Source organism: Cupressus sempervirens, chromosome 7 (genome assembly GCF_028749045.1).
Source record: "Cupressus sempervirens isolate cs-2001-9-10 chromosome 7, ASM2874904v1, whole genome shotgun sequence".
NCBI classification, from domain to species: domain Eukaryota; kingdom Viridiplantae; phylum Streptophyta; class Pinopsida; order Cupressales; family Cupressaceae; genus Cupressus; species Cupressus sempervirens.
This window is the reverse complement of record NC_143124.1, coordinates 71,230,509-71,302,597: the sequence shown is the minus strand read 5'-3', so window position 1 is coordinate 71,302,597 and position 72,089 is coordinate 71,230,509. Positions and strand designations below refer to the sequence as shown.

Below are 72,089 nucleotides of genomic sequence, written 5' to 3'. Positions count from 1 at the left end.
TATGTTAATGGAAGGCAATTTGTTATGTTGAAGTTTCCAAATTGATGTCTAAGTATTAAATGTAATCAAAATTCTACATTGTGATCACAAAGTTATCACTTTCATTGTTAAGTTTCATTATGAACAAAATCAATTTGATCAAGAGATTATGTATTTCCCTGAATTCAAAAAAAAAAAAGGAACATACACCTTGATGTATGATGAATAGATAAAACATAAATTATAAGATGAAAGACAAAAATATAACCCTATGCACAACCTTGGATTATGATACTTGTTAAAGAAATCTATGTTGTCATTAGGCTAGAATGTACTCTTAAGATAAAAATATATATATAGCAAACATATCAACACTTAGAGAAATTGGCCTAAAAAAAAAATACACTTCTAGGAGCAAAATGCTCTCTGGAATTTGTATGGAGGGGAGATTTAATTCCCTAAGCAGCAAAGCATATTCCCTTTGATTCTTGCCAATATATAAATTTAAAAACAAAAGGGAGTTTTGGATTGTGTCTTACACCATATATTAAGGACGACTAAACCCTATAGTACTTATGTTAGGCGCAGTCAAATTTACCCTAGTAGTTGAAAGGGCGATGCAAGTGAAGGTGGCTTTAAAGCCAAAGAAAATTTAATGGTATACATTGAAAACCCCTCCATCCACCTTTTGCCTTCCTAGCACTAGCCAATAAGATGGTTTTCTTTGCACGTGCCCCCTTGTCAAGTCGACCATGCATTTAGTATGGCAGTTGTTGAGTATAGGCTGGTCTATGCGCCATTTAATTGGTTATAGCCTTTTCATCCCCTCCTAATGCAGCGAATTTTTCCCTTGAAAGATTTGGGCAAATTTTAATTTGAACAAGGTTGACTTTAAGTTCCAAACTCCCCATGCTATCACCCTGCATGCCTATTTCAGTGCGCATTCTCTTGGGGCAGGCACATTAATTATGCCCTGACACATATCTTATCACCAATCCATGTCTGCATACTCTTGGCGTTGGTTGCATATGGGTATGAAATAATGTTTAAACAAACATATTCTATCATAAGTTTTGGCCATCCTTGATTTGATAGCATCTCCTTACTCATTGCTCCTTGGTAAACGCCCAATACAAGTGGAGATCAATACATGGGTTGCTTGATCAGCGTACTTCCACCTTGGAAAATGCATGGTGGGGAGTCAAGTCTAAGCGGTAGAGAGTTTGGGGGTAAGTTAGTGAATGGTTAGGATGGTGAGTTAAAATAGTATTGTGATATTATTTTAGTATAGTTAGTTGAGTGAAGTTAAGTTTAGATAGGATTAATAAAGTGGCGGTTAGTGATGTCTTTGTAGATGTTAGTATTATGATAATTAATTTGTATTAGGGAGTTAGTAGTATCATATTAGGTAATGTTAGGTTAGTTTTAATATAGTTAAGTTTATGTGTTAGTAATGTGTAGTTATGTTGTTTGAATATTAGTTATTTAATATTCTAATGTTTAGAAATTTTCAATTGGTTACTTAGATTTTAGTTGTTTCATATTGCTAAAGTTTTAGAGTTAATTAGTTCTATGGTTGTATTTATAATGTTAGTAATTGTAGTTAGATAAGTAGTTAAGTTAAAGTATTTCGTTTGATTACTTTAATAATAAGAATAACTTATTAGTATTAAGTTGTGTATTCAAATAGTGTAATTCGATTTAGTTATCACTTTAGTTAGCTATTGAATAGAGTTAATTTTAGTTAGTATGTTATTAAGTTAGTACATGGTTGTTAGTATCTTTTGCTAATGACTTATAATCGGAGAAAGTTAATTTTCCATTATTAGTTTAATATATTGTCTAAGGTTAGTCAATTTATTTAAATTGTTTATAGAGATAATTATTAGTGTCTGTTAAAATGAAATTGAGTGTAAATTAAAGTTGAATAGTAGATTTGTAAATCAGTTCTTCTTAATAATAGTAATCATATTGTCTTTAATTATAGATAGCATTATTGTATCTTAAATTTGACTTGGATTAATGTAGGATTATATGTTGAGTTTGACCATTAGGTTTAACTTAAAGTACTGGATTCATAACTCGATAGTTGTTTAGCATTTCATGTTACTTTTGTTCTAAGGAGGTAAGATCTCAATTGGGGCAAATCTGTATGAAGTTGGTGAGTGTTATGTCTAAGTTAGAAGGTTACTATTAAGATTGTAACTTAGTAATTGTTTTATCAAATTTTGGTAATCGTATTTTAAATTTTAGTTAATTATATTTTTTTCTTATTGGCAATTATAGTTGGTTTTAATTAAATATAGTTGTTGTATAGTGTTAGCTTCTAATTAGGTGGTCTTTAATATAAGTTAATATTAGAAATTATTTTTAAGTGTTAATTAGGAAAGTAATTGACTTATAATTGCTTTAATGATTGAATAATTTAATGTTAGAATCAGTTTTAATATTGGATAGAAGTTAGAAGAGTTAGTTTCCATTACGAGTATGTATGTTGTTTAGATTAAGTTAGTTGAATTATCTGATTTATTTAAAGAATTAATTTAGAATCACTATGTTAGTAATTAGTGGATGTTAAGTTGAATTTCAGCATTAAGTAAAGTTAATTGTAAAAGTTAGTAAATTTGGCTATTTTATTATAGCAGTTATATTATTCTTAAATTGGAAGATAGTGTTATTATGTCTTCGATTAGTACAGGTTTCAAGTTGAGATAGTCTATTGGAGTAAACTTTAAATGTTGAGTATAAACTAGATTGTGAAAAAAAAAATTTGTGTGTGCGTTTTTGCCCCTTGTATTTTGGGCATGACATTCCATTTTACCAATATCAATTGTCATTTTCTAAAGTGTCGGTCCTTAGGCATGGTTAGTGCCCATGGCATGGATAGTTGTATTTGTCTATGAATACCTAGGGATATAGGTGTTATAAATAAACTTGTTTGGTCATCTTGGTTCCAAGGTGGGCCATTGTAATTAACAAATTAGATACCCACATATAGTAGTTTTAGGGGCTTACAACCAAGTGTGTACAAAATATCTACCACTTATCCAAGTGATCTATTTACAAGACCTCTTTGAATCTAGAGGTTTATTGTTAACATTAGTCGATGGCTTGAATTCTTTTGGAAGTTGTTCAACATCACTATCAATTTTTGTTTTGAGGTACAATGGTGAGCAACCATTAGTTTTTGTGATACCTAGGGTGTTGTATATAGAAATTCCATATAAGTCTTGCAGAGATTAAGGCCACAGGGGAGGTTAGGCTTGTAAGTTAATTGCAAAAGATAGATTGGAGACTACATAGCATGTTAAGAGTGTGAAATTAGAGATTGAGATCATGATTAGCCTCTATGGGCTCTCTAACATTGTAGCACTCAAGGGGGTATTTATTGAAGAGGTATATATGCTTGGTCATGGAAATTTGTGCTAATAGAGAACTCTTTGATTAGTTGCAAAACAAACTATGTATGTGACCCTATTGTTTATCATTTAACTATTTCAATTTAACTATGTATGCAACTCTATTATTTATTATTTAACTATTTCAATTTAACAATGTTTATTTTATTTTCCTCTTTTACATTTCCTTTAAATGTTTGACAAAAAAAAAAAGGTGAAAATTCACCTTATATGAACTTGCACCTTTTGTCACTGGTGATGTACCCCTTGCTCCTACACACCCTCATCATTCTTCTTACATTATATTATTCATTTTACATATTCCACATTCTATCTTTACTTTCTATTATTTCACTTTTTACTCTTACTTCTTTATTCGCACTTCTTACATCCTTTATTCTTCTTAGTACACACTCCACTCTTCTGATTTTACTTTTTATTCCACATACTTCTTTTCAGAGATTTATTCTTTTCAAATAATAGATTCACATAGAGCCCATTAAGGATCAAGTCTTGCTGAGTGCAAGGCTCGAAGACATCATAACGGACGAGGCCAGGATCGTGCCTTGCGCGAATTTGGCAGCGTGGATTCTCCTTAATCCTTGCCTCTTAGCTGAAGAGGTTTCAGACACGCATGGGCTCATATCGGATACCTAAAACTTGTTTGTGGATGATCTCCATCAAAAAAATAGATTCACTATTTATATATGTTTTTAATCCAAATAAGAGATGCGTCTCTTGACGAAAGATACTTCCCAAAGGTTGTGTCTTATATTATTATTAGTATTATCTCGCCCTTAGTTTTACTTGTAGCTTTTCATATTTTTATTAGCAATGTAATGATTATTGTTTTCTTGTAATTGACGGCATCTTCATTAATTATAATTTTTGTTTTACTCTTTACGAGTATTAATCCTTCTCTATCAATACTGCTGCTGCTACGTTGTAAATTCCAGGAATATCTCTGTTCAGCGTTCTTCTCTGCCTCTCGTTCACCATTTTATTTTATTCATACTTTTCCAAACCCGACACTTCTCACTATTTCTTATGTAGGAAGAGTTTCTGTACTCACATGTCATCTGGTCTTTCTAAATGTTTAATAACTTCTATTCTGTATGTCTAGTATCAGCATTTGCCGTTACTTGTTTCCTTTTCAGGATCTATTGTGTTGATAAAGTTTTTGTAATTTATGACTCTGCACTTCCTGTTGATGTTTCAAACTCGGTCTCTTCTTTTTCATATCAAGATTTAGTATCGTTGTTGTAGCATATTGATGTAATGCCTAATCCTTTGACATCAAAATCTCTCCCCTTTGTTTATCATCGTATGCACAATTTTAGGTTGACTGTTGTCTTTAATCTTACTCTATCCATATCTTCAAACCCGACTTCACCCTGTAGCTGCTTAATAATTTCAAATATATTAATTCCATCCGCAGGTTTGCCGTCACATGGTTTGCTTAACAGATGGTGATGATTTTTTTTTATATTGTTTGATTCTAAACCCGTCATTTATATATTTTTCACAGGTCCACTGTTCTAATATATGTTATTAGCAGTCTTCAAACTTGTCTGCTCTGTCTCTGTTGCAGTGAATCCTATGCTGCCTTATACACTTCATACTCTGTATTTCGATGCAAACAGTTTAATGACGGTGAACTCTTTGGTCTATGATTCCTTCTCGATGAGGATGTCTAAGCTCTATCACGTCTCATTCTAACGGTATCAGAAGTCTTTGATTGTATATTCAGTACTGATCGTATTATATTATATTTATTTCTTCATACTTCAACTAAAATCTTGATAACAGTTAGCCTCATGTATAGGAGGGACCTGATCATCTCATAATACTATTAGATACATCCATATTATCTTCGCATGGCTACTTATTTTCTTGATCACATGACCACGATATGGCTTTGAACATTAATACCATCATAAGCATTAATCTTTGATACATGATTATAATCAACCTTGTGTATATTCATGATGATCTTGTGTACCGTATACTTGACATTAATGACAGCTTTCCAATCGTACCTTTGACAATGTTTCATCAAGATTTACTTTTGACAAAATATACTCATCCCATACTATAATCATCAAGGAATGATACATAATAAATTGTTCTAGATAGCAAAGGAAATAATAAGACTAGACATATTATAAGGAATTAAATTCAACATCCTAGAAGATATGTGAGAACTAGAATAAAACTAAGCATGAATTTGCTTTCCATATATAAAATATTCAATCATTGATTTGTTTTCTTAAGTGAACTTTTCATCTGAAAAGCATGACTTCCTTCGAATATTCTTAAAAAAACACAACCATTTAAAGTTGATACAACAATCTTCCTTTTTGTCAATTCCAACATTAAGGATGGTAATTGAACCTCGTATATTTATACCAACAAAAAGAATTATTACAATATATTGTGTAAATACCCATTGAAATAGAGTGCCTATCTAGAACACACTTAGCAATCAACATAGCTCCTCACATCATCTTACATCTTCCATTTACGAAAATTTATGCACCCATATCATTTAATTTACTTGTAGAAAGTAGAATTAGTGGCAAACCAAGACAAAATTATCAAATATATCATCAATGTCATTCACTCTAGAGCTGGTAATTCAATATTAACTCTTACATAACCAAATATCTTCAAGTGAGAGCCATCACCAAAGTACACCTTCCCACTGTCAATTTCTTCATGCAAGTGAGAGCCATTACTGAAGTACACCTTCCTGCTGTCAATTTCTTCATACTTTGAAAACAACCCTGATGTGAAATTATGGGAAAGATGCATTAGAGTTGATCAACCATATTTTCTCATGCATTGGTTTCCCAAGGAAACCAAAAAAAATCACTATCCTTAAAACTCCTTCCAAAGTGTTTTGACGTGCCTCAACTCCAACAATTTACCTTAGACTTTCCAAGATGATTTATCTCCTACAAGATTTGGACCCAAACTTTTCTTGATCTATGTCATTTTCGCCTTTCTCCTTTAATATACTATTACCTCAACCATTCCAAAAGATTTTCGTCATACCTCTTCAAAATTGAAGGATGCAACAATTTTGTCTATTTTAAATGTCATTGTGCTACTTCTAATGTTGTAACAAGGTGGTCCTACAAGTCCAACAGTGAAAACAAAAAGGGCCCGTTTGGCTGGGGGAATAGGAATAGAGGAATAGGAATAGCTATTCTAGAATACTTATTCTGGAATAGGAAATGGGGCTACATATTCCTATTCTCTATTTGGTTCAGCCAGAATTTGATGGGGAATTTGATGGGGAATTCGCGGACCCAAAAATTTATGATTTTTAAAATAAATAAAATTGGAATAGGAATACGTATTCCAATTCCACCTATTTGGGTGGAATTGCAAAACCTTATTTTTGGGCCAAAATTGGAATACATATTCCTATTTTACTTTGTATTCCAATTTTGATTTGGTGCATCCAAACGAAGAATTCAAATTTTTAAGAATTTGCATATGCCTATTCCGCTTGTATTCCCGTTGCCAAACGGGTCCTAAATGCATGCAATGATCTTCACACCAACAAAGTTCAATTGAACAAGCAAGATGTTGAGTGATCTATGACAAATCCCCCTTCCATCGTAAGAGAATAATATTTTCTTTTCAAGAATTTATTTATCAAATATTTAACCTTAAAACTAAAAAATTGAATAAATTTAGCATAAAGATTTTCAACTATCTTCTCTTTGTTAACACTCACAAGCACGAAGTCAACTTAACGAATTCCTATCAAACTAATTGCCTTCCAAACCACTGAATTCCAATCTTCTTGTTTTACGCTTGATGACATCTTCCCAAATACAACAACCAATAAATCTCAATCTAAAAGCATTTCATCCATCTTGAACTTCCACTGCTCAAAATTGTCTTCGTTTAATTTTTCAAATACTTTTCTTCCAAATGTACTAGTCATCTTCTTGCAATGAAGTTATAAAATACTTTGGAACAAACTCACTCACGTACCAATTGAAAGGATTCAAGTATGCAAAAACAACTTCCTTTGCCAATCTACTCAGGAAATATTGCACTTATTTATTTAAACACAAGCAGTCAATGTGAAGCAGATGCACATTATAAAAAAATATAAAACACCACAAGGAAATGCAAAAAAAAATCTAAGGTAGACATGAAGTAAACCATTTTCGAGAGGGGTGGAAAATACTCCCAAAAAATTGTTCTATGTATTACAATAAGCAATTTCCTTACAATGTCAGAAAAAACCACCTGGGTTACATGCACTTACAGAACAAGTTTTATCTAAGAGGACACAAATGTTAAATTCTGAGATAATTTCAGTAACATAAAAATAACAGCAAATAATCTCATGACAACTCCAATCTTAACACTTCATTTATAGGTCTAAATAAAAAAGCTTTTACAGTAGATGCCAGGAAAAGACCACGTGTGCATGCAAAACTCTACGTCGAATGAATAATCCCTCCTTCCATGAAAAGGACATACCTATTATAGCTTTGCCATTTCCAATTTTGTCATTGATTTCAGTTCAGTTTTTTGAATTTGATAGCTGCAATATAGGTTTTCAATCGTTAAAGTGCAAACTCATGTTTGTGTATCATGAGTTCATTGGCTTCAATTCTGTGGAATCATATTAAATGAATCAATATCTTCACGATGAAGTCTTGTATAGACTGGGCAAAATCATAGTAGGGGAGGAGGACCGGTAGTTGTAGTCAATCACCTTCTTGTGTATATGTTATTCAGTCATAATTTACGTATAATTATTATTATTTTTAAATTCTAAATAGTGATGAAAATAAATCAATATTTGAACGTATGAGAACTTATATATTAGTAAAAATACATAAATAAATCTATTAACAAGTGAAATAAATAACTTTTTGTTTCACATAAAATATAATAGCTATCAATTATATATGTCACTTTAAAAACAAGAGCTCTTGGTGAGTTGGAGTCCCTACCTTTTGCCTACCATAAACTTGACTAAGCTCTATTTCACTAGACTTAGCTCACAATTTTTTAATAAATTGTAACTTTATTGTTAAATTTAAATTTAATTTAATTAAAAATTATAATGCTAATTGTATGTACTTCCAAGATTTTAATATATGTATGGGATAGTACAAATTTTAACAAATTTATTAACCAATTATAAATGAACAATTGCATTCAAAACTAATAGAATATTATGCATTCGAAGTTAATAGAATATTATGCTAATATTTAGAGACACTAATTAATTAGTAAAGCCTCAAATTTTATTTTTTTAAATGTCAACTACAACATTTATTAATTTTTGAATTAGATATAAATAAATGAAATATTGAAAAAAAATAGAAATCTAAAAAATGAAAATCAATTAAGAGAAAATAAGATAACTTAGAGAAAACTAATAAAACACCATAGAACTAATATCAAAAAACTTCTCTTCTTCTCTATGTCAACTACCATACTAGATTATATCTTTGTAGTGAATTCATATACTAAGACACCTTTGATATAAATAGATTTTTACTATCTAAATATTATATATATATATATATATATATATATATATATATATATATATATATATATATATATATATATATATATATATATATATATATATTGGTTAATATATATTTTATTTGAAGGCAACAACTTACATAATTTGTGAGCTTTTATTAAGATCTACTTTTAAAAAATTAAATAGAATAAAATATTAATCTATAATTTTTTGAAAAAATTATTCATTTATATTTTAATTAATTTTAAATTTTAATCAAATAAGCAAACATTTTTTGCTAACAATTAATATAAATAATCATTTTATATTAAATTTAAAAATCTTCCCTGTTGCAGGGGGTTGGTCACGGGTTCTAGTCTCCCCCGTCCCCGTGGTACCGGTGGGCGTGTCGCGCCAGCGCTACTGGTCACGTTAAAAAAGTTTACCCGGTGCATTTACTAATAAAATATTTAAAAAAATCTTTTATGATTTACAATAAAATTTCCAAAAGTAAAATCTTTCGTTAACACAAAATAGTTAAAACAAGTTTTAAAATTTTTACTTTATTATTAGTTTTAAGTTTATAATTAAAAGCTTTGCTTATATAATCAAATTAATTTTTGTAATTAATTTTACTTAATAATGATTTTTATTATAAAAAATAAAAAATTAACTTCAAAAATCACAGTTTGTGGTGTGAATAAAGTGTAAATTTTTAAGAAAAAGTCTCGCTTTCCGGAAAAACTCACAGGGTAGAGTTGGGAGGAAAAAATATAATTAATGTTGGAAAGTAGAGAAACGAATCGTTGAAATCCAAGGGCAGTGTCATTTTTTTGGTGGACTCAGTGTAGATTGATATTTGATATTTGTCGTTCTAGGAGTGAATTTTGAGACATCAAGTATGTTCTCATGTAGCAGAATTGTTTATCCTATTGAATGGAGTGAACACGTATTACAAAGAAGTATATGAAAGATGTCTAGCTATATTGGTCGTCCATGCTCTTTGCAACAAGATGCACCGTTAATTCTAGAAGTTAGTCGCTTACAAAGTTTTGACTGTAACTTGACACAAGAAAGGAGTTGTTGTCAGTGTACTGGTATAAGGCAATGCGGAGAACCAGGGACAATTTTAAATAGTAACATGAATTAAAATTTTGATAGTATGACATTGACAAGCATTAAATACATGCTTATATCTTGTTGATTTTTTTTTGGATTTTTTTCATTCAAGAAAAAGACATATATACCCCAGGAAATTGGTCTCTAACCAATTAAAAAATAGAAATTTGATGCTAATAGTTGAATTTAAAAATACATATGTAAAAACCTTAGGTTTAGACATTATAGTTATGTCATCAAATTAATGTAGGGGGGTCTATTGAAAACATTAGTTCCTTGCCTTATAAGGTAGGGACTAATAATATGCTCACTTAATAAGATAAGATGTTCACTTAGATAAATATTGTTATCTTAGTGTACAAATGTTATTCTTATGAGTAGAACTATTGAAGTAGTAATGTATATGCATTAGAGTATTTCATATTAACAATTTGTCTTATCAAAAATACACACGGTAACTACGATAAATGCTTTGTATTTTCCCATAAAATGTGTTAGATTGTAAAAAAAAAAAGTGTTCAACTATTGGTCCCTTTGTGCTAGATATAAGTTTATTTTGAATAATAATATTTTAAATTTTTATAACAACATTTTTTTGGTAGAAGTATTTGTCTTTTGTGTTGAATATAAATGTTACATCCCCATTATTGGCTCAATTATAAATGTTTCTTATAGCCGATGAGATTTCATGTGAAGTCAATGGACTGGTAAAATTAGTTAAACATTATGATCATGTGAAATGGAAATATGGTTATTCGTTAAAATTTCATGTGAAGATGACTTGTTAATTAATCGTTATAAGATTATTTGAAAATGATTATTTGTTATCTCGAAATTATAGAAAATTTGGTTACTCGTTATAAATTCATGAAAAATGAAGTGTTGGTTATTTGTAATGATGGGAGCTTTGAATAATGGTTATTGTTACATAAATTGGAAATGAATAGCTAAAATGATCATATGTTTTGACTCCATTAAATGATAAGAAATGTGTTATATTCATGGTAAATTTCATCCGCAGTAGCACGATGAAGGGGAGGAAAGCATCACTAGAGAAGGAATTGGGCACAAGGTTACCACCTATCATTGGAAAATAGGTAGGAGTCCTAAACCACCATGGCTAAGGGTAAATAGCTAGGCAAGCAAGAGTATACTTTGGACGATCATGAGGTGACCAGTTAAACTATATATCACTTAATAATAAAAGAAATCACTACGCATGCATTGATTTATGAGCAAGTTGTTACCTTTATCATTGTGTTATTTGTTTGGAGTCTCCTGGGGTGTAAGGCACATCCTAACATATCCACACCATGATACCTAAATATTTGTATAAGAACATACATGTATATGTGTATATGTGTAAACCAATTTAGATATATAATAACGTGTATGCATACTTATCATATTTGGTGTATACATAAGAAATATAAGATTGGGATTTACGCATGTACATGTGTATGTGTACATACATATATAGGTATTTATAGATACCATGATGTTATATATTAAGATATTATTATTTATTTTTCATCCTTGAGTAAGGTCTTATTATTTTGCCTTGAGTGGTCACCTTGCTTTCATTTCATCAACACTTATGTCCCTTGAGTGACTAAAAATAATATTATATGTTAGCCACTTAAGCCAATGGCTCCTTATTTTCGTTGTAACTCACATTGCCATCTTTTTCTTGTTCTAGCTCGTAACTGAGCATGCAGAAGAACCAATTTATAATCATCGATTCCATTACCACGCACCCCCAATTTCTTAGTATTTACCTGTGTCATAGCTCTGCATATTTAAATTTCCTTCACAACCATGTTTAGCTCTACTATTATAATCATTTCCACAACTAGTATTGCTTTGAAGTTATTCCAGTTCTTCCTAGTTGCATAATCGCATTAGCAAATACAAGATCCTAGTTTGATCTGCAGTTTTATCCCATCATACCACAGTCATATTTGCGGCAAACCATCCCACTTCTAGTTAATTTCTATGAAAGAATCATTATCTTAGCCAATGGCAGATTTGTTGTGGGTGCAATCTGCTTAAGGTGGCATAAGCAAGGATTGGGGGTTCACAATTGTAAGTTCTCTGTCATATTTATTACAAGTGCAAGGAACCAATTAATGCAACAACCTCTACCCCAAGGAGGCGGTGATCTTTACAAGTCATGCATTTATTTTTAATAATTTTCTATTTAGATATAAGATGTTTTTTATTTCTTGAATGGAAGTGAAGGAAAATCTTTAAACCTAGCTCTAAAGGGAGTACCTTTTATTTTCTCATGATGTTCATACCTAAGCTTGAGAATTGAAGAGCAAATTATAATCAGAAAATTGATTTTTTATCAGAACTTTGTTTAGAAAGAATTCGTTTTAGTGCAAACTTATATAGCGGTGTTTTCCATGTCTTTGAGATAAGAGGCGGCACTCTCCAGAAGAGCTAGTAAACGATTCACAAGTAACATGAATCTTTTGTGAAGCCATAGGTCCAGGTTGGGCATAATGCATTGGTTGTGAATATATAATGTTAGGAAATCACCCTACACATTCATCCAAGAAGACTAGCATGGTTGAGATGAAGGGTGTGAATTGGTATTCATTGAACCACATGAAGCAGATAAATATTATGAATTGAGTCGGCTCATGCTAGTCCATTGCATAGGTCTTGTGTCTAGTTGAGATTTCTCAATGGTTGGTCAATGGTGTCCCAAGCCTAATCCGAGGGTAGGGAGGGTCTTTCTCAGTAGAGCTTGTGTGAGGATACTTAAGAGTCCACAGTTGGGAGGTTAAGTCCTTGGCAATGTTTCTCCTCTCTACCAAGTGTCAAGACTTGCATAAGACAGAGTTATGATTTGCATTCAAGTATCTTCTAGCAATCGGTATTTTACTTTTAGGAATTTGCAATTTCAAGTTAAAGATATGTTAGATGGTTAATATCATTTAATCAATTATTTTCTTCTCAATTATTCAGTTATAGTCATTGGTTCTCTTCCATCTGGACATGTAATGTAGTTGGAAAGTTGTCTTCATATGATTATGAAAGGTAAGTATTTTTTTGTGTAGTAATGGTTGGTTATGGTGGCATGTATATTCATCGTATTTGTTGATTGAATGCTCCTTCAATTGTTAGTTAAGATATTTTAGTTTAACTAATTATAGTCATTAATCTCTTTTATATGAACATGTAAAATAGTTGTTATAACTGCCTTCTTATGCTCATGGATATGGAAAAGTAACTATGTTCAATGATATGGTAGTTGTTAGCTAAGGTTGTGAAAAAGAAGATGTTACAATAAAGTTATATATAATAATATTTATGATTACTAGTAATTATTTGGTCTATTCAAATTGCATATATGTTATATTTCATAGTTATACAATATTATATTAATAGGAAATGATATTTTTAAATTTAATTACTAGATATTTTTATATTAAGTTTTGGTCAAATATTTAAAAAGTCATTTTTTGGACACATTTCACTAAGTGTGTTATTTTAACAAGTTGCCTAATGAATCACTCATCCTTAATTGTAGGTAGTTAATTGTCTATTTTACATTTCTAAAAATAAAAAAGGTCTTATGATATTCCACACAACAACTACATATTGACGAAGTTAGCTCTCATGACTATGGTACCTCTCCCCTATCTATCTTCTTGTGGGATGTCATCTTTCAAAGAACAATAGATGTAAGTGGTTATTGGAATCGTATTCTTGCATATCATTTTGACAAGTGTTAGTGTATGTGACCTTACCTTGTGCTTGCAAAGCTATTGGTTATTCAAGCCGCCATTTTGAATATCCAAAAGTTGCCTTCTACAGATTATTTATCAACACTTTCAGTTACGAAAGACTAAGAGTCATGAGGGTCATTTCTTCTATGGGGTAAAGTTTTATTCTTCTTGCGGCATATATTGGTTTTTTTATAAAGCAACAAAAAGCATTCATCTAGGGTCTACTCCTTGTATTATCATCTATGACTATCGCATTTAGTAGTTTCATACCATGTGTGGCTATTATTTCATGAAATATATGAAATGAAAAGTATACTATGAGGGATTGGTCAGTAGAGCAATGGGCTACAATTTGCAGGTACTATGATCATGTAAAATCAAGTCTATTATATTCGTGTGCCTAGAGCATAGTGAAAGATTTGGCTATAGATCATGTTTGCAACGATTCAGTATCTCTCTATGGTTAACCATCAAGTGACTAGATTTTCCATATGATTTTTGTGTGTCAGATAATTGAAGTTCATAATAAGTGTGTGATCTTCATCTGCCTAGAGCACAATGAAAGTTTTGGCTTTTTTTTTTGCAGCAATTCAATATCTCTCTGAGTAACCATCAAGTGGCTAGCTTTTCCATAGGATTTGTGTGTTTCAAATTAGCACAATATCAAGAGTATGATCTTTGTGTGCCAAGAGCACAATGAAAGTTTTGGCTATTTGTTTGCAGCAATTCAATATCTCTCTATAATTAACGATCAAGTGAATAGCTTTTCCATATGATTTGTGTGTTTTAGATAAGCGCAATTCATATCAAGTGTATTATCTTCGTGTACCTAGAGCACAGTGAAAGTTTTGGCTATTTGTTTGCGGCAATTCAATATCTCTCTAACTAACCATCGAGTGGCTAGCTTTTCCATATGATTTGTGTTTCAAATAAGCATTGTTCATATCAAGTGTATGATCTTTGAGTGCCTAGAGCACAGTGAAAGTTTTGGCTATTTGTTTGCAGTGATTCAATATCTCCCCTTGAGTAACCATTGAGTGGCTGGCTTTTCCATATGATTTGCATGTTTTGGATAAGTGTAGTTCATATTTTGTAGAGATGTATTTTTCTCTAGTGTGGTTGGGTTTTCTAGAGAAATTAATTGCATCATCTATTCTTATGCATGTTATGATATTATGATTCAAAACATTACCACAGTACCAAAGAAAGTGTAAAGAAACAATCCGAACTAGAATAGAACAACTGGATTCTTGAAGATTTTAAGGGATTCATATAAGAATGTGTAGTTGAAGAACCTTGGAAGATAGAATCTCTAATAAAGCTTCTTACCTAGATTAGGAGGATGCAATCAAGCTCACCTATGCTTACATTGTTTGGCATTCATGTCTATGAGGATAACAATGTCTTGGTGTTTCAAGTTTCATTCTCTGCATGCACTATAATTGTGTGATTGTGCAAGATCTATTGGTGGCTTGTGAGGAGATTTAGGTAATAAAGAGATATATATTTGAATATTGGTCATTAATTTAATTTGTATTAAATTCATGCAATAACATTGAGAGTAGTTAATAAGTTATGCTTCTAACATTAGTTTGTTTAATTCTATTACTAATCTTTCTGAAATACTTCTAGGATGGATCGACAAGGATGATGACAGATTGCAACTGAGGTGAGTTGGTGGCTATTCAAGAAGTACCCATTCAGATTATCTGTGATCAAAATAGACTAAGAGGAATTAATATTCAAAGAGTGCTTGAACGACAGATGGAAAGCATCAAACTCTTTGTACAAGCTTGTGTAATAGTGCAACTATTAAAGCTCTTGATTTGGTCTACATTGTGATCAAGTCAATTTTGTTATGGTAATCAAAGCAGTGAGAATGTTTCCCCTTTAAGAGAGAGTGTTGAATGAGATGGAGTTTCAAGATTGATATTTTATGTGACTTAATAAGTTCTTTGCAAGAGAAGTTCGAGGTGACATCTCATGTTAATGAGTTCTCTGCGAGAGAAGTTTGAGAATCCCTTGTTCATTAGTTTTTCTCTAAGAGAAGTTCAGGGTGAAGTCCTTTGTTAATGAGTTCCCTAGGAGAGAAGTTTGAGGTGAAATATCTTGTTAATGAAGAGTTCTTTGTGAGAAGAGTTCAAGGTAAAACCCCTTGTTAATGAGTGTTATTTACCAATCCTCTCAACTAGGAGATGGGTGTTATTTACATCAGGTTCTGATCTCTATTCTCCTCTTTGTTGATGATGTTGTTCTCTTGGCCTCTTCTCCTGATAGCTTACAGAGACTCCTTGATAGTCTTTCTTCTTTCTGTACTCAGCGACAGCTTGTGGTCAATTTATCTAAGACACAAGTTATGGTCTTTAACTGTTTAAAGACCTCTCATCTCCATTTCTTCTTCCAGGGGAAGGAGGTTGAGATTACTCCCTCTTACATGTATCTTGGTGTGAAGTTCTCAGGACCACGTTTCAGTTTGAGACCTACTATTCAGTCCAGAGTCAGTAAGGGTATGGGCTCCCTGGCTTTGCTAGAGAGACAATGCTTCAGGCATCATTTTCAGGATATTTCGTCCAAGTTGTCCCTTTTTGACTCCTTGGTTCGTCCGACAGTCCTCTATGGTTCTATGGTTTGGGGACCTTCTCTTATTGCTTCTGATTGGGCTTCTATTGAGCGGGTCCAGACACTATTGTTGCATCGTATCATTAGGTGTCACAGATTCACCCCTCACAGCATTGTTTTAGCAGAGTTTGGTGCTCATCCTCTCAAACTTGCCGTTATTTTTGACTTGATTTGGTTTCTTCATCGGCTTCGTGGTTTTATGGAGACGGGTGTTGACCATCATAGATACTCTTTTTTGGCATATTGTTCTTCGGTGGATATTATGAGATCTGACACTTCTGCTAGATCAAGATGTTGGTACGCTCAGGCCACCTCTTTGTTGGGTTCGATCGAGATTGAGATTGATCATCTTCCTCCCTATCAGTTTTCGTTGGATGCCCCTACTCATCTTCTTCCCTCTCGTCACGAGTTGAATGAGCATGTCAGACAGGATATCTATAGACAGTATATTACCACTACTTGGTGTCATCCCCTGGGTGCTTTGCGACCTAAGATGGCCTTCTATGTTGAGCATTTTCTTGTTATTCAGGATGGTATTGTTCGCCCTACCTATCTTTACCAATGTTGGAATCATGCATTACGGTTCTCTTTGGGCTCTTTTAGGGTTGGTTCTCATTGTCTCAGGGCTCGAACTGATCACCATATGGATTAGGCTGATCGATTATGTCAGTTATGCACTTTGATGGAGGTTGAGACTGAGACTCACTTCATATTTCGTTGTCCTCATTACTATGAGATCAGAGGGAGATTCTATTGCCTTTTCAGAGGCTATTCTTCTCTCTCAATGTTCTTCAGCTATATTGATCAGCAGTGTTTAGCACTTTATCTTCAAGAGGCCACCCATCTTCGAAAGAATACCCTGCAGTCCTTTCATCAGAGACGGACTTCTGATTAGCTCATTACTACCTTTTTCTCTCCCTTGTCTCCTCCACGAGGTTTGAAAAGGCCTTCCACTACTTCACATTCCAGATTTGTTAGACATTGTACCAGTCTCTACAGGCAGCATCAGTCTTATCGAGGTTCTTCACAGCATTCGAAGACTATGGATTGTCCACGGATGTACCTCTCTATTACGGATTTCTTTGTGACAATGAAGGACCCTTAGTCCTTACCTTGTCTTTCTTTCTTCTTGTTGCTTTGTTCCTTTTCAGTCATCGTTTGGTGCCTTTGCTTGGCTGACTCTTCTATTTGTATGCTCAGTCCCATAAACCGTTTTGGTTTTTCGTGGACATTAATAATTTTATCTTATCTTATGAGAGAAGTTCAAGGCAAAATCTCTTGTTAATGCACTCTTTTTTATGAGAGAAGTTTGAGCTCAAAGCCCTTGTTCATTCCTCTACAAGTAGCAAAGGTGGAGGGGTAGCCATGTTAGAAGTCATGTGTGAGACTCCACGACTTAATTTTTGTTTTTCTAATTCTCTCTAGGAGTAACTATGGCGAATATTGATATATTGAGATAACAATTTATATTGGAAGATCTATAATTATATTATTTTTAATGTTCTTTTTTGTTGCCACTATGTGTACTTGTCATGTAATGGCATATTAAAAATCTCTATCTTGCTAAGAGGGAGTGTTGAAACTAATATTAAAGATATATTTCTTCAAACATTTACATGCAAACTCTTGTACATGTATCACGAGTTAATTGGTTTCAGTTCATGATGGTCTTGAGAAATCATATTAAATGAGTCAATTTCTTCACAATGAAGTCTTGCATAGACTGGGATATGATGTTATTCGGTCATGTAAGTGATGTTGGTTTTTATCTTTTGATTCATGCTATCAAGTTTAATTTCCCTTTTACAATCTATGGAATAGCTCTTCAATATCTTGTTGATATTGTTACTAACTCATAATATAAGCATATGTTGCTAAAGTTTCTAATCCCTAACTATGATATATTAGATAGTTTGCTTGTTTAGTATTATGTGACTTTCAAGTACCTCAAGATTATTAAAAATGGATTCCTTTGTGAATTGGGTAATTATGATGCTTGGATATACATTTATACTTGTAAAATCAAGGCTCAACTAGACTATCACCCAACTCCTTCCTTTTTGTGCCTCATGAGTTGGGATGTACACTTCTATGATGCCCTTAGCCTCTTACTTATCAAATTAAAATCTTGTATAGACTGGGCAAATTCATAATATTTATCTTCTTGTGGGGTATCATTTTTCAAAGAGCAATGGATGTGCACGGTTATTGGAATCTTACACTTGTGTATCTTTTTGACAATTGTTAGTGTACATGACCTTGCATTATGGTGGTGTAGATGTTGGTTATCAAATAGTCATTGTTTCAAAACTCCAAAGGGCACCTTGCAGATTGTCTATCAACTCTTTTGGATATGAAAGACTGAGTCCCACAAGCCATTTCTTCTGCAGAGTGAGGTTTTATTGTTCTTGCAATGTATATTGGTAATTTTATGGTAGCGAGGAATAGCATTCATCTGGGTGCATGCTCCTTGTACTCATTCTCATTCATAGTTTCATAGCATTTTTGAGGCTATCATGTCCAGAAATATTTAAAATGAAAAGTACAGTTCGAATGATTGCATGGTAGAGCATCAAGTTTTGATTAGCAGGTGCTATGATCATGTAAGATAAAGTGTGTATGATCTTTTTGCACCTAGAGCACAATGAAAGTTTGTACAGGTGCTATGATCATGTAAGATCAAGTGTATGATCTTTTTGTGCCTAGAGCACAATTTAAGCTTTCACTATTTTCAGCAACTCAATATGGCTACCTTTTGCATATGATTTCTGAGTTTTAGATAAACGCAATTCATATTTGACATAACCATATTTTTCCATAGTTGTATGTCATGTAGTAACAGAACTTATATCTAGTAAAAAGTCTTGTATTGAAAGTTTTAAGTGTTCAATAAAAATCATATTTTAAGTGTAGTTGATTTTTTCTCTGGAGGGTTTTCCCAGGCCAAATAATCATGTTGTCTATTCTTGTGTTTTTCTATAATTGCATGTTATGCTATTCTAGTTCAAAACATTAACACAGTTCAGCAAATGAAGCCCACAAAATCACATCATGAAGGTTGAGACACATTATTCCCAACAATGTGTCATCAATTAGCATTCTCCACTCTTGGCATTTTGAAAATAGTGATTATATACTATTTTGGCATCGCCCAATTTTTATTCTATTTTATCAAGCCATCTTGATAGTATTTTGACTCACTATACTATTTGAATATTCCTATATCAATCCTCCATCTCCACACAATGGCAAATAACTACTTCACGAATTAAGGTGTTTGATACATCTTCAAGAGATTTAAGATACACTAGTGTCTCACTGCATATCTCTATACATGTCAAAATCAGTACTTGAGTGCTAAGTAAACTATCCATATTAAATGTTCCATGCATGAGCATCTGTAATAATAATAAGAGTCCACCTAGAACTGTTGTCATATCAAACTTTTTCATGTGGAGTTTCTGCAACACATCATCCATTACAGACCATCTGAAGATTGCAAATGACAAGTTAATCAGATTGGATATACCAGGACACTAAGCATGAAATCACAGTTTTTATCATCTACACATAGAAAGGAGACTAGGTAAAACAGACCTGAAATGTGCCAACAAGGCACACAAGCACTTTTCCTCTAATATCATCCACAACAGCACTGCTCATCAACTGACCACTCCTTGAAAGAAGACTACTGGCACTTCTGAGCTGATAAATACAGCCACTTGTAATATAAAAATCACTAGGTTTATAAAGAGTCTGAAATGCTGAAAAGGGGACCAAGGTAAAGCATTCCAAGATCTAAGAAACCATTGTGAGGCATTGACAATTTAATCAAAGCTATAAGGAAACACAATTTCTTTTCAGTTCAAGATTCAGAATAAGGGTAAAAGACTTGCACAGTAGTTGCATACAAGATCATCGGAGATCCAAGCAAAAACCCGAATTCAAAACAACTATTAAATTTAAACATCAAGAACCAATATCCAGGCAGATTTACATGCTTACAATCTTCAAATAATCTAATTACAAGAAGCAGAATTATCTAAATCAATGGATAAAAATTAATGAGATTAAAAAATGAACCATAAACTTCATATTCATTGCAGTGTGTGATTCCTTGAAATAAGCACGTAATGCAAAATCATTTCCCTTGTTATTCCATCATGCCAAACACTTTGTAAGTTTTATCGTGATTCAATCATAAAGCCATGGTAGATCTGTTCAGAAGAAAGAACATGAAAAGGACAAGAAACCCTCGACTCCAACCATGCATATTGATGGCAACGTTTGCATTGATGCCCCAAGCAAGCATGCCTTCCACTTGCTTCTCAGTTGCATCAAATAAGATATCAAGATATCCCAAGGATTTATAAGTACAAAAATAAGAATATTCAACAAAAAATGTGATTGATTATGGAACATGAAAATTACTCTCCACAAGTTCCATGGACAACTCTCCATAATTCCCATGCTTCCTCATTTTAGTTTCTCAAATAATTTGTTTGCACTCTGCATTATACAAGGAGTACTATTTAAAATAAAGAACTCTGCATTGCCATAAGAAAAGAGAACAAAGAAAAGCACCGTAGACTTTTATCCCTAAAGAAAATACTTACACATTTGTCAACACAATGCCAGTAATCAAAATATTGCCCAGTGCAATGCTTATGTCCAGTTTCATCAGCTTCAATTCTCTTAACACATGCCTGCCAAGAGAAACCAAGTATAACTCAGGTTGAAGGATAGCCAAAATATATATGAACATGGATTCACCCACCACTAAGAGATTTAAAATTTTACAAAGATAAGAAATTAATCCCGAACTCATTGCAAACTCTGTTAAGGCTGATAACACCTAATACAAAAACAATACACTACCCTACATCACAATTGTTAATTAGTCTTTCGACACAAACAACTGTAGAATAAAATATTAAAAACCCAAAAAGATTACAGGCAATTCTTAAGACCATCCCACAAGATTAATAAAACCATCAACTTGAAATACCCATCCTAAAGAATTAAGTTTTGAATGTCATACCACATTATGAAGAAACTAATAAATTTAATAATAATATAACCTTGTTACTTCCAAAAGGTTATAATCCTACTGTGTATTTATTTTCATTGCCTTTGCCGAAGTACCCCCTCAGCCAACAAAAATATTTATCTCAGCATACAGCATCAACATAGCAGAGCTCCAAACCCCACTTTAAAAGACTCTTTCTAGCATGGCATTTAAAAAAAGTGTTATTCAAATTAAACCCTTTCTGCTTTTGTTCAAAAATAAGGTATCTGGTTTTGGTTTGTTGAATGGTCTTATTGGCTAAACCCTTTCTGCTTTTGTTCGAAAATAAGGTATCTGGTTTTGGTTTGTTGAATGTTCTTAGTGGCTAACATTAACATGAACTCTAGTCACTTGCTAAATTTGTTCTTTCATTATCGAGCATCTGAGTAGATGGCATAAAAATTTTGCCAATACATCCAAATTATTGCAAAATGAACATTTACAGCTCCACCTTACATGCGCCTACAGTTCCACCCCTTTACTGCAAAACTAAATCTTCCAGAAATGTCAAAATTTCAAGAAGCTCTGTGGTAATTTTGAATTCTATACAAGAACGTCATCAAAATCAAAACTCGCCCGAAAATGCCTTTGTATGAAGATGTGACCATTTGGATTTATTCAAAAATAATAAGGCATCATATTATATTTAATCTCAGTTACTGGGTGCGCTTTGTCTAAAGCCTGGATAGGCAGATGTGGGCCAAAGCCCACAGGTAGTGTAGTATCTCCTGTGGACGCTTGGCAATGTGCAAGCAAACGCAGTGGCAAGGATCCACAAGGAGATGCTATGCTCCTTGTGGGCTTCTGTGCACACTCGAGCATCTGGGCTCTCCACACACAACCCAGTGAAAAATTTTAAAATATAAATAAAGCAAAAATCTTCACTTAAACCATATGCAAAAGTGTTTTTTCATTATTATTTTTTTACATCTAGACTCTAAAACGGCCCTAATAGAGGCCATTCATTGTTTATGCCTCTCATTTTGCTTGTTGCAATGTTACACCAGCAGTGTGTACGGTGGGACGATATTCTCGGACGGAGGAAAATGGACCTCATTTTCAAGACAACTAGGGGACAGCAGCACAGGGAGGGGTATTGTATAGTATACATATAGAACTTGAAATGCTTGTTACGAAATGAATTTTCAATAGAACATACCAAATTAAAATACTTGAACAAGCAAAATTGCAACATGAACTCAAACCATTGAACATTCAACATAGTAGCATATTACATACCCAATAATAACAATCAAAAATCAAAATTCAAATAGAAATCCAAGTACATTCCAGCAGCAGCATGGTTGTGGAATGGCAGAGGTGGGGGCACTTGGGTATGCAAGGACTTGGTGCGGGGACGTCTTGGGGATGGGTACTCCGAGGTTTGGGAGGGGTGTGAGTCCCCGTGTTACACTAGTTTGTTGTTTTGCTCTCTTCTCATTTCGTCATTATTTTGGCACTTTGAAAGGCAAGTGCTTATTTTCAAAGAGGATCGTTAGTGGGGTACCAAATAACATAGTTGGCATAATCACAGAGTAATCTATGATTTGCCAAAAATTGTCGAGTATTTTTGCTAGGCGAGTTTTTCCGCCAAAAAATCACGGTTTCAAAAAGAGAGGACTCTTATAGAAAGATCTCTTCAACCAATTAGAGATTCTTGGAAAACTTTGATAGTTTCCAATGTTTCTAATAGATGGAAAGATAATAGAAACTGTCCATTAATTAAATTTACTATGGTGTCCATCAAAGGGGCAATGTTTTTTAGGGCAGTTAATTGTGAAGGGGAAGTAAAAGATACAAAGTTCATTTCAAGAATTCTCATTGAGGTCATAGGGATAGTGGGTGGTGAGAATGTGGTCCAAAAAATCATAGACAATGTGAAAAATTGCAGGGGTGTGGGTGCTTTGGTTGAGGGACAATACAACCACATTTTTTGGACACCATGCACAATGAACTCCCTCAACTTGGTGATGCAAAAAATTGAAGCTCAAATAGATTGGGTGAAACAAACACACCAAGAGGGAGGAGATCTAGATGTTTGTGACAAACCATTGAATACCACAATTAATATTCAAGTCTTTCTCCAAATTGGAGCTGTTGAAGGTGATTTGTAATCATTGTATTTAATTTTATAAAGTTTATGTTGTGTTCAATTATCAAATTGTTTATTAGTTTGCTTAATATTTATTAACATATTATTATTAAGCTGCTTAAATTATTACCCGATTTGCATCTCATACTATTGTTATGAGACACCTTGTCAAGGTGCAAGAGGCATTAAGCCAAATGGTTACTCTAGTTCTAGCCAATGGGATGTATGGAAGGCTTCACATTCCAAGAGGGCTTGAAAGGTCAAGACACTAATCTTGGATTACAGTTGGTGGGCTCATCTGTAATATGTATTGGATTTCACCGAGCCTATTATTGCTATGCTCTAATTTGCAGACACAAATTCAACTTGTTTGGGGGATGTCTATGATAGCATGGGCACAATGGTAGAGAAGCAAAGTTATCTAGTTCGCACCCTGGATCCTCGAACCTGGTTCGGATGCAAACACAATACGAGTACACGTGGGGGTTTGCAGAGTCTATGTCTAACCCTTTTGATGTAGTGCAATGCAGGTGAATCTCCAAAGGAGACCTAGCCCCCAACAAGTAACCACACAGGGGAATATAAACAATAACACAAAGATTTAGATGCAAGCAACGCCAATTCTTGTAATAGAATCATAAGATTTACATCCAACATGCCTGGCTGTAAGGCCTTCCGGGTTACGGCCAAATACATAAGCAATTACATAACAGTTCTGCAAGACCTTGCAAGATCCAAACCCCAGCTAGCGCAGACCACAACTTAGAAACCCGAAGAAGAATCTAAGCCACCAAGCAAACTTCGTGTTTCCCAAGCTCACACGTAGCTACTAGCTTTGCCAAACTTCACTCCTCTTAGCTACTCCATGCTCCACTACATCATGACTAAATGACTCTAGACATTACAAGACCCTCTACTTATACTAAACCAAGCCATAGGTTGGCCTACCAAGCTACATTAAATAAACACTCAAGCCACAAGTCAGCCTGACAAACTAAATTAAACACTTAAGCACTAAGTTTACAATGCATAACTAACTAATAAGATAACATAACATTATGCAGCCTTAGACATAGGCCCACACGCCATCCAATAATCTAGATCTAAGATCACCTAAGCCAACTTCTATGGATTGAAGCTCGCAGAAACAACCTCCAAAGTCTGCCAAAAAATAAGGAGCACATTACCAACATCCACCAAAAGGGCTCTAACTCCAATACAATCACTCCAATCCTTAGGCGCACATAGGGCAAGGTTCCTAACCGTGAGAAGCATAAGGTCTACAAAATCCAAGCTCGATGCTCCTGCAAGATTGTCCACTACCCCAAGATGCTCCTGCATCAAACACCCCAAGTACCAAAAGATGTTCTCAATTGTTGGAAGAACATCTTCCAGGATTCAGCACATAAACCTCGAACTAGTTCTTTACATGTGTCCTCCAAGTTATCAACTTGTAAACTCGTGCCTTTGTTCCAGTTCCACATTTGTCTTTGGTGTGCCACAGGTCTGTTTCACATGTCGATCTCTAACCCTTCAAGAATCCTTTAACTCGACTCGCTTATCAACACTCAGGTTCCTCCTACCGAGCTATGCATTCTGGAAAGGAATTAATGAAAACTTCATGCCACCCTTCTCAATAGTAAACACATTCTTGACACAATCATGCATTGCCCTGCAATCATATTGCCAAGGTCTACCAAGTAATATGTGACAACTACTCATGTCCACAATATCACACAACACTTGATCCACATATTGTCCAATGTGGAAATTAACAAGACATTGTTCTCTTACTACCAAAGTATGTTTATCTTGCAACCAACTAATCCCATAGGAACAAGGATGTCTCACTCTTCAAACCAAGTTTCTAAACCATCTCTTCAGCAACTAGGTTATCAGTACTACCACCATCCACATGGCAGTCCAGCAAATACCTCCAGACTGTACAAATTCCTCCTTTGACAAGGTTTCATCACCTTTTTACCATACAATACTTGCTGAATCAGCAAGTTATCCTCCGCCTTGGGCTCATTCACTGAGTGGTCAGCCCCATTTACCATAGCAGTTCTTCTATCACCGACCTTCCTATCATTATTTAGGACATTCAAAAGATCTATGTCCTTCCTCACCAAAATTGAAACAAGTACTTTTGAATGCACCTCTACCTATTCTTCTCCTCTGTTCAACAAGTTTTGGTTCATCCTTAGCAATTTGTTTATCCTTCGTCGAGTGTTCCTTATTCTCCTTCCCTCAATAATTACCTTGATGTCTTCTCTTCAACTTATCTTCTGCCCTCAAAGCATACTGATAAGCATTCTCAACCAAATCAATCTTCAGCATACCAATCTTGTCTTGAATATTGAATCTCATACCATTAATATATCTAGCCACCTTTTCGGCATAAAGTTCTCTATGTCCAAACTGAATTATTAACTTATAGAACTCCTCGGTATAATTCTTCACAGTCATATCCTTCTACTTTAAATAATGCAATCTCTTAAACAACTCAAATTCATAATCAGTAGGAATGAACATAGCCTTCAATTTTGTTACCATCTAGTGATCTTCATTTCACCTTACTCTTCTCTTTCTCTTTACAATTCTTTCCACCATAAAGCAACATGTCCTTTCAGCTTAGTTTGTGTCAACCTCTCTCTAAGCAAATCACAATATCCTCTAGCTCAAAAGTAGCCTTCCAACTCACCAATCCAATCAATCATGTTTTCAGGATTCAAAGTACCTAAGAAATTAGAAACATTCATCTTGTGCTTCAGCGACAACCGAGCTTCAAATCTATCCAACCGACCAGCTTTGTCTTCCACAGGTCTCTCCATGCAATTAGTTTTGTCTTCACCACTAGATCCAACAATCTCAAAAAGTCTTTTGTAGCTTCCTCATAACCATCTTCAATGCTCACATTCCTCATTACACCAGCTATAGCTCTCATGATCTTAGCAACCATATCATTCTTCATCAATTCCATCTCAGATCTGAAATGTGATCTAACCTTCCCCAAAATTTTAGTCTTCACAACATCACAAAGATCTGCAATCACCCTAGGGTCCAATCTTCTAGGAGGCATCTTCCAAGATCTTTGTAAACCCTCTGCAACAAATCCCTACCAGTCACCAACCAAATCAAACCTTCTCTGTGATACCACTTGATGTAGTGTAAGGCAAGTGAGTCTCCAAAGGAGATGACCTAGCCCTCAACAAGTAACCTAACAGAATATAAACAATAACACAAAGATTTAGATGCAAACAACACCAATTCTCATAATAGAATCATAAAAGTTACATCCAACATGCCCGATTGTAAAGCCTTTCGAGTTACGGCCAAATACACAAGCAATTACAATAACAATTTTGCAAGACCTTGCAAGATCCAAACCCCAACTAGCCCAAACCCCAATCTAGAAGAATCTAAACTTGTGCTCACAAGCCACCAAGCAACTTTTGTGTTTCCCAAGCCTACTCTCAACTACTCCATGCTCTACTACATCATGAATGAATGACTCTAGACATCACACGACCCTCTACTTATACTAAACCAAGCCATAGGTCGGCCTAGCAAGCTACAATAAATAAACACTCAAGCTACAAGTCGGCCTAACAGACTAAATTATTCACTTAGGACAAGCCCCATGTTTACAATGCATAACTAACTCATATGACAACATAACATTATGTGGCCTTAGACATAGGCCCACACGCCATCAAAAATTGCGTAAGCAAACTTCCACGGATTGAAGCTCATGAAAACAACCTCCAAAGTCTGCCAAAAAATAAGGAACACATTACCAACAGCCACCAAAAGGGCTCTAACTCCAATACAATCACTCCAATCCTCATGCACACATGGGGCAAGGTCCACCAATATTCCTCGAACATAACCTAACTACACGAAACATAAGGTCCACAAAATCCAAGCTCAATGCTCCTACAAGATTGCCCACTACCTTAGGATGCTCCTGCATCACCTTTGGGTCCGCCTGGGTTTGCAGACCCACAAATCCACATGGACCCTACCCAAACCTAACAAAATATATTTGAAATTTTGAAATCTTTAAAATTTATCTATGTTATAAATGGCTCTCAACTTTAGCATAACTTCCTACACTTGTTTGTATGTGGTTCACTTCTCTAATATCAAATAAGTGAAATGAATGTGCTCTTCATCTCTATCTTATGTGAATTGTTTGATCAATTTGATGCACTGATATTCTTAATTTGCAAATGATTTATAGTTTGTAATATTGATTTATCAATAATAACTATGAATTGTAAATTTCTCTAAGTCTTAGCATCAATTAAAAAGCAGGTTGTTGCATGCATAGGACATAGGTGGCTCTTTGTCTGTCTCAATTGAAGAAGCTGAAATTATCATTACTCCAAATTGGATTGCAGTTCTAGAAAAGAATGTAAAGCCCATTTCAAGGAGTGATTATTCCCAATTTATTCACGATTAAATTGTGATCTATTAAAAAATCACAATCACAATATTTATTAATGTTTATCTTTTGCATTTCACATTGATCAATGATCAAGCATCATGCTATGAAATGATTTAATTTTACAATTATGTATATTTCTCCTATTTCTTTGTATATATAATGCACATAAATATACACACACAAGGAGCCCATATGAACCATAATGATTTCTTATCGTTTTTCATGAACCCAACATACCAAGTTTTCGTATTTGAACTTGTCCCTAAGTCCGATCCGATAACTTAGTAGAGAAGGTAAAACATGTAATCCAAACACATGAGAATGACTGTAACAACCATTTTTCTCAGGGCTTTAACTAACAACTAGCATATCAAAAAAATATAATTATTACTTCATATTCATAGGAAGACAATCATATCAGTTATGTTCATGTGAATGAGATTAATTGTTACAATCAGTTAAACAAAAATTTCATAACTAACAACTAAAGACACCATCAATGAAAATCAAAATCTATATACCGTAAAATTCAAAACCGAAATCCATCTAGGGATGGTTCTGCAGAACCCAAGTTAGTCCATATATACCGCTTACGAACAAATAGCTATACCATTTTATCGAAATGGCAAATACCATCAAATATCATTATATCCTTTAGGGCATCAAATACCACTATATCATCCCTTCTCTTTCCATTGCTAACTATGGCAATAACATACAATTAGAAGATATGCTCATATTCATTATTCACATAAATGAAAGACTGAAATAACAATCCATCAAATAAACCTATCTCTTGCATATAGATAGATTCCATGTTCAATTGGAAGATCAACCAATCTAACTGCTTGTCGATTACATTTACGAGAAAAATTGCTTTCATTAAAGGAACTAACTGAATCGATGATATAAATCAATCCATCACATCTTCTACTTGTATAAACATCATAAAAGTAAAATACTTGTTACCAACAAATGTTTGAATACATAATTTATCTTTGTCTGGTGCATGTCCTGAGATCTTGTGGAGAGGGGAAACATTGTCAAGGGCTTAACCTCCCAACCACGGACCCTTAAAATATCCCCACATAATCTCATTCGAGAAAGGCCCTCCCTACCCGAAATAGACATGGAACAACTTGTCTAGCCACTAAGCATCCTATTACTTAATTCCACCACTCGACTTGACAATAGAGTACATATTGGACAAACATGAGCTTACTTGGAAGTTCTTAGAATTTAATTATAAAATGTATCATCTATGATAGTTCTGATTTCTGCTCTTTCTTTTTGCAAGAATCTCCTTTACCTCTTCGCCCCCTTCATTGGCCATCCGGCCAAGGTGAGTCCTTGGTATTTGATCATTAATGGAATTCTTCCATTAGTAGTCCATTGCTAGCACTCAGCTGAAACAAAGATGGTATTTCAATATTGGCATTATGTCGTCCTTGTGAATCAAAGTCTTCACACTTGTTTACTCAAAATTTGTATCATAAGAAGTAAAGAAAGACTGTTCATAATAAAAGACACACGTTGCATATTCGATCTGAATTCAGATGCATAACAGTTTGCTGTAGATATTAAGGAAGATTGATCGGCATGAATTGATCATTTAATGATCGATTTGTAACATGGATACACTTTGATGGAAGAACAATGGCATAATAAATTCACTACATGCATTGTTTTTCTGATATAAAGATAAGAGCAGAGGTATCAACGTAACTTGATCGATGATATTAGAACTTGGAAAGTCTCGACTAGCCGGCTTGCAATGGGCTGAACTGAAAAAGGCCAAAGCTTACATAACTTGATTGATGATATTAGAACTTGGAAAGTCTTGACTGGCTGGCTCGCAATGGGCTGAACTGAAAAAGGCCAAAGCTTACAATCTGATACAGAGAACCCATATGATAGTGATGCTCGGTATCACATACAGTAATGGGAGTTGTATGAGAAGAAAAGAGCCGATGCAAGTAAGATGGAGTCGAAATGCAAGAAAAAGGAGTCAATGTCGTCCTTGGCAAAGAGAGAAGTCTTGAACTTACGCTGCAACTCAAGGTGATAGTTTGAAAACAAGATCATCGGCTTCTTGGTTCACCGATTCAAAAAGATAAAAAGGCTCAACACCTCACATAGAGTTATATAAAAGCTCCTTTCAGAAGTTTATTAAAAACAAATTATCTTTATATATATATATATATAATTTACAAAATGATGCCATCATGTTATTATTTTGTTCAAGGTCATATCTATTAAAATACATATATCTGTATACATGCATAATTCAAAGGATTATGATTTATTCTAACCTTATATCCTCTCAATATATATGCATGTATATATTTATACATATGTTAATAGGTACGAACTATAGATATTATTTTAATATCTTGGTGGTATCATATATTTATATATATATGGGTGATGATAAAAGAAAAATGGAGACAACATCACCAACCAACAAAGGTAATGGTTCTGAACATGAATTATGATAATGATAGCTATATATTTTTCTATATGTTTTGACCAAGTAGCTCATGGTATTGCTCAACGTATGCTCTTGCTTGCCTAGTCATTAACACTCAGCCATGGTGATTCAAGAGCTATACCTATTTCCCCAATGATGGTGGTGCCCCTATGCCCAATTCTTTTCTGACAATGCTTCCACCCCTTTGACGTGCTCCCTACAAGGAAATACTCCACAAATAAATCATATTACCATAACAAGTTATTAATCATAAACAATCATAACGGCTAACCGCCTTTTCAATTCCCAAGAATTTATGATAAATTACCAATTTCCAAAATAGCATTAAAATATCATCATAAAGGTTGACTAGCATGCCAACTTCATATGAGATTATAAAAATTAGCCATCTTACCATTTCACATGATTGTATCTAATTTTACATGTCAACAGACTTCACATGATACCTCAGTGTTTATATGAACATTTCAAATGGAGCCGAAAATTGGGATGTAACAATGATTGACTCTAGAGAATGTGAAGCCTTATGTAATAAGGTGAAAACAATCATTCCTCATCGTTGAGAAAAGATGACCACCCCATTGCACCTCCTTGCATATGAACTATCTTTGAGGTACAATAGCGCTAAGTTATTTCTATGTCAGAGAGTAGCACCATATCCAGATGAAGAATTTGCTAATTGGAGAAAGAAAGCTTTTGAAATACTCTTCCAAGATGAAGTGCAAAGAAAAGTTGAAATAGAATTTGACTTATTTGCCTCGAAAATAAAACATAGACCAATTGCAATAGCAGAACAAAAACAACAAGCCCTCATGTGGTAGTACCTCTATGGTCAACCATTTCAGTATCTACAACCTCTTGCAATCAAGTTCCTCTCAGAAGTTTGTTTTTTTTTTTACCACTTGTATTCTACAATTTACTACTTAGCATTCTTTAATTTGTTTTAAATTTTTATTTTAAATTTTGTAAGCATTGTCTAGGTTGCAAATTCTTCTGTCACTAAACATAATAGGAGTACTTACTCTATCTACTCAATGAAGCATAGTTGGTTGGACTCAAAAAATGAAGAAGACTTAGTTTACATTCATACCAACTCGTGTCTTTTCTCATGTAAGGAGGAATACAACAAGGATGGGGTAGCGAAGCTTTGGGATGTAGCCTCTAAGTGTGTCAACTTGGATGCACTTGCTGAGGATCTTCACAGACTCAATCCAAATTATGACGATGATGATTATTACAATAATAGATAAGACGTCTATTATTAGTTAATGGTTATCTTGTAAATATCTTTAGCTTTAGTTTGCTTTCGTTTTTTGCTTTCTCTGGAATAGAATGTTTCTATTCTTTACGATCGTTTCCTAAGGAAACATCGTCTCATTCTTTTGTATAAATTGACCTTTCGGTCTCTGTTATTTATAAGCAAGTATTTACCAATTACCTTGTAATATGGTATCAGAGCTAAATACTTAAATTTTTTCGGAAAAATTTATAATTTCTTCTTGAAATTATTTGTTTAAATTTTTCCAAAATTATTTCAGCTAATTTCTCCAAAACCCACCTAGGGTTTTTCTGCTTGGAGAAATTCCCGAATTACGAGTCTGCAAATCGCATGGAAATCGTGGCCATTTTTTGAAGACTCGCGTTTTTTGGGTGAAAATCTGCATGTTTCTGTATCAAATCTTCATGCTCTTAGCCGTCTCAGTCTGTCATCGTGCTCGGGGAAGCAGATTCGACCATTTTTCATCAAGAAATCTGAAGTTTTTTCAAGCTTTTTTCAGCTAGGGCCATTTTTTTTCGAAACCCTACTTTTTGGGGTCGAAAAAAATTTTTGTTTGCAAATTCTTGGTGGGTTTTTCGAGAGCTCAACTGGGTTGTCGTCCGTTTTTCTGGGTGCCTCGATTTTTGAGCCAGCGGATTCAAAAAATGACAACAAATTCCTTCTGGGTTTTTCGAGCTCTCTTTTGGGTCATTCTCTAATTCTTCTGGGTCTTCCGTATTTTTGCCTCGAAGAACGTGCCTTCACAGATTTTCACAGTTTATCATTGAAAAACGTGCCATGGCATCTCTGACAAATATTCTGCTCGAGCATAATTCCAAATTCAATGGTCGCAATTATGGAACCTGGAAGCAGCGCATCATCGCAATCTTCGAATATCGAAACACCGATCAACTTGTTCTGGGTGTTAAGCAGCGTCCGACTTCTCCGGGTCCTGATCAAGATACATGGGATCTGAACAATCGAGAGGCAGTAATGCTTCTCAAACTATCCGTAGCTGATGACCAGCTTTCTCAGATTCCATCTGGCAAGACTGTGGCCGAAATCTGGACACATCTAAAAGGTCTTCATGAGACTTCCAACAAGAGCAGAGCCTTCTTTCTGAAAAACACTCTGTTTTCTATTGTCATGGATGAGCGCACCTCGCTCCAGGCACACCTGAATCGGATTCAGGAAATCCGTGATCAGTTACTTGCCATCGATCGCAAGATGGAGGAAGAGGATATTGTGGTAATCACTCTTCGGAGTTTACCAAATTCCTATGAGCATTTTATCGAGACTCTCAACATCATATCTACTGGTGTTGATCTAAAGTTCACTAATCTCTGCACCCTGCTACTTCAGCAAGATCGGTGGAAACAACAGTTCGGTAGCAGCTCCAGTTCCACCTCCACTGAGCAAGCCTTTGCTGCGAAATCCTTTCAGAAGGATAAGGGCAAGTTTCAGCAACCATCTCAGCAGAAGTCTTCTGCTCCAGCATCCGATGGTACCAAAAAGAAGAACATTCAATGCAACTATTGCCACAAGTATGGTCACATGAAGGTTGCATGTCGGAAACGCTTAGCTGCCCAGTCTAAGCAATCAGGTTCGCAACTCAAAGCGAACAGTGCAGAGCACACTGAGCAGGCAGAATCTGCCTTTTACGCCTTCATGGCTAAAAGACCCACAGATCATGTACAGTCATCTGCCTGGTACATTGATTCAGGTGCCTCTCGACATTTCACTCACCGCAGAGATTGGTTTATTGACTACCAGCCTTATTCAGATTCTGTTATCTTTGGTGGTGGAGAAGAGTACACGGTTGTTGGTAAAGGCAACATTCAAATTCAGTCTGTTGGAAGGAAGCTCATATTCCTTGATGTGTACTACGTTCCAAGGATGGAACTAAATCTACTCTCGGTCAGTCAGTTGCTGCGACATTCTCCACACTTGGCAGTCACCTTCAATTCACATCAGTGCACCATCACTGATTGGGCGACTAAGTCTACTATTGCAGTTGGTCTTGAGGATCATGGTCTTTTCAGACTTACTGATTCTGGTGATTCTCAGGACTTAGCTATGGCTGCTCGGCGATCTTCCATCAGCACACTTTGGCATCAGCGATATGGGCACTTAAATGTGTATTATCTCTCACAACTTGCTCGGGATGAGCTTGTTCTTGGTTTGCCAGAGATTCAAACCCAACACCTTGGAGTCTGTGACGCATGTCAGGCTGGGAAGCAACATCGCACACCTTTCCCTAGTGGCGATTCTTGGCGAGCTTCTCAAGTACTTCAGCTTGTTCATGCTGATATCTGCGGCCCTATGGCCACTCCTGTTCTTGGGTATAGGTATTTTCTGTTGTTTGTTGATGATTTCAGTAGAAAAATGTGGGTGTATTTCCTTAAAAAGAAATCCGATGCATTTATTGTATTTCAGAAGTTTAAACCCTTAGTTGAAAAAGAGTCTGGGAAATCTATTATTACTCTTAGATCAGACAATGGGGGGGAATTTTGTTCTAATGTTTTCTCCAGCTTCTTGGATACACATGGCATCCAACGCCAGTTCACCACACCCCACACGCCACAACAGAACAGTGTAGTTGAACGTCGGAACAGGACAATCACCGAGATGGCTCGTTCCATGCTCGAACACAAACATGTTCCGAAGCGTTTTTGGGCAGAAGCAGTTAACACTGCAATTTATCTGTTGAACCGGTCACCCACAGTGGCAGTCAAAGGTAAAACTCCGAAAGAGGCCTGGTCAGGTCGCAAGCCCAGAATCAGTCACCTGAAGGTTTTTGGCTCTCTTGCTTTTGTTTGGATCCCTGATGCTTCACGCACCAAGTTGGATGCCAAGAGTCAGAAACTGATGCTTGCTGGATATAGCAATCTTCACAAAGCCTACCGCCTTATTGATGTTGAGACATCTCGTCTCATATACAGCCGCGATGTAGTCTTTGATGAGCAGCGAGGACCATTCATGCCTGTTTCTCCTGTTCCTGATCCAGCAGACCAGCTTATGCAGGTTCATGATTTGGGAGTTCGGCTTCCATTAGGTCCACCTGATGGGAGGGCTCCAGTAGCTCCTACAACTCCAATCCTGCCAGTGATACCTGTACAGCCACCTCCGGCTTCTCCTGCAGGATCACCTCATTTTGAAGATGCTTCACCTGAGTTTGATCCAGATTCTTCTGATCAGGATCCTGCTGATCAAGCATCTCCTAGTACTACTGTTGGTCATTCTCCTCTCCGGCCTAAGTGGTGGGCTAAGACACTTGCTGATCTTCATGATGATGAGCTCATTGATGGGAGAACTACTCGGAAAAAGAGCAAAACTATAGATTCTGTTAACTTTGCTCTTATGGCCAACATTCACAGTGTGTTTGAACCTCAAACATATTCCGAGGCTAAAGGAATTCCAGAGTGGGAACAGGCCATGCAATCTGAACACCAGAGCCTGTTGAAGAACAACACTTGGGTCCTTTCTGATCTTCCCCCAGGGAAGAAACCCATTAGCTGCAAATGGGTCTACAAAACCAAATACAAATCAGATGGTACTTTGGATAAGTACAAAGCTCGTTTAGTGGCAAAGGGCTTTTCTCAGCGTCAGGGCATTGATTATGAGGAGACCTTTGCTCCTACTGCAAAGATGAGCATCATCAGATTAGTCCTAGCCATGGCAGCACAGTTTGGCTGGAAGGTCCATCAGATGGACGTAAAGAGTGCTTTCCTGAATGGTGATCTCCATGAAGAGGTCTACATGACGCAGCCTCCTGGTTTCAAGGTTGCTGGTAAAGACCATCAGGTTCTCAGATTGGTAAAAGCTCTCTATGGTTTGAAGCAGGCCCCTCGGGCATGGTACATCAAGATTGATACATACCTCAGTGATCAAGGCTTCAAGAGGAGTTCTTCAGACTCAAATCTGTACATCAAGACTACTGACAGTGACATCATCCTTCTGGTTATCTATGTGGATGATCTGATCATCACTGGCAGTTCGGCATCTTTGATTCAGGGAATCAAACAACACTTATGCCAGTCTTTTGATATGACTGACCTTGGGCTCATGCATTATTGCTTAGGTGTTGGAAGTTTGGCAACAGTCTTCTGGTATATTCATCTCTCGATCCAAATATGCTAAGGCCTTGTTAGACAAATTCCGAATGCAGGATTGCAAACCTGCATCTACACCTATGGAAAAAGGTCTCAAGTTATCAGCCAAGTCTGATTCTCCTTCCGTTGATGATACTACATATAGGCAACTAGTAGGCAGCCTCATCTACCTATCTGCTACTAGGCCTGATATCAGCTTCGCAGTCAGCTATATTTCACGCTTTATGACAGCTCCTAAGGCTGATCATTGGATGGCAGCAAAGCGTGTGCTTTGTTATGTGAAGGGCACTTCTGATTATGGACTTCTGTATTCTCGGAGTTCTAATCCTAAACTCAGTGGGTTCACAAATTCAGATTGGGCAGGCTCTGTTGATGATAAAAAGTCAACATCTGGATATGTGTTTAGTTTGGGATCCGGTGCAGTCACATGGACCAACAAGAAGCAGCAGGCAGTTTCTCTCTCTTCTACAGAGGCTAAATACAGAGGGACTGTTAAGACAGGATGTGAAGCTGTCTGGCTTCGTCGGATGCTTGGGGATATGCAGATGTCACCAGCAGGACCGACTACCCTGTTTGTTGATAACGAAGGCGTTATCAAGTTAGCACGGAATCCAATCTTCCATGAACGAACCAAGCATGTGGATGTTCATTGTCATTACATACGACAGTTGGTTGAAGACGGGACTATAGATCTGCAATATGTTCCTACCACAGATCAGACTGCAGACATTCTCACCAAGCCTCTTAGTCCCGATAAGTTTGTCAAATTCAGAGGACAGCTTGGTGTGTTAGATAGATTAACCATTAAGGGAGGGTATTACAATAATAGATAAGACGTCTATTATTAGTTAATGGTTATCTTGTAAATATCTTTAGCTTTAGTTTGCTTTCGTTTTTTGCTTTCTCTGGAATAGAATGTTTCTATTCTTTACGATCGTTTCCTAAGGAAACATCGTCTCATTCTTTTGTATAAATTGACCTTTCGGTCTCTGTTATTTATAAGCAAGTATTTACCAATTACCTTGTAATAATGATTACATCCCGACACATGGTGTATCTAGTACAAGTGGAGATTTAGAAGATTTTTTTAAGAATCCTACATTATTCTCTTTAGTCATCTTGATTGATGAATATTGAATCATGAACTAAATTTTGATTTTGTAATTGTAATGATTTCCTAATTTGCATTGGAAACATGAACATAGACGTATATGAGTATTTGTGACTTATCATTGGCATTTATCTTGATGAATGATGAAGTCTCATACTATCAAATGATTTAATTTTGTAAATTCTTGCATTATTTTGTGTGTGTATAAAGCACATCCAAACACATCAAAAACACCCCAAAAGTTTCTTGCATCCACATCTGCACCAGAATCAGCAACTTATTATTTTATTTGAATAACAGGTCAACAAGTGTTCAGGAAGCGAGAAGAGAAAAGATTTTTAAAAAAGAATAATATTGAACATAGCAGAAACGTAATTTGAGAAATTAAAACCAAAGATACGTATGTGCAAACACTACGAGTCTATATATGTATGAGGCATCTATTTATATAAATATTAATATATTAGTACAATTATCTCATAATATTTAAATCTATATGAAATTTAAAATTTAAAATAAGTTATTAACATTTATTATTAAAATGTTAATATAACAAACATAACATAATGTATCAAATATAAGAACATATTAATACAAGATAAATAAATATAATATGTCAAGTGTTTCTATTTTCAACTTTTTACCTTATCCCTCAAAAAACAATGCTTCATAAACTTTAGTTTCAAGATTTGACGATTTTTTTCCTTAAAATTATGGTATCCTAAAAATTATGGTATCCTACAATCTATAATGGGTCACACCTAGAGTAGCTGCAGTGAACATAATGAAGGGTACTCCCTTTATTAACACAAACACACACAACAAAATAAAGAAATAATAGCAAATTGCAAGAACAAGAAATTGGCTTCTTATTATCTCCAGAATATGGAATTACAATATTTAGAGATATGACATACAAAGCCACATGGGCATTTTCCTTAAAATATTTTACATGCCAGATCCACCATGTACGTATCCAAAACTATCCTTGACAACCCCACGGGCATCCTAATATAGGGAACTTTCCACCGTCCAAGAAGGTTCTAGAAATTTTACCCCTAAACTTTGCAGCTGCCCAACCCTAGATATTATTATTTATATTTTATTACATTTTAGTAGGCCCCAAACAACTTTGGAGCTCAAAATAAATTTTGAAGTAAATTTATTTTTGCCCATTTCAGGTAGCGCAACTTCCAGAGACCATAACTCATCGCTAGTTGAATTGATTGGCTATTATGACCCCATTTCGAAAATGCCACAAACTAATTTACAACACTTGACTCGCACAATCTCTAGTCAGCTAAGGTTTGACCCCTTTCAAAGCGCCTCTAAAGCCTTTGAAACTTAGTTCAAAGTTATTGTACCTTGCTACCAATACCAAGAATTTTCAATATGTTCATAAATAGACTTGATCTTGCACTAAAACATTACTAGCAGGCTTTATGTATCTAAAATGAACCTCCAAGGAAGAAATTAGAACATTCTGAGCTCCAATGACCAACTTACTGAAAATTGTAGATAGCCCTTAATGAAAATACAAACCAAATAATATTTTTGAGTGATGCAAGATTGTCCATACACCCACGATGCTCTTGCATGAAAACATCTGAAAACATTTTTGCGGACAAAATCATTTTTTGGAAAAAAATGGTAAAACTAAAAACCCTAAATCTCACTCAAATTTGCATATTACAAAAAACCCAAATAATGATTTTTTAGGAAAAATTTAACCAACCTAGAAAATGTCTCATGCTAACACTGCAAATTAAAAATGACCAAATATGATTTTTGAGGAAAAAATCAATCAAAATCGAACATGCACGGATTCTAAGAAAATGTTTCAACTGATCAAGAAATATCCGACAAAGATCCGAATGAGATCTCAAAAAACCTAGAAGGAATATGAAATCAGAATAAAATTATGAGTGTTACAAAATTTGAGGCACGAAAACTAAGACAATCAATAAAAATTGATGATGACCTATTGGAGGTTTCGAAAAACCCAACAAGAATTTGTAAGTACATTTTCAAACCATCAAGAGAATAGGAGTTTCAAAGGAAGCCCTAGCTGGCTAGAAAAAAATTTAAAAAAATTGTAGACAAACTTCAAAAATGAAGCTACAGGTGAAAATGGTCGTTGCTTTTCTCAGACACAGTCTTGAAAAAGGTGAAAATGGTGTTCGAGTAGAAGAAAACACCTCAAAGAGACCACGTATTATGGTAAAATAATGAATGTATTATAAAACAGAGATCATAAATGATCTATATATACAAGTATGCACAAGAAAGTTTCTATAATGAACAAAGAGAGAAAAATTTTGAAGAGAAAGAGAAAATTTCCATATTGAACAGAGAGAGAATATGGAAACATTGAAGAGTGACCATTAGAAATAGAAGTAAATCTATGATAGAGAGAGAAACAAAACTAGAGAGATTCAACTCTAATAGCCTCCCTTAATGGTCAATCTAACTTCCAAACAATTTTTTACAAGAGAATCCTCAAAAGGCATAAAAGGCAGACTCGAGCTAATCAGTGAGCTCTACATGTTCTACAATATTGGCATGTGCCTGAGACCCTCCCTGCTTCCGTTGTTCAAAAGCAATGCGAGTCCTGCATTCTTGGATCACATAAACAAATTTGTGGCAATAGTTACACCAAATTTGCTTCTTCTTGGAGCTATTCTAAGACTGAGCGGATCACTAAGATGGCCCTTTATCCTAGTGAAAGGATTGGACTGAAAATGCTTGTTCAGATAAGGATGAAGGAGCATTGCTACCAAACTGTTGTTTCCAATGGTCCTATTGTAGAAATTTGGTGCATAAATCTGAAAATTTGAGGTCAACATTAGTTGCAATACTATTGTCTCAATAAAGTGCTTATAGGATGGTGGTAGACTTTTTAGAGTAATGACGACCATATCTTCTTCCTCCATTGTATGGCCAATGGTCTCAAGCCGATCTCTAATGTCCTTAATTTTTAGAAGATGTTCCTGTAAGGACATGTGCTCATCCATAATAATAGACACTAGTTGATTCTTCAAAAAGAAAGCTTTGCTTTTGTTCGATGTCTTGTGGAGATCCTTTAATTGTTTCCAAATATTTGCAATTGTCTTGCTAGACGACACTTGAGACAGCTAATCATCAGTAACAGAAAGCTTAATAAGCATAACTACTTCACAATTACACTCATTAAACTTCTCTTGCGTAGCATCCACTATGGTAGGACGAGTCTCGATACCTAGAACAATCGCCTCACGGCAACAGTACCCAAAGATCGTCATCATTCTCTGCTTCCAGGTGCTGTAGTTCTTTCTGTTGAATTGTTGACTGCCTTCCAAGAGAAGATTGGTGAGAGATGCCATGACACATTTTTAATGCAAAAAAACATGAAATTCTGAAAGGCACGAACTTTGAGGCGGATTGACAAAAGGTCCAGAAAGAAAGGACACCCAAAAGGGAGCTCGAAAAGCCCAAAAAGAATCTGAAATTAGATTCTAAATCCGCTGGCTTGAAAATTGAGGCAGGGAAAATGATGCACCCGGAGAAAATAGACACTAGCCCTCTTGAGATCTGCAAAAACCCACCTAGAATCTGCAAATAGTTTTTCAGGACAGCAGATAATCTAAGAGTTTCGCAGAAAACCCTAGCCCTTTTTGAGAAACCCCAAAAAAATTTACAGTTTGCTATAAATAAAATGGTGGATTCTTTGACTGGATGCTCAAAACTAAAGAAGAATGGCTACAAATGCAGAAAACAAAATCCTAGCAGCTGTGCAAGCAAACAAAACAAGCTGAAAATGCAATTTGTAGGATTTTGAAAACAAAAAACCATAGGTTGTTTTTCATAAAAGCAGGTTTTAGAGAAAAACACTGGTCATTTTTCACACAATTGCAGTCTTTTCGTGCCAGGATGCAAGACTGTGGCCACGATTCTGTAGAAATTGTGCACAGTAACCATAGTTTCGCAGAAAAAATCATGCATGAAGATGACGCCCAAAAATACCAAATAGAAGATGCCCGAAAAAATCAAAAACAATGACACCTAGAACCCGTACTCAGGTTTGAAGGGAAAAAAAATGAATTCCTGCAAAAAAACTAAAATTATAAAACACCCCAAGGCAAAGATTTTCGAAAATCTTATAAGTCTAAAAATTTCATGAAGAAATTAAAGATTTTCAAAACCTAATTCGAAAAATAACTCAAAAAATGTCAATAACGAAATTATTATTTTTTGAAAAAATAGCTCTAATACCATATTATGGTAAAATAATTAATGTGTTATTAAACAAAGATAATAAATGATCTATGTATACAAGTATACACAAGAATGTTTCTATAATGAACAAAGGGAGAGAAAAAGAAACATTCTTAAGAGAGAATGATAAAGTTTCCATATTGAACAAAGAGAGAATATGAAAACATAGAAGAGTGACCATTAGAAATAGAAGTAAATCTATGGAAGAGAGAAAAACAAAACTAGAGAGATTTAACTTTAATAGGGTTGTAGAAATGAGTGTGTGAGTAGATGGGTTGAATGGAGGTAGAACAAGTAGACACACGAAAAATGCTGCAAACTGATTTTTGAACAGAAACCCTAGACGGATCTATGAATAAATGGATTTGTATCAATTTATTTCAAAGAAAATTATAGCACATAAGATTTCATAATAGAATTCTTATTTTTTGGAAAAATTAATTCCTAAGCTCTGATACCATGTTACACAGGCTAAATGATAGAATAATATGATGTTTATTTAGAATGGAATCATTCTTATAGAATGTACCAACAAGGTGTTCCTAAAAAGAAACATGCATTGACAAAAGACAGAATAGAAAACTTTCCTATCCAGATGACCATTATAAAAAACATTCTTTCTTGGAAGATAATATTCTAATAGAGGGTTTGCTAATTTTTCCACAAAATCATGGTTTCAGATTTTTATCAATTTCCGCAGCTGATCTCAGAGGAATAATTTTGTTACCCAACATCAGGTTGGACAGATCCTAGTACTCTTGGTCATTTAGATTCTGCAGAACCGGAGACGGTCTCAGTAGCAGCAGGATGTTCTGAAGAGGAGCAACCTTCTTTCCATTTGTGACCAGAACACCTGCATATTGTCTTCTCTAGAGTAGTATGATGACCATTAAGAGAGGGTAGTAAAATATTTACCTAATTTTAGTCTGCTAGTTGTTTTAAAGGCCATCTTAAGTTTAAGTCTAGCTATTTTTAGTGTTGCCACTTTAAGCGATTTAGTATTTTAATGTTTATTTAAGGAGCCTTCATCTCCCGTGTTTAATATATCAGAATCTCACATTACATCAAAATATTTGAACGGTGGAATTGTAATGTTTATTTAACGAGCCTTCATTTCCTATGTTTAATATATCAGAATCTAAGATTACATCAAAATATTTGAACAGTGGAAATGTTACAAATGTTGTAGCATTGTTCACATAGTGACCTACATATGATAGTGATGTTGCATAATGTAACTGTGGTGACATTATGATAGCTACTAAAAGGCCATTTGGAAAAACGTAGATGAATACGTAAGACAATGTTTGCTAGAAACATGACTTGTAACACAGGTGCACTTGCAGCAGAGCTATAGTTCAAGCAACACAATCTGGAAGTGATGTCCTGGATACTGACAAGATATGGTAAGTGATCAAACATAGTGTTATCTTTAAACGAGCTAGTGTCAGTCGCTACATTGATGACAGGCATATGTTTTATGCAGTGCAAATGTTGCACTTGTTGATTCACATTGTGTGGCTACAGCATAAAGCACAAGGCTACTATCAATGAGGTGATGTCATACTTAATCACTGAACATATGTATGGCTAGGCTATAATTACATGATTCTTGATGTTCTTCAAATTACTTGGATGGTTCAACAGTTAGTATCCAAATGTAAACATCCCACAGACCTTTTTAGCAAGTTATCTAAATTTTTGTAATGGTCTTATTGAAGCAATTAAAAAACGCACATGCACCCATTTCACCAAATATTAGGCATATGTCGCACAGTAGTACAGACAAACATGAAGTCTCTTCTTCAATGAGCATTTTCAGATGAAAACTAGCATCTGCATAAATTTGTTTCATTGTGCCTAGCTTCGTAAAATAATGTCCATCCCATGTGTATCCATGGAGAGAGTAAAAATACATCAGTCTTCAATTATAAAAACAGAAATAAGTTCAGAAGGGTATAACAAATAAGCCTTCAAGCATAAAAACAGAAACTAGTTCAGAAGGGCATCGGATTGTCTATCTTTTACTCTATCTAACAATCATTGTTCTAACTTCTAAGAGTGTAACAAAAAAAATACAAGAACGTTTTACTTAGTGCAAAATGTATACTTAAAGCCTCAAATACCAATACTTGCCTGGAATGACTGGATAACAAAGCGAATGCACGTGGAATCTCGGAGGCGGACGGGTGCCCTGTGGGTGCTGCCTGGAAGCGGGCAGATGCCTGTTTGAGGCATCTGGACGCATCCAGATGCCTGTGAGTGGCATCCGGGTGGCACCCACAGCCTACAGGGCACCCAGGAGCTTCCATCAGCATCCACGCAAAAAAAGTAACTTTTAAAACTGGCATTAGATTGTGGTCTGCATTAGAAGAAACATGTGTTTCTGTGGTGTCATTTATTTTGTCCTAGCCTTTCTACGAAAATAAATCAGAGGTAACAAATGCTAAATCATTTTCTTTAGTTGTTTGATCAAAATCACAACTAACAGAAATTGCAAACCTGGCTATCCATTAACAGCCATATTTACAATTGTCTAGTCCCTCTACCTTAGCAATACTATGAATAGATTTGGACTTTTTGTTGCTGATGAGCTTCTTTTCAGGGATCTCCAACTACATGCTGAGCTTTATATTTTAATAACATTTTGCTGCATACTAATTTTCCTTAAGGTATTTTTGATTTTGTAGTTTGGAGACTAGAACTTGAGTGAATTTAAATGTAAATATTTGTGCCTGTGAAGTTTTAATTTGAAGTTTGAACTATTTAATTAACATATGAATATTATATATCTTGAATCTTGAATCTTGGCAAAGTATCATATGATGCTATCAAACAATGTATGTTTGTATATTTCTAAGTTTTTAACTATAAGTTCTTGTATTTTTAAGTTTCTTAAACTCTTTGCATGTATATTAATATTATATACACACACACACACGTTTCCAAATGCATCCGTACCCAAAAAAAAACCGCATCCTATATCCACTTCGGGATCCACATCCGAATCGGTAACTTAGCTTAAAAGTTAATGGTCATCACAATCTAGAGATAAGTTGTCACATCTGGTTACTGAAACCACCTGCACCAAGAGTAAGAATAAAGCTATGACTGAAATCCATGTGAATAGATGAAATACCTGATACTGAAGAAGTGGTTTCACACACTTCGGCTTGCAAGATTCTTCAATTTCATGTTTGGGATCAACAGGCTCCTCATCTGACCTGGAAAAAATTGACTAGCACAATCAGCAATATACATGATCAAATTTGAAGTATATTTCGTCCTTAGTTTGTGTTCATTGTATAACACAAGCTCAATGGTATGTATTTCTCATTTAAATCATCTGTGGCAAGATTGCTAAGAGAAAAAGTTAACTCTATCCAAGAGGTGTTTCAGCTTATGACATACATTGCTCTAAAGTATTTTGTCATTTGTCTAACTCTATATTATCTATAGAAAGATTACAGTTGAATGAACATAATCAATTAAAGCATCAGTTAATCCAAATTTTTAATGTGAATAATCAGAAGTTACCAACAACTACAGATGACCCCACTATAGTTTGATAAATCAACTTAGGTACATCCACTTACTGTCTTGAGTATTTTATGTAATTAAGATGTGTAGATAGGCCCCTTGAGATGAACAAAACAAGATGAATAGGATAAAAAGGGAAATCCGAAAAACATATTCTAAAGGAAAACAAAGCAGGCCAATCACAGCGTTTTACATGTGTAGATACATCTCTTGAGAAGAACAAATCAAGCTTGATATGATAAAAGGCAAATCTGAAAAACATATTCGAAAGGGAAACCAAGCGGCCCAAAACATAGTGTTGCTGCAGGCTGAGCAGCACGACAAAAAAGGAAAAGACAAAAACCCAACATATCTCATCCTTTAGCTGAGCTCCATGCAGTAAACAGAGTTGCTAGGAAAACTCCTGTTAAAGTTAAGGCTTCCATCCAGATTGATAAAAATTCTCCAACTTATTCAAATGGCTGTGACAGTTGTGCTCTGTCAGAGGTTTATGATTAGGCTATGGACAAGAGATCTCCTTGGTTTAAGATGCAAGATATAAGCAAGACCTACCCTCTGCAAAGCCTAATCCAAGGCCTTTCTATTAGGTAGTAGGAGGTACACACTGGTGAAGACAGTAATAATCAATTGAATGACAAGATTGTATTGGTGAGAAAATTTAACATGGTTATAAATGAAATTTTTACTTAAGTCAAACTAAAGGTGTGTTGGTACAGTCAGCAAATCATGTTCGTGGTAAAGATAGACCAATTTGACGTAAGTCTCCAAGGTTAATTTCCAAAATCCATATAAAGTGACACAATAATAGAGTCAGAATGCAACACACTTCTGATATATGATTGTTTTATATTGTTCTTTACAAACTTTGTCTTGACCTTTTAGTCTATGTATGCTCCAGTCCAAACTCAGGCAGGTTTATCAGTTTTTCTCTAGTACAGTACAGAGTTGAAATTGGTTCCAACAAATGGTGTAAGTAAGAGATGAATTTTAACAGTTTAAGGACTTTCTGGGCAGCTCTCCGTTATTATCATTAACAGACTATCCCTTTTATGTAAAATCATTCAAAAAAGTGAAATTACTTGTTTGAAGATGAAGGTACACGATGCTTAAACAGCAAATATAACTCACCACTTAACTCTAACAGTAACCTAATTCTACATATAATTTCTATTTATGCTTCTCACAAAATGGAGACAATGGTTGTAAGAACTGATGGTCTGATATTTCAATTTGTCTTGATAAGCTCTATCTTCTACTTATAACACACCTTCACATTCAACCACCTTTCTTGACTTAATTATGTCACACGAAAGAATTGACAGGGTCTGGTGAGCAAAGACTTAATTTCAATGATCATACCAGGTATCAACCACTCATCTTCACTGAAGGGAACTTACAAGACCTACACTCGTACCAAATAACAAAATTATGCCCTGTAACAGTGTAGAATTGTCTTTATCTGCTATCCACATGGTTTGACCAAATATAACCCATACTCCATGGCATTCTGAGGATAGAAGCAGCAGGACAGCAGGGGAACCATTTCAGGGACAGCAAACTGAGGACCATTTTGGTAGGGATGGTTGAGGGTTGCAAATATATGTATGTCAAATAGAGAGAAACAGATAATCAAATTTCTACATGTTAATGGATGGAGTATAAACAGCAGCAACATAACATGAGACTATTATTATGCCAGATGATGTCTGCAGAAGCCTGTGTGCCAACCACATTCCAAGGAAAATTGTTTGTCTGCTCTTCTCAAACAATACCACACTGTAACAGATCATGACATATGCCCATTTAATCTCTGTTGCAACTTAAATAAGGACCATGCTGCGGTTACTTGCTATCATGATACATTTAACAGTCTTTATTGATGTCATGATTGTTTTTATTTTAATTTTCTAACACTATAAATATTTACCTTGCCATAAGAGGCATCCCCAGTCCCAGAGATAGCCAAATGTCTCTGTGGTGTCTACAATTTTTCCAAAATATTTCAGAAGCATTTTTAAGATTTGAAGAATTTTAAAGGTACTGACTGTACCATTGGGGACAGTGACAGGGGTTATAAGATGGACCAAAGGTTTTTAGTGCTCGTGGCATACATGTTAAATGATGTAATATGCTTCAAGTGCAACTATCATCAAACGTGGCACCCATGCACCCCTCAATCATACAAGCTGGAGCACTATAAACCTTACAATATTGCAAATTCAGTAAAGTAGACAGAAGTAATAAAGATATGGCACAAGTTTAGAAAATAGAGTAAATTTAGTGGCATTTGCAGACGGCGGAAAACCTCAAACTATGGCACCCTCAAAGAAAAATATGCATCATTAAATTTATTGTTCTGACTCAGCTACTTTAATACTGAACTTCTCCCAAGAAATGTGGTTATGTTAATTTAGGCTAAGTTGAATATGACTAGCTGAGTTTTAGCATTACAAGACAAAAGGGTCGTGGTCCTGGAAACAATTCACCTTTATGCAAATTATCAAGGAAATTGCATGTGACACTTCTTGCATCCAAATACCATTTCTTTACTTGTTTCTTTCTGTCAAATGTAAGAAACTAAGTTTTTGCAGGTATTTAAAAGAAATACCATAGCTCAAAACATTACACCAATTTAATTGAATTCTTGAGGGATTCTCTCGGGGCCTCGCTCCAACAAGAAAAAAAAGGCCAAATACAAAGAAACAAACAACTACAAAATAAGAAAATAAAATAAACTCCAATACAAAAGGGAAGGAACAAACAAACAGGCCAAAAGGGTCCAACTGGGAACAGAAAGGCAAATACACCCCAAACTCCAGGACACTTGACCAAACCCTTGTTCATAGGCAATTTAATTACTGTCTCGTTAATAGCAAGATTACCAGGAGACAGGGATACTTGGACACACTGGTGACTGGTACCAGTACTGACACAGCTAATTTTCAAAAATAAGAAATGGAGGTACTTGAGAGACACCCAATTTTGTTTCATATAATTTAATAAATTCTAGAAAACATCATGACATAGAACTTTTAAAACAAGGACAGTGGCAAAGTTTAGCATTAACATTAAAGTTTAATTACACAGAGTCATATGTGATTGTGTCAAAGAGTCAAATAGTTCAAAACTCACAATACAAATTTAGATTATCATTAAATATTGAAATTCAAAAATATTGATAGTCTGGTGCTGATAGACAGGCCAAAGTATATGAGATGTGTGATTATGAGACATTTTGTATTGTCCTTCTGAAAGTGGAGAAGGTTTGCATGGATGTGTCCCTATAAGATATTTGAGAAGGTTAGAGATACCCAGTGGCTTCCATTATTTCCAACAGGTGAATTGATGTTACACAAAGATCTCTTATTGCGATTCTAGTACATCTTTAAAAGAACAGTGGTTAGTAAATCATGATACTACAAGAAAAGTGAATAATTGTACATCATTGACAAGCCTGTCCAGAGATGTAATTGAGAAAATTGATCAAAAAAACATAGTAGCTATCATTATATTACTAACAGATAAATAATAATGATTTTATATTTTTGCAAAAGTGATGATATAGGATAAGAATTATGAGTTTTTTAAACACCTTACCTGCTACACATTTTGGTGAGAAACGTCAACTTTCAGTCAGGAGACTTTGATGACAGCGAGAGACAACAACCAAAAGAACCCTGAACATCACGAAGTTTCCAGGGATGTTTCCTAAATCAAAGACGAGTCTCTGGTACTGGAGGTCTCCAAGACACGTCTCAAGGGATAGGATAAGGGTCTCTTAGCAACTATGATTAATAGCTTTTTTCCTATATGAGAACTTCCTATGCATAATTGTAGTTCAACAATCCAAGCATCACATAAATTGGCCAGCTCAAAAAGTCCATCAAAAGCAAAGGTAGTGAGGCCAAGTATAGCTGAATGCCAATAAAAGCTAAAACTAACTGGATAGTAAAATACTAAAAATACTCAAACAAAAACATGGGCATTTCAAAGACAATTGAAGAGAGGCACCCATATGCAATCAATGTTTGAACAATGGAGTCGGGAATTTTCCTGAATTAGGCAAGCCATGTTTTCCTTGAGACTATGGAGAATTCTATTTTATGGATGAAAATTTATAATTACTGTCACTGAGAGGTACTGGGCTTACTAATTCCATGGATCTACCAGGGAGGACATTTTTCTTCTTGTGAATGGCATTAAGACATGTGAGCAGTGGGATAAATTTGTGACAACTATGGATGACGATGGAGATAAGGACACTTTGGAGCACTTATAGGTAGCTGTTATTTAAGCCTATTGTTCCTGTTATGTGTAACAGCCTATTTACCTTGATTCTTGCAGAACATTAGACAATGATTTGGAGTTCTTAGAAAGCAGATTTTGGTTATTTTATCTTTCCCATTTTATGAATAACAGGCTGCCTTGTTCCCCATTCTCTAAATGTTTTGTCCTCTCATTATCAATGCCTTCGTGCCTTAGTGTGATCAAGTATTCACTCAAACAAATCTTCTCTTCATTTGCAAGGACTGTACAAGGGCACTACGAAAAATCTCTCTGCAAACCAGGCTTCTTCATGTGTACTCTCCAATTTTGTATGACTTATGAGTAATGAGTTTATGACCATAGGTACCATAAGACTCAAACAATGGTGGTGGTTGTAACTTCAAGAAAAAATGACAACATTGAATCATTGAATCTATATTTGTCTCTTATAATTGAAATTAGATATTTATTTCTCTTGCCACACACTCTATTTGGCGTGAAATTGCATTTGGAGGTTCTTTTCCATGTTTTTGCATGTATTTTAGGCTTTAGTGCTGTTTTATTTGCCCCACTTTTCCCACTTTAAATTCATGTAATTTGAATTCCATTAACCCTTTTGGTCTTCTGTACCATTGCAGTGTAAGTAAACTGTAAGATGCAGCTGTGTCTTAGGGCAGCAAATCAAAGACCGTGATAATGTATGTATATTGAAATGCTCGTTAGAAAATGTACAGTTTAAGCTTTCTATTTTTTGAAGTGGTTGTTTAGTTTTCCAATTAGGTTCCTTGTGATACAGTCCCCATCCTTTCCTATTCTCATAAAATAAGTAAATAGAATGCACGCAGAGAAAAATCAAAATGATAATTTTACATTATTTTGGGACCCTATCAGGATGCTTATGTGGGAAAGTCTCTCAATTTAATTCTGTCTTAGTTTTTCAAAGGACAAATCAAAAGACTATATAAATATGGACTTATTGAGAAGCTTACTGGAAAATAAGCAGAATTACATTTCATCAGTTTGAAGTTTTCTGAAATGGTTATTTGATTTGTGGTATTTTACTAATAGGGTTTCTTGATAAAAAGGCATTAATACTTGGTGGTCCCTACATTTTCCACTAGTTGTATTATAGGTACAATGTATGCCAGTGGATCCAAGAGAAGATCCATAATGCTTTGTTCATGCTAGTAAGCCTTAGTAGTACAAGTCTAATTCATTTTTGATATCAACTTCTCAAATGAAAGATCAATCATCAAACACAGAGAAATTATAAAATATTCTTGAAATAGTTTTTGGAAATGGTTAGTGATGTTCATTCGGAGATTTTAGAATAGCTTCTTGATCTTCAATACCAGGATTTTGAATTTGTACATTCCTGCTTATTCCACTTTGATTTGTGTAGGTACAAAATATGCAAGCAGACCCAATACATGATTCATAATGTTGCAACCATATCAGGATGCTTATCAAGACAGGCGTGTCTCAACTCTCTACAGCTGATTCAATGCCAGATTCTCAAGTTTTGATGGAGCAGACCAGGTCGTGTTTTTCATGATTGTCCTTTGAGAGTAGTAATGTTTTTCAAATAGAACTTGAACGAAACATTCATTTATAAATTAAAACATGATTGACTTCATGTAATGAATCAGCCATTGCAATCTCTATGCATCATTTGCCAGCTCTATAAAATTGAGAACGCTCAAATGTCACCCATTCCTACTTACAGTCTTACACCGCTCAATTTTACAAAACAAGCCAAGGTAATCTGCTCTAAGAACATCAAAACGATATAAAAATAGGAATCAAAGACCTGAATCATGAATGTTGCTTAAATATTCTGATACTCATCACAAGTTGTTCTCTAGAATCTTAAACTTTCCTTTCACATCACAAAGTTAAACAGCTAACCCCACTTTGCTTAAGCTATCATATTGGCTACTACTTGGAGAGAGCATTATAATGGTTTTGATTTTTATAGCTAGCATCACCCTCTTGGGAGTAGACCTTTCTAAACTCTATTGACTTCGAATTTCTATGGTATAACTCTCAATTTAGAACTCTATCATGTGTGGTAATTTAATTCACTTGCACAGCTCTCATGAGCAGACAACTTTTCAGTGACCCATCTCCTGAGTTCACTATAGTTAACCATTCCCAAATCAATTCATATTTTATTTCAATATTTGTAAACAATCCTAAGCACGTCAAATATAGTCAAACTCTCCACTCAAACCTTGAAGTCATGCTGCAGGTCCTTGACATGCTACTACTTTTCACAAGCTTCCAACGACAACTTAGAACCTGGCACTCAAAATAGTAATATCACATCAAGGAACGTCAACTTCTCCACCCCAAGAAATTTTCCAGGGAAATCCATCCTGTGTGATTTGAAAATACCACTGCACTTTCAAATTTTTCAGATCACAACCTCTCGAGGAAACTAGAGGAGGGTACTTAATTTGAAATTAAATTAAAATTTTAAGAATACATTGGAGAATTAACTTTAAAACCGAAATCATATAGAAACAGTCTTTGGAAAGGGTAGACATCCATTAACAGACCCTCAAAGACAGTTCGCCTAAGGAAGTTAAAAATGTCATCCCACTGTCACGATCAGCACAGATAACCCTAATCTTAAGTCCCTAGCATTTACACAGATCATGTATTGGAAAGCAAATGAAATACCCGAGATCCATCAAACTAAGATCCCAATTCAATTCAACAAATTAATAAAAGCTCATTCCTCGCAACAAAGCAATATTAAATGTATTGAAAAACCACAGAGAAGTAAAGAACAAATCCCTCCGATGAAAAGCCCATTAGAGGTATGTAGAAAATGTCATAGCAATAATAAAAACTAAATACAGAACCCTGCAATCGCATCAATAACTAAAATATCAATCCAAATAATCTAACAAAGAACCGCCATGCCCATCTTCGATCGAAACTCAGATGCATCGAAAATCAAGGGATATTGAATTGTTCCAAACATGTTTAGCTCTCTACGGAAAATGTAGAAAATAGTTGAAAGCAATAACATAACGAAACAGGTACCAGAAAGCAGGCGTTATCACCGGTGCACTTACATTGTAAGCGAGAAAAGGAATTCGCCAAAGAACCCCTAGAATGTCTTCTCCTGCGCAAGGGCGACCCGTGTCCTTCACACTTTCGCTAAGGGAGGGCCTCAAACTAATGCATTCGAATGAAATAAGAGATTTAATTGCAACGCATAGATTGTCAGATCCGGCCCTAACGAATATGCTTTATTTTCTTCCCTTGTGGAAGAAAATAAAAGCTCCATTTTTTTATGGATTTTAATGGAGGTCATCCAAAATTATTTTAGATATTAAGTAAACGCACAAGTCTTAGGCTGAATGTTTTCGGTTGAATAAATGAAGGTATTTTACTTATGTCTACGGGATCAAATAATCTATGGAACCACCATGTAAAGTCTATTTCTATTTCTTTTTCTTTTCAAAATCAGCCTTTCTATTATGAATCTATTTTACAAAACTAGTTGTTTTGTGTAGTCTTCTTTTATCAAAAAGTTGGTGTAAGTAGCTCTCCTTCAAATTGTCTTCAAATTGTGCCAAAATATCCTCTGATAAGCAACACACTCAAAAATAAAGTGGCATTCTATTCAACACACACTTACTACAAAAAATGCACTTTATTTCTTTGCATACTTCCTTAGGTACTATCCATATACCGGTCTCACACTGCATATGATGGGATTTGATTCTTAACTGTGTCACTAGCAGCCTAGATCTACTTTTCTTGGCCACTTATAGGTAATCTTTATCCTCGTGACACGCAAGATTGAACTCTTTTACATAGTGAGTTTTTTACTTTCCTATTTGTTTTGTCCACGTGACAACCTTAAATTTTTTCAACGAATTTTTTTTATCTCTTCATTGGTGTTGGGGTGTTTAGCATGCCAATGTCCCACGTATTTAGCCATTTCTCATTCTTCCTCATCCTCGTCTTTTTTCTTCAATCTCATCCCTCTCTGACCACAAACTTGGCCAATGTTGTTTGTTCGTATTTTTAACCTTATTTAAATAGGTTAGCAAATAAATAACCGTAGAAGCTTCCATCGGGAAGATACATGCTTCAGCCAAGAGGATCTCATATGGAATTGTTGATTTGACTTTAAGGTTACTAGTGATAAGGTGTTTTTGTATTCTTTCTATCTACCATTTGTCGTTAGGTAGGGTGTCCCCCCAAACCTCACAACAACATGGCAAAACTCAAGTGACGAGTAGACCAAAAAGAATCTTCTTGGTTTTCCAATCCTAAAGTTTTGCTTGTCTACACTTGTTTTGCAGCAAGAAGGTGTTGGAAGGATTTAATGGAAAACAAGATATTGAGAGGGGAGGGAGGGGATGGGGGGCATGAATCAAGATCTTTAACTTTAACTTGCAAATACAAATTACTGACTCCACACCTAATTCATTTCATATCTCAAATGTAATATTAAAATTGTAATGTTGAAATCATAACATCTATGAAAAAATCAACACATAACACAGATGATTTGATAACCCAGAAACACTTCAATGTGAAGGTAAAATTGGGGTGGGGATGAAACTCAAGAATCTTCATTGTTGCAACAATAAAGTTAACCTGTTAGAGTTACAATGTTTGATCATAATATATGATCTACCCTGTGAGGGGTCTGCCCTGTTAAAAGCTTCAAGACTGTTAAGTCCTACCTTGTTCAAGGATTTTATGCTTACAATCAAGTAAGGACTATGTTAGGAGATTTACATAGATCTGTTAGGATCACTCGATTAAGATATTTTTCCTGATTCAATCTTGTTAAAAATTGATTCAGTACTTGACCCTCGGTTTGCTCTATAAGCTAATTTTGGATCTTCTTTGTACAATGTCTTGATCTGATATCTCTATTAAGTCCTTTACTACTTGGATTGCCCTTGTCTGATCTCCTTTCAGACTTAGCCTTTCTTACTTGGTTCTATCCTTGCTCGCTTCTTCACTTGCAAATTCACACACACATACACTCCTCTCTATTTGATCCTAGGGTTAGAACCCTCTTTAAATAGACAATCTTTGAAAGTTCTGGATCATAATCAACAGTTCATAGTTCATCTTCTTTTGTCATTTCCTTCTGATTTTTTGATTGATTGATTTGCTTTCCACGGGATCATTACCTTCTATAATGATGTGTAATCTCTATCTTAACTATCTCTACAATCATTAAATAGTGTATAAAAGTTGGCCAAAATGATTTACATAGGTGTTTGTGCAATTACAAACTCATATGACAAAACTGGTTTGCTCGGCATCTGAATGTTCGGACACTCAGTCATAAATTACATTCATATTGGCACTCGACTTCTACATACTTATGTCTCGGCAAAAGCTATCTTTTCAATTTACTTGATCTCCATTATGTTAGCTCGGCATATATATGTGTTCAATCTCAACTAGGGTGTTTAGCAATCTCTGACTTGCTTGGTATGAAAAGTAAACAAGTCCTCATGTGTTCGGCCTAGATGTCTTGAAAGCAATGATGACCATTCATTCCCACCTAGTAAGTGACTAAGTGTTTGGATACTAATAGGCAACATAGGTGTAGAGATCAACAATCTCCCCCTTTGACATTAGTGGCAAAAATACTTTGTCATGAAAGATTTGTCTGTACAAATAATGATGCTCCCCCTGAGACTATAATTGGATCTGAAATATAAAAAATTCTAATGTTGTGACATTTGATGACTCCTATTTTCCTTATGTTATCCACTTTTTTGTCCTTGACTTTCTCTATATTTCCCCATTTTTTGCTCCTTCACTTGACTATTTCCCCCTTGTTTTTGTCACTGATGGCTTGGGGTTGTTGGGGTTAGATTGTGCTTGTCAAAAAATTGTTTGTGGTTCACCAAAATTTTTGCATAGCATTTATTCTATTGGTCCTTTACTTTCTCCAAGACTTGAAATTGAATTTCTAGCTCAGCAGCTAGATCAATTAGACCTTCAATATGTGGAAAATGTGTGTCTTTCTTCAAAATATTATGTTCTATAGACATTTCTTTCTGAATTATCTCCAAATGAGGTAACAACTAGAATTGATTTAATATCAACTTATTGCGTATTTCACTATATCTAGCCATGTGCTCGGCTAACCTCTACTAACCAAATGTCAACTTATTGTATGAGAGTGAGCTTGAACTTGCGTCCTTGCCCAATGAAATAACACTTGTCTACATATCCACATGTAATAAATCAATGGAACAATGATTTTCCTATTTACAAGTTCATGAGAGATTTTCTCTGATAATTTATGCTCACATCTTCTTTTAGACCATTGCATCAATTTATCACTAGTCTCTATATCTTCTGATTGAACTTTATCAACTATATACAGTAATAGTTCCAAAATTTGATGTTGATTATCTAAGTTAGTTATGCCAAATGCATGCACAAAAATGTCCTTAATAGTGTGTAATACCTATTTCTTTTTGTGCTCTCTTCACAGTTGTTCTTGCTTTGCCTTGCGACTCAACAAAGTTTGCAATTCATGCATTTACTCCAGTGTCAAATTGTTCAAGTCATACATGGGTAAAGTAATTACCTCATCTAGACTTACTGACTTATCTACTATCTCTTATGAGTGAGTCATAATATGATATCATGGGGTTGTATCACTGGGTAATGATATTTGCAATCGTTTGCCCTTCTCAATTGATCTTGATATCTTTTGTTTCTTCTCTTGAGTAGGTGACACCTTCTGTACAAGTTTTATAGTCAATGGTTCTACTAGCTTTGCACTCGACAGTTGTTTAAGAGCCTAGGAAGCTTCTTGCTCTTTTGGTGTCATCTCCTCTTCTACCAACTGCCCTTGACCTCTTCTATCTTCACCTCTATCTGAAGTATAGGCATACAAGTAAATTATGAAAACACAATTATAGCCTTGCCATGTTTCTTGACACTTGTATCCTCTGTATCTAATGTAACCTCAAAATTATTAGTCTTTGTACTCTCAATCTTTGAATAATCTAAAATTTGTAACAAAATTGAATTTGTACAAGGTAGAGTTGTGTCTGACATTAAAATTTACATGTCTTCCTCGATTAGTACATTTTGATTATGTGAAAGTGTGTCAGATACATCTTTAATGGTAAGAAGTGTGTCAGATACATCTTTGGTTCTTCCTTATAGGCATCTTCAAATTCTATTGCATCTCTTCCATCTCTAACTTCTATTGTTGGAGTAAGAAGTCCAAATGCTTCTTTTTACGTACGAATATTGTCTTGCTCAACTTCATGAGCTTTATTTTTCAAAATTTTGTATGCACTATCTCTTGGCATGAATTTATTTACAAAATCTTTGAGGGCTATAGACATATGCATCTTCCCTAAATCTGGCATAACTTGTGCCAATGTAATTTCTCTTATTTGCTTTTATATAGATAATGCCCACTTCCATTTAGCATCAATTTGTTCATACAAGCCTACTAGGAATCCATCTCCCAGTTCCAAGGGTGTGCATCTAAATGTGATCATCATATCAATCATAGCTCCTTCAAGCTTAACTTGATCATTGTTATTCAAAGAATCATAAGTAATATCCTTGAATCCTACAAAATTTGTTGACTCTCTAATCTTTTCACATACCTAATCCACAGTTATTGGGGGGAGGCTTTTCATGATTGGCAATTTTCTCTATTCATTAGACTCGATTTCTTCATCATCTTCTTCCTCCTCTTGTTCTATGATTCGTTTTCTCCTCAACCTCTCTTATATATTATGCTTTGATGAGCTAGTCAATTTCTTCTTAGATGGACTTCCTTTAGTTTTCATAGTCAGGGGTTGGGCTATCTTTGATCTTGTTATTATTTTTCCTTTTGGCTTCTGAGGTGTAATAACTTTCTACACACCTTTACTAAGATCAACAATTACTACTTTCTTCTGCTTGGTTGCCTTAGGCTCAACAACATCCAGTTCTTTACCTTTTCCTTCATCAGCCTTAGCAAGTTGTCTTGATCCTTCACCTTCTTCACTATCCTTTCCCTCAAGGCTTTTCCTCTTTCTTTTCTTTTCTATTTTGGGCACGCTAGCCTTTGCAGTCAGTTCAACCATTACTATCTCATATGTGTTGAATTTCTTGGCACTTGCATCTATATCTTCAATCAAAAGAGCAGTCATTGTTGTTGTAATCTTGTCAACATTGATCTCATAAGGTATAGGTCTCAAACATGCAATCCTTGGTAATACTTCCTGAGCATGTACAAAATCTGTATCTACTACAAAACATATCTCGTCATAATATTTGTATATGATTGATTGGGGATCCTCATCTGGTTACTCATTTTGATTTTGAATTCTTCCAAATAATTATCCATTATGGCTTCAAAAATTTCTCCCAACCTATTAATTAAGTCATTTATCTGCTTCATAGTAGGTCGACTTCTATCCCATGCTACCATCCCAATCGTAGGGACTGAATTGTGTACATAAAAATATATACACACTAGCAAAGATCTAAACTTACATGATGTGTTCTTTGCCTTCCTTATTGCTTCCAAGTTTTTTGTCAGTTGTTGTAGTTGTAGCTCAGCAAGGTCATAACCATGATCCTTTTCGATAATTTTGTAGCCTAGGTCTACTGCAACTCACAACACATTGTTCAATCTGTTGGATTGGTAAAATTTGTGTGCTATCACATGAACTGCAAACTCAATTAGAGGATCTTCAATTCCATCAATTGACATCTGGCGACCATTCCATTTTGCTTTGGTCAAATTCTCAATTTCATTTTGGGTTGCACTCCTTATACTCTTTGGTCGACCCAAGGTAGGGTATCCAGTAACTCGATGTATTATGGCCCTATTTATTTTGATTGGTCCTCCTTATAACCATATCTTCATGTCATGGATGCGACTGAGCATGAATTTTATCCATTCTGCTTTGAAAACTTTTGGAAAACCTAGGGCACATATAAGCCCTTTCTTAGCAATGAATTTGTTTTCATCTTTTAATACTCTATTATTACATAGCTTCTCATAAGATGCATTTATCTCAAAATCTCCAATCTCTCCTACTTTGCATAGATAGCAAGATCTTACATCCTAAATATTTAAAACTCTAGGTCAAATTGATAATAGGGCGCCAATATCATCTTCAGTCTTTTCAACATTTACATTGTTCCCGAATTTTGGTGGACACTAGTCATTCCTCATAATTTGAGCGTTGCTATCTTTCAACATTTTTCTCATTGATGCCATTTCAGTCTAGGGTTTTCGAAAAATAAAACTCTTCTACAGTATCTTCAGAAAATAATTAACTCGACACTGAAACTAACACTTACTAATGTTATCAAGTTTGCTAATGCTCCACTATGATTTGCTTGTTTCATCGCTAGATTTCCCTTAATCGCCTTTAAATCACTTGTGAGCTTTGAAATCACTTGGTAAATAGAAATGTATGCCCAAATTCAATAAATACCTTCAAATTTCCATTTTAGGTCTACAATAAATATCTTCGTACTTGGTAGGTGAATGGCAGTTGGCTCAGTCTTCATACTTACTCACTCTAGGTTACCTTACTCAGCCATTACCAATTTAATCAATCAATGCATCACTTTAGTCAATCACTTGATCTATACTATAATGCTCGGTCAATACAAATTGTACTACTGATGCTCGGTACTTCATGTTGCAAGTGATTCTCTTTTACTTTTATCTTTATAGATTTTTCCTTGATGCATCTTTACTTATGCCAATATGAACTTTTAGCACATTTATGTTAGGAATTGATGTAAAATATACCATTGAATATATAGTTCCCATATACCTTCTTCATTTAGTTAGTTGTGGTATCATCACCTGATCCATTGGATTGGGTGATCTCAACTTCACTTGCTCCACTATTTCTTTCCATGTTTTCTTTACCTCAACTTTGTCTTTGCCTCTGTCATTTATATTGTTTGGTGTTGGTGCTCTAATTTTGCAATTTCTACTGATATGTCCAACTTTTAAGCAACTGAAACATACTAGTTCTCCATTCAGCCACTTCTTGTAATTCCTCTTAAATGTGTCTTAATGCAATTCTTTGGAATGTGTCCATACTCTCTACAATACTGACAAGTATACCATGTATTGCAATCCCAATTACAGGAATTGCCTTTTCTTGGTGCATGTGCTTGTTTCTCAAGCGTCTAGTTAGATTTTGTCTTGAATCTACACTCATGAGCTCTATGTCCATATTTGGTGCATGAGCATCCTAGGCTTGTTTGCAATCCTGCATGTTTGGAGGGATTTTGGCTTAAAGCTATGGAGTTTAGCAGATACTAGTGCTCGGCATGGTCTTTGGTTGCTCGGCATGGTCTCTGAAACTCGGCATGGTCTTTGGTTGTTCAACATGGTCTTTGGAACTTGACATGGTCTCTGGAGCTCGACTATGCTTGGGAATTTACTAGTCCTCAGCTTGGTTTTGTTGACACTAATCTTGTTTGTGAGCCAATTTTTTGCATTTAATTTATGTATGGGTATTTAAGTTAGTGTTGTAGCTGACTTGTGGCTTGACCTATATTTAATGTAAGGGATTTAATTTAGTTTGTAATGAGCTAGGCCGACTCGTGGCTTAGTTAGTATAAGGGGTCTAATAGAGTCTTTGGGTATTAGAAGGAGGATGATTCATTCCAGCTTGGAGAAGGGGACGAAGTGTAGATACAAATTTTGAAGAGCCAGGGTTTCATCTTAGGAACTAGAGGATTGCTTAGTGGACCTAAGGGTACAGGTGTGGATTATTCTTGGTATTCTTATCCAGCTGTGGATTTGGACTAGCTGGAATTGGTGTGTGGTAATTGGATCTTATGGGATCTTGCAAAATTGGTATTGTAGTTGTTGTTTATATTTGGCCCTAACCCAAAAGACCTTACAGCCAGGCATATTGCATGTAATCAGTTGTTTACGAATAAGGAGTTGCATTTGGTATCAGATTGTGCATTTTGTGTTGTGTTTTCATTGTGTGGTTATTTGTTGGGGGCTAGGACATCTCCTTTGGGGATTCTCCTATCTTGCACTACATCAAGTGGTATCAGAGCGATGGTTGTTCCTAAGTGTGTAGACAGATCACCAAAGTTGAGGTAGTTTGCATCAGGATCTTGGGTTGGAGAAGGTTGATCTTGTGGCTGATTGATCTTCTAAATTTGCAGATCTATTGCTTTGGGTTTGCTAAAATTTTGGAAAATGCCTACAAGAAGATTGGACCCTAGGGAAATTGATGATCTTAGTGATGTTGTGGAAGAAAGGATCTCAGAGAAGATTAGAGTAGAGTTTAGATCTGAGATTGCATTGATGAAGAGTGACATGATTGCTGAAATTGTAAGTACTTTAGGTGGTGTACCTAGGCATGTGGGCACTGAAGATAGTTATGAGGAAGTTGTTGAAGACTCTGAAGTTGTTGGATCTAGTGGTGAGGACAAAACTAATTGTGTGGAGAGACCTATTGGAACTAGGGTTGGTCAGTTTACTAGACCTGGATCTCAGTTGAAGCTGAAGCATAAGATGAAGGTTTCTAATTTCTTAGGTAGTTTGACTCTTGAAGACCTGATTGATTGGATTGGTGAATTGGAGGACTACTTTGAGCTTGAGGATATTGAGGATCTACTTAGAGTGAGGTTGGCACAAACTAAGTTGAAAGGACATGCTGCTCTTTGGTGGAAAGAATTGCAAAGAGATAAAGAAGAGGAAGGTGAAATGAAGATCTCTAGATGGAGGTTGATGGTGACTAAGTTGAAGGCTAAGTTCATTCCTACTGATTATGAACTTGGGTTATTTAAAAGGTTGCAGAATCTGAAACAAAAAGATATGTATTGTGAAAGATTATACCGAGGAATTCTACAAGTTGACTATTTGGTTTGGTCATAGAGAATTGTCAAAGGAAAAGGTAGCTCAGTACATTAATGGTTTGAGATTCAATATTCAAGATGAGGTTGGTATGTTGAGGATGCTTATCAGTATGTTGTGAAGGTAGAAGATAAGTTGAAGAGGAAAATTCAAGGTACTACTAGAGGGAAGGAGAAGAAGAATAGCTTGGCCCAACCTAAACTGAGTGCTGAAAGTGAACCAAAACCTGCTAATCAGAAAAGGAGGATAGGTGGAGGTGGATTTAGAGGTAATTGTTTCAACTTTGGTAAAGAAGGGCATAGATCTTTTGAATGTTCGATTTGTAGGACAATTGTTGTTGTGAATGAGGTTGTAGTCCAAGATAGTTAGCCTAAGCAAGGAGAGAGTTTTTTGGCTCGACGAATACTAGTTGGTGAGAGGACATTGGATTCTTGTCAAAGGACTAATTTGTTTAGGACTTGTTGCAAGTATAGTGGTAAAGTCTACAAGGTGATTGTGGATGGTGGTAGTATTGACAACCGTGTTGCTAAGGAGATGGTTCAAAAACTTGGTTTGAAGAGAGTGAGACATCCTTATCCATACAAGATTGGTTGGTTACAAGGTGATTATGCTTTGGAAGTAAGGGAGCAATGCCTTGTTGATTTCCAGCTTGGGTAGTATAAGGATCAAGTGTTGTGTGATATTGTGGACATGAATAGCTGTCACGTGTTGCTTGGTAGACCTTGGCAGTACGATTACAAGGTTGTGCATGATTGTGTTAAGAATGTATTTACTATTGAGAAAGGTGGTAGGAAGTTTTCCCTGATTCCTTTGTAGAATGAAGAGATTAGTAGGAGAAACCTAAGTATTGGAAGCTGAGTTGAGTTGGCAGATTCTGAGAAGGTTGGAGATTAGCATGAAAAGAATACATGTAGCACACCTGAGATGGATGTGAAGAAGCAGAAGAATAACAAGGAAAAGAGTGTACAAGTTGAAGACTTGGAGGATATGTATGTGAAGAACCAATTTGGGATTTATGTGTTGAATCCTAGAAGATGTTCTTCCAGTTACTAGAACATATTTTTGAACCTAGGGTGTCTGATGCAAGAGAATCCTATGCTTGTTTACAATCTTTCATGTTTAAAGGGACTTTGGCTTAAAGTTGTGGAGTTTGACAGATATTGGTGCTCAACATGGTCTGGGAATTCGACATGGTCTTTGGTTGCTCGAAATGGTCTCTGGAACTTGGCATGGTCTTTGGTTTCTTGGCATGGTCTCTGGAACTTAGCATGGTCTCTGGAGCTTGGCTATGCTTGGGAATTTACTGGTGCTCAGCTTGGTTTTGTTGACACTCGGCTTGGTCTTGGTTTCTATTGGTGTCGAGTTGTATATGAGCTAACTTTTGACATTTAATTTATGTATGGGTATTTAAGTTAGTGTTGTAGCCAACTTGTGGCTTGACCTATATTTAATGTAAGAGATATAATTTAGTTTGTAATGAGCTAGGCTGACTTGTGGCTTACTTGGTATAAGTAAGGGGTCTTGTAGAGTCTTTGGGTATTAGAAGGAGGATGATTCATTCCAGCTTGGAGAAGGGGATGAAGTTTAGATTCAAATTTTGAGGAGCTAGGGTTGCAACTTAAGAACCAAAGGATTTCTTGGTGGACTCAAGGGTACAAGTGTGGATTCTTCTTGGTGTTCTTATCCAATTGTGGATCTAGACTAGCTAGAATTGGATCTTGTGGGATCTTGCAGAACTAGTATTGTAATTGTTGTTTGTATTTGGCCCTAACCTAGAAGGCCTTACAACTAGGCATATTGCATGTAATCAGTTGTTTATGAATAAGGAGTTGCATTTGGTATTAGATTGTGTATCTTGTGTTGTGTTTCCACTATGTGGTTATTTGCTGGGGGCTAGGACATCTCCTTTGGGGATTTTCCTATCTTGCACTACGTCAATATTTCTCACAATTATAGCAATGCCCTTGAAATCCAGGTATTATGGGTGAGACATTTTTCTTTGATGTACATTCATGTGCTTGGTGTCCTTTCTTCTTGCAATTAAAGCAATTTCCAGTGGACTTAGGTTTAGAAGTTTGCATACCATTCTTTCTTCTGCATATGTTGGTTGTGTGTCCAAGTTTGCCATAATAATGATATTAATGCTTTCCTTTGGGTTTGTATTTCTTTGTTCTCCACTCTTTGATGATTCACCTTCTTTAGTAGATGAAAAGTGCTTGTTGTATCCCAATCCAAAAACATCTCTTGTTGATCTTGGTGATCTCATCAGCTCTTCAAAGTATTTTACAGCCTCACTAGGTTTGTTCATTCTTTCTAGAAGTTCCTTTTCATTCCTTAACTTATTTATTATTTGTTCATTTTGTGACCTCAAATTTGTGATCTCCGCGTCCTTTCTGTTTGCTTCCTGAGTTGCAATTATCTATTGATTCATCATATCCAATTTGTGAGCTTTTGTACTTCAAATGATCTCTCTTCAAGTCTAGTTGCCATCTATCTTTTATCTTCTTCAACCATGAATTTTTCTTCATCTTTCTTATTTTGCTCTATTATTTCATATAGTCTTACTGATTGGTTTTCCTGCTCTCTCTCTTGAGTCCTTTTTCCTCTTGCTTAGAATGCTATCCTTCTCCAATAGTTTTGCTATTGCTTCATCACTGTTTCTATCTTTTTTGTTGTCAAATAGACCTTTTGTATCTATTTCCTTATATAGTGTATCATTTTGTTGAATTGCTATCTCTTTCCTTTCCTTTTTTCTCAATGATTTGTTTAACTCTTCTCTTGCTCCTTCAAGTTGTTGCAATATGATATGAATTTCAATCATTTAGTTCTCAATGATTTTTCCCTTCTTGTATTCCTCCATCTTGAAGATTTGATCCTCTCAAGTTGTTAGGCTTCTTCCAAGAGAACTAAGCTCTGATGCCAATTGGTGGAAGGATTTAACGGGAAACATGATACTGAGAGAAGGGGGTGTGGGTGGGGGGGTGGGGGGGAAGTGAATCAGGATCTTAAACTTTAACTTGCAAATACAAATTACAAACTTCACACCTAATTCATTTCATATCTCAAATGTAATATTAAAACACTAATATTGAAAATATAAACATCCATGAAAGATTCAACACATAACACAAATGATTTGATAACCCATAAACACTTCAATGTGAAGGTAAATTAACTAGGGTGGGGATGAAACTCACAAATATTCACTATTGCAACAACAAAGTTAACCTATTAGGGTTACAATGTTTCATCATAATATATGATCTACCTTGTGAGGGGTTTGCCCTAATGAAAGCTTCAAGACTGTTAAGTCCTACCCTATTAAAAGATTTTACACTTACAATCAAGTAATGACTCTATTAGTAGATTTACATAGATATGTTAGGATCACTCGGTTAAGAGATTTACCTTGATTCAATCTTGTTAAAAATTGATTCAGTACCTGACCCTCAATTTTCTCTGTAAGATGATTTTGGATCTCCTCTGTATAATGTCTTGATCTGATCTCTTAATCTGATATCTTCGTTTAGTCCTTCACTGCTTGGATTTACCTTGTCTGATCTCCTTGCCTTTCTTACTCTGTTCTATCCTTGTTTGCTTCTTCACTTGTACATTCACACATTCATTCATACACACATACACTCCTCTCTATTTGATCCTAGGGTTGGAACCCTCTTTAAATAGACAATCTTTGAAAGTTCTGGATCATAATCAACTATTCATAGTTCATCTTCTTTTTTCATTTCCTTATGATTTTTTGATTGGTTGATTTTCTTTCCTCGAGATCATAACTGTCATGTCCCCTTTTCAAATAAGTAAAAATAATAATCTTTGCTAAGACAGGCAAGCCCAAAAAGGTGAGGTTTTGGAAAAAGGGGATAATCTTTGGAACCTAATGGACTAATAAATGAAAATTATTATTAAAATATGTTTTATTAACCCCTCTTGGACGTGAGTTAGTGTTATGCCCTCTTTTAAAGGGTTTGGAGGCATTTTGGGTTGATTCCAGAACTTGATTTTTGTTCATTTCTTTGTTATTCTTCAGAGGCTGCCAAACCTGTGGAGAAGGAGACCCAAGAACGGGAGTTTACAGGTTTTAAAGAAGGCTAAGGATGGGATTTTGAATCCATTCCATGTGCATGCTCATGCAGAGTTTTCCTTTGTGCTAAACAGTGCAGATTTGTGGTTTTTTGGGTGTGTTTTTTGTAAGAGTTTGGTGTTTCCAGTTGAGTATTTCATATCAGTTTGGGTTTCTGCTGTATTTAAGACTTTTAGGTGTTAAAATAGAGCTAAATATATTTATTTGGTCATGATTATACTTCTGTGTTAGATTATTAGTGTTTTTGTGTGTTTTCGAGCTATTCTATGTTGTTTTCGGGAGCCCGATGAGCATTGTTTTATCCTCCGTTTGGGAGATGTTGTGTAAATGTTATATAGATATGAAAATGTGATTTTATAGGCTGTTATGCTGCTGAAATTTCTATAAAAATGTCCACTTTCAGATTTACTAATAATATGTGAAGTTGTGAAGTTTTTGGCACTATTTCCGGCATACTCGATTTGGGGTTTATTGAGAAATTTGGTGGATCTTTGTGATATTGGTTGTTTGATTTTGAAAATCTGATTAGAGGCTTGAAATATCATACAAAATCAGTAAAGGGACATTTCAATTACCTTATGTAATGATGCATGATCTCTATCTTAACTATCTCTACAATCATTAAATATCTTATAGAAGTCAGCCAAAATGATTTACATAGGTGTTTGTGCAATTACAAACTCATATGACAAAATTGGTTTGCTCGACATCTAAATGTTCTGACACTTGGTTGTAAATAAAATTCTTACTGGCACTCAAATTCTACATGCTTATGTCTTAGTAAAAACTATCTTTTCAATTTACTCAGTCTCCATCGTGTTAGCTTGGCTTATATATGCACTCGGTCCCAACTAGGGTGCATGGAAATCTCTAACTTGCTTGGTATGAAAAGTAAACAAGTCCTCATGTGCTCAGCCTTTACTAGATGACTCAGTCCTAGTGATGATCATTCATTCTTTCCTAGTAAGTTACTAACTGTTTAGACACTAATAGGAAACATAGGCCTAGAGATCAACAAAAGGAAGCCCTCCATCCTCCTTGTATCTGCCTAGCTCCACAAGTTTCTTAGTTAAGCTTGTTGTGAAAATCTATTCCTAGGTATTTATATTCTTCCATGGTCTCTAAAAACTTTCCTTCAAAGAGGAAGTCAACTCATCGTTGTTTCTTTTTTAGAGAGAAATTTGTGATTTTAGTCTTGCTAGTGTTTACCTACATCCCGACTTCTTGAAAATTTTTATCTAGTTCTCTTAGATCCTTTATTGTTTGTGCAAACATGCTAAGATATTTTGCATAAAGAAGCAACTTTACCACATACTTTGCAAGTTGGACTCCTTCCCCCAACACTTTGTTTAACCGTTCTTCCAGTTTGTCAATATATAAGGCAAATAGAGTGGGTAAGAGAGGATAGCCATGTTTTACACCAATATCAATGTCAAAGCATTAGGACATGCCATCTTTTCTCCTAATTATAGCTCTAACATGCTCACAGAGCATGTGAGTAGCCACTATAACCTCATTTGGAACCTTGAGCTCCTCCATTCATTTCCAAAGCTTGTCTTTGGGAACCATGTCAAAGGCTTTTTTGAAGTCCAAAAATCAATAGAAAGTCTCTCTATCTTGAATATCCCAAACTTTCTCAATAAGGTGTCTAAGAGTGATGTAATGTTCAATAAGAGATTATTTTGGTCTAAACTTGGCCTACCCTTTTTCTCTCTTTTCTTCTTTTTCCATTGAACTATTGATTTTGTGCTTTATCATGCCCCAAAAAGGTGGGATCATTGTAATCGTTTGGTAGTTAGAGGGATTATTGAGATCACTACTCTTGTGGAGTGGTACAACCATACTAGTAGTCTAATTTGTTGGAAAAGACACTTTGATTCACTTTGTTGAATTTGTTTTGGATGTGGGGGGATGAAGTTTTTTTCCCCACTTCAAAGTTTTAGATGCAACCCATTAATATCTTTTGCTTTACTACTTGTTAGGTGCTTTATTCCTTGTCCCCACTAAGAAAAGTTTAATTATATGCATAGAATTTATGTCTTGTATTCATCCATAAAGGAGTTATACATATCCTTGCCAATGATTATTTGTAGTATTTTTTTCTACTTGTTATTTCTTTTGTTGGAGTTCTCTCCAAAATATCTTAGGATTGTATTTTCCCAATGTGATTAGCTCTTCTCTTCTCGATATGACATATCTCTGTTAGCCCCAACTAATAATATAATTGATAGTGAGATATTATTAAGTGATGATGCTACAAATGTATGTAAAAAAGTCATATTAGTTGTTATATTGTCATTGATCTTAGAGTCTTAGTTGACTAGACATTATGCTAACTTAGAAAAGTGCCATATCATTTGACTGATGAAGAGGATTTAAAGAAAGAATGATGAAGACATAGTTTTTGTGTGAGGTATTCAAAGGGTACTTGAATGATTTGGACAATGATTATGTAATATCGGTTTGATTGTTTTACAATCATGTATTGTTGTATACAAGCCTGTCTGAGTAAGAAGGCTAATAAAAGGACATTGTATTCACTGAGTAAATACAATATTTTCCTGAGTGATTGAAGAACATAGTATTTCCCAAGCAAGTTAGTATAAATTGAGTTATACATTGCCTGAGTAAATGTTATGTTTACTGAGTAACAACCAGATGAACAAGATTGAGAAATTGGGATTCAAGGTAGACTTATGATGGAAATAAGGAAAGTTTGAGAAGGTCTAAGAAGCGGGTCAAATTTTTTGCAAGATCTAAGGCTGAGAAATATCAAGAAGGATATGATGAAGGAAAATTAAGAAAGAAAAGGATGGACACACAATTCTATATAAAGTTATATTTCAAGTGTCTAAATTCATTGTATGAAGGAGTTTTGTTGTAAATCTAAGATCGACTATTTTGATTGAGTAAAAAAAGCTGGAAGGGTCTGAAAGCTTTGACAAATCAATTTAAGCTGGTAACCTAGATAGTTTTAGGTTGTTGGATGATATTGTGTTGGTAATCTTATTGTTGAGAAGAGATCATAGTGTGAAGTTGTTGAAGGAACTAGAGCAAGGGGATGAACCAAATGAGTCAAGCAAAGAAAGGAGTTAAACAACCAAGTCAAGATAACAAGAGTAAAAGGAGAACAAAGCAAGTAAAGACAGAGAAAGAGCTAGACTAAGATCTGAACAAGCAAAGGTAGTTTCTATATTTAACAGATTACTTTATACTATTACTATTTAACCATTGTAGAAGAAAATGTCAGAAGTACCGAGTGAACCTAACATGTCCATGAAATCCTATATGGTAACATCAATTAGTGGCGTTTACAAGTCCTTTAAATCAAACCACTCTTTTTGGTCATAGAACATGGAGTGAAAAGGTGTAGAAGATCTTTTGGTGAAATCCTCTAACAAGGTCACTTTAACAAAGTGTATGTAACCTGTAACAAGGTTGGCTCTTAGTCGAGCTCACTTCAAAAGAGTGAAAATATTTGGGTTGTCGGTCCTATGTGGTTTTTCCCTTCATAGGGTTTCTAGGTTAAAAATCATGGTGTTAATTTTGTGAAAGTTATTTATGTTATATATTTTATATTATGTTACAACTCGATAATAACTAAGTTTAATCAGTAATAATTGGAAGTTTATTGATAGTCGATAATATAAGGAACATAACGTTAACACTTTGGAAAGTGTTGAAGTCTTGAGTTTTGTTGTCTATTAGTGTCAAACACTTAGTCATATAGAAGGTAGAGTTGACCGGTCATTATTAGAGTAATTAGATATTTCCTAATTAACTCTAGCGCGCTTAAGCTAAACTTTAGGCATATAATAATTAATTCTTTTATTAATTATTATTATACAACCTGGGTTAGACCTTTTTAGGGTTTTGATATCCTACTATAATGATAGATTGTTTGTAAGTATCTTGTATCTTTTCTTTTTTCTAATAATACAATTTGCATATTTTTAGAGCAAACCCTCACCTCTTCTTGTATTTTTCTTCTCTATGATAGGTTTTTTATATGCAGGTATTTGAGGGCTTCATGGATTTGTTTTGTGTATTTCTCAAATCCTTCATGGTATGCATAGCGACTATATCCCCAATGAGATCCCTCTCCACCATTAGTATGTGCTTTTGGTGTGATGGAAAAATCTACATGGTATCAGAGCACAGGTCACTAGTTTGAGTCCCTCAAGCCCTTTGACCCTTCATCCACATTAGCTTGGATTATCAACATGGTATGTAGTGGGTGCAAATCCCACATGATAAATGGTTGTATCTAACTCCATCGTGTGGGGAGTTGTTGGTGTAGCAACTATATCCCTGATGAAATCCCTCTCCACCATCAATATGTGCTTTTGGTGTGATGGAAAAATCTACATGGTGCAAAAACCATAATAGAAAGAGCTTGGCGCAGAATCTAGAAGATAAACCAACATTTATGGAAAGAGTACTGATCGAGTATTCCAAAAATATAATGTTTTTCGAAAAATGGAGTTGGGATTTCTTCTTTTGGGCTATACTATCTATTGTAACAACTCTTTGCCCTTCTTGATCATTGTTAATATCATTTTAAAGCATGTTTATGCAAATACACTGAGATAAAGTGCTACTCCTTGCATTTTGAAATCTTTTGCATCATTGTGACTCATTGTACTCGTACTACACTATAAAGTGCCATGGGGAGATAGTTATTTGCCTTTTAGTGCCATCTTCCTTTGTCAAGTGATTTTCCCTTCCATGATATTAACCCCATGATGTGTCAATGACACATGCCTTTATAGGTATATGTACCTCTTCCTCACTCTCGATGTTCTTGGTTCTTTCTATTTTGCAAGAGTTATTGGCCCACTTCTCAGTTGCCTGTCACCTCACCCTTGTCTACATTAGGGTGGCTTCTTATGTTTTTTCTCATGCTTCCTTGGTTTGATTGATCAACTCTTTAGGCTTTAGTTTTTCATGCCATCCGTATCTTTGAGTTCAGTTGTTTTCATTTGTGTGCCTTCTGATTTGATGCAAATTATAGTTTTCTCTACTTGGTCAGGTTCTATTTCAGAGGAGGTTCTACATATCAGTAATTTCTTTTTGTCAGAGTTTGTGAATTCTTCATGCTTCAATGATGTTTCTTCATGATTGCTCTTTGTTCCTATTTTCTGGAACAATTATCTAGTTGGAGGCTTCTACAGTCCTTCACTAGGTTTCTAGGTATCTCTTTTTGGTGTGAAGTTTTTCCCACTGAGTTTTCTCTATTTCTCCATTTCATAGAGTTTTGGTTGTGATTGGGTACCTCATCAGGCCCTTGTTGTCGGGACCCAAGTTTTCTTTCCTCGTTGCATTGTAGTTTCCTTTCTCTTCCTACATGGTTTGTAGCTGCATTGTTGCTCATCTTAAGGTGGTGGTATAGGAAGTAGAGTAGGGAGGAAGAAGAAGGCTATAGGTGTGAGGGGCATAGCTGCTGCTTGATTCATCTAGGTAGGCACAGATTGTGGAGGCCAAAAAATATGCAATCAACACTAGTCTTGAGATCTTCTACCTGCAAGCTACTCATTCCTTTATGTGGCCTTCTTCCATGTGTGGGCCCTCTCTATCGACCACTGTGGAGGTCAGCACCAATAACACACTTTGACCTGTGCATGTCCATGGATGGATTTCGGCATTTGTTTTTTTGAATGCTAAAGGAATGTTTCACCTAGGACTTTGGGTGGCATGTTGTTTTTGGTGATGGGAAGTTATAGCATTATATTGGGAATTTGGGAGATAAAAGACTTGAGGCTCATGTTCTTTTTTGAGGCATTGCTCACATTGAATCCTTCTAACAGCTTGGTGTTGAAAGTTTTATTGCTTCACCTTTTACAAATCCTAAAGCTAAATTGTCTAGTCCTCTGGTCCTGATAAGATCTTCTATTTTCTTTGGTCTCAGTTGTGTAGACAAGAAATAATGCTTGTATTCTTATTTCTGGTGTTTTTGTGCCAAATTTGACCCACTCTAGAATGATGGTTTTTTCCATTTAATTTGGTGGTTTTGCAGGAGTTCGTATTTTTTGCCTATGTGCAGATTTAATTTTTTTTATTAAAAAAGACTCATGCCTCATTATCTTTGGCCATCGAATTTTTTTTTCTAGCACCGACTCTTTTACTGGCGACATGAATTTTTGCAATCTTTGTTGTGTTTTTGGCGATCGAATTTTTTTTTTGACAGGGGTCATTTTTTGTCATTTTTTGCCTCAATGTTTGTTTGACCATCAAATTTGGGCTTGTCACTTGCTGATGTCAGTGCCACATTAGCACTGCATCAACGTTCCTGTCACCTCCTCAGGCTATGTTTGGACCCACCTTCACATTTTTGCTCATATCTCGGGCATATAGACTCCTTTTTTGCAAATGAGATATTATCGAAAAGCTAGTTCTGAGCTCGTCACAGTGGTATAGTTAGTTTTCAATTTTGATGTTGCTTTGATGGCTTTTTCTATTGTCAAAGTCTAGAGTTCCTTTTTGCACTCTAGGAGACATATCTTGAGCATCCAATCTCTGATTTGGAAATTATTTATATCATTGGAAAGGTCTAGCTGGTTGTTTTTCTAGATTTTACTCCAGGCATATTCTATTCAATCTTTTGCATTTTTACATTCTGGTGGATATCTTGGTTATTTCAGGTTTGAGGATCGATTTCATTGCTTTAGATGATTTGTCATGACTTGTACTATTTATTGTATTAGTCTTATGTCCCTTCTGGTCTATTTAGACATCATTTGTATGCATTCTTACAAATGCAGTGAGATAAAGTGCCATACTATATCTGTATTTTTGTTTCAGGTATTTGTCTTGTTTTGCCTTCTGATTCAAGTAATGTCATCTTAGGACACTCATGCAAATTATTATATTCTTAGGATTCCCTATATTTTGTGCCTTATTGTACATGCACTACTCAAGATTAAAATGGCATGAGGGGTTGATGTTTTGCCTTTGTTTGCCATCTTCCTTTGTTTAGTGAGTGTCCCTTCCATGACATTAGCCTCATGATGTGTCTAAGATTGATCACCTCAATACACACATATGTACTATCTTGTGCATATTGATCATGGTTCCTTGACATGCTATTCTTTTGGCCCATTTTT

At 35.2% G+C, this 72,089-nt stretch overlaps 1 protein-coding gene across 1 annotated transcript; it reads right to left on the bottom strand.

Annotated features, from left to right (window-relative positions):
* Positions 1-19,438: 19,438 nt before the first annotated feature.
* LOC149545542 (uncharacterized) lies at positions 19,439-57,183 on the bottom strand. Its single transcript, XM_089793794.1, has 6 exons — positions 56,916-57,183; positions 52,070-52,280; positions 44,349-44,433; positions 20,987-21,076; positions 19,968-20,075; positions 19,439-19,859 (listed from the first exon to the last, which is right to left on the bottom strand). Exons 1-6 carry the CDS (start codon positions 57,181-57,183, stop codon positions 19,842-19,844), a joined length of 780 nt encoding a protein of 259 aa, XP_089649920.1. The 3' UTR covers positions 19,439-19,841.
* Positions 57,184-72,089: the final 14,906 nt, after the last annotated feature.

Excerpts from the sequence above, each read along its gene's own strand:
- LOC149545542 (XM_089793794.1), bottom strand. The coding sequence starts at position 57,183 with ATGACTGCTCTTTTGATTGAAGATATAGATGCAAGTGCCAAGAAATTC. Across the intron at positions 52,281-56,915 it reads AATTGTTGATCTTAGTAAAG|AAAGCATATTCGTTAGGGCC; the intron begins GTGTGTAGAAAG and ends AGGGAAGAAAAT. Across the intron at positions 20,076-20,986 it reads GGCATTGTGTTGACAAATGT|CTCAGAAGTGCCAGTAGTCT; the intron begins GTAAGTATTTTC and ends TGTATTTATCAG.